The 72,089-nt window shown below is 36.5% G+C and overlaps 2 pseudogenes across 2 annotated transcripts; one reads left to right on the top strand and one right to left on the bottom strand.

Moving 5' to 3' along the window:
• The first annotated feature begins 1,083 nt into the window (after window positions 1-1,083).
• Window positions 1,084-1,438, top strand: LOC306652456 (renal cancer differentiation gene 1 protein-like; annotated as a pseudogene). The gene has a single exon. The product of its transcript is annotated as a renal cancer differentiation gene 1 protein-like (transcript).
• A 16,622-nt stretch (window positions 1,439-18,060) lies between these two features.
• LOC306652459 (flavin-containing monooxygenase 5-like) lies at window positions 18,061-47,877 on the bottom strand (annotated as a pseudogene). The gene is made up of 6 exons: window positions 47,744-47,877; window positions 36,705-36,892; window positions 34,639-34,805; window positions 31,205-31,553; window positions 23,200-23,272; window positions 18,061-18,214 (listed from the first exon to the last, which is right to left on the bottom strand). The product of its transcript is annotated as a flavin-containing monooxygenase 5-like (transcript).
• Window positions 47,878-72,089: the final 24,212 nt, after the last annotated feature.

Below are 72,089 nucleotides of genomic sequence, written 5' to 3'. Positions count from 1 at the left end.
CCCAAGGAATGGAGATGGCCTTCTAAGGAATAAGACCTTTGAAACTGTGAGTACTCAAATAAACTTTTCCTCCTCTATAATTGTTCTGGTCAGATTTTATTTACAGCAGCAAAAACAGCTGACTAAAACACCTAGGATTTTCTCTGCTGGTAGGAAAGAGAGAAGCCTAACAACCATTTGATGTTCATTAGAATGTACCCAATTTTTTTTCTATGAATGCTATAGTCATAGTTGACACCCTCACCTGAGATACTTCAGCTCTGGCTTGATGAGCTTTCTTTTGGTCACCCCAGTTTCCAGCAGCTAAAGACTATTTTAAGCCAAGAGATATTATTCTTGTTTTAATTGCCAACTCCAAGTTAAAGTCCTTTCCTCGATCAATAAACTTCTGTGCATAGATTTCCACTTCCTTCAGCAAATTCTTAAACATACTGACAAAATGGTATTGCTTTAAATGTGTTAGTATCTACAAAACTCATTCTTAAGAAGGACAATATTGCCCACAAGGGGTTGAAAATTGTTGTGGCAGGGCACAAAACCAAACCAAAACAAAACAAAAACACGCACATACATATATATAGTATATACACCTATGTGGCGATTAAGAAAATGTGTCAAAAGAATCTCAGTAGGACAATAACAAAAAAATCTGAAAAATACTAATTTATAACAAACTGACAAAACCTGTTCAAAATACTAATGTTAATCATTTTTTTATAATGCCTATGTGTTTTGCTGTTAAAAATAATTTTTCTGAAAGTTCTCTATAGAAAATATGGAAAATATAGAAACATAAAGAATAAAATTTAAGGCCAAATTACACTGTTATATTGTGTTCATAAAGGAATATGTAACAACAAATATCATTAGGTACAACTATAATGCACCAACAAAAAATATAGGGAGGGCTGGTGTTGTGGCTCAGTGGCGGAGTGCTTGCCTAGTCCATGTGAGGCATTGGGTTGTATGCTCAGCATCACATAAGAAAATACATAAGTTATTGTGTTCATCCACCACTAAATATATTTTTTTAAACATGGGGGAAAGGGTGTCAGTTCTGCTTTTTTAGGTCCAGCTCTGTGGTACAAGCCCTTCCCCATGGCTGACCATGAGGAGTTTTATGTTTCTTCGCCTCCCCCACTGCCTCTCTCCTCTCCTTCTTCAGATGTTTCATCAGCATCCTCCCCCAGTGTCCCAGTGAGTTTGGGCTGGCCAATTTCAAGCAGAAGCAGCTACCGAACTGTGGACCCACTGGGGGAAGTGGAGCTGTAGATCAGAGATGCAGCATTTTCTCTAACCAAACTTCTTAAAGCCACATCTGCAGGACCAGCTCAAGTGGAAGAGCTTGCCCTCAAATGTACAGAAAATGCACGTTTCCTTAAAAACTTGGCAGGACCTCTTGAAAGAAGGCTATGATTCTTTAAAACCTAACAACTGATTTGGCCTTACTTGGACAGTGTAACATCCTTCTTAACATACATTTTTTGCACATGTATTGCAAAATAGGATGATTACTTCAGCAGTTTGGTATACTCAGAATGAATATTTTCTGGATTTTATGAAAGAAGAATACTGATATTTTTGATGCAGACCAGTATTCATTTATTCTTAAATACTTTCTGTCCTCTAAACTTCTGTAGAATCCTTTATGGAAGCTAATTCCATCAGTAGATAATTAATGTTAATAGTGCTACCAGTAGCATACTACACAGATCAAGATGCAAGAATGGTAGAATTTGAAGTTGAGCTTCATTTTATGGTCCAAAGTAGTTAACTAAGGTTGCCTATGCTGGATCCAACTCCATTAGGGTAAATTCTCCAAAACCTATAATTGAGTCTTGTTTTTATATCCTTAGCACCTGAAACAGTGTCGCACAACACTTGCTAAATCCTTGTTTAAGAAAAGATTTGACAAACATAATTAAAAGCTTTTTTCCTTCATATTTTTAGCATGAAGACTGTAATTGTTTCTCTAAAAATGTATAAATCTGAACTTCATTGACTTGAAGGTAAACATTCTCTCTTTTAATGGGGATTTGAACTTTGTTAGAAGTTTCTAAAAATACAATTGTTTTTAACCTATGAAGATGCTTTTTAAAAAAGCATGTAAGAAAATGAAAGCATGTCAAGAGAGAATGCATGTTTTTGCCCTATTTATTTCTATGGTTAATTGCTCTAATTTTTAATATTTCTTGTACTTTACATTTTTGTATGTTTGATTGCTTGCTATAAAATACCTTATCAGGGGCTGGGGAGATAGCTCAGTTGGTAGAGTGCTTGCCTTGTATGCAGAGGCCATGGGTTTGATCCCCAGCATCACAAAAAAAAAAAAAAAAAAAAAAAAACCTTATCAAATTTGTGACTCAGTACTAAGTAGCAAGTTATTTGCATAATAATTCTAAAGATATTGCTTTGTTTCCATTTTATCAAATTTAAATGATGTATTGTTGATGTCAGTGGCAGTGTTCTATTGTATGTGTCCTGTATCTTATATTGCTTTTTGGTGGTTTGTGTCATATGTCAACTATTAAGCCAACTTTAATGCTATGACGCTCTACTATATTGTAATTTTTTACACATATTTGATGTGGCATCTTAATTCTTTGTAGATATGGAGTTGTGTCCAGAAGTATACTTCTAAGCTCCAGAGGGCGGGCAATGCAAGGGGACATATGAATAGGCAAAGAACAGTCTTTTTCAGCATATTAGGGCATAGATCTTCATTAATTTTTTTAGTTCAAGGTCACACATATTGTGTGATTTTTATACCAAAGGGATGCTCATTTCTGTATCATAAAATTATTTTTCTTTTAAATTTCTGAAAGTTGCAGTTTTAAAATATATAAAAATAAAATTTATTAAAAGCAAATAATAATAATAATAATAATAATGAACAAATAAATAAATGTAGGGGAAAAATGAAAAGCCAGATGTTGTTTTGCATGCCTATAATCCCAACATCTTTGGAGGCTAAGACAGGAGGATCAGAAGTTTGAGGCCAGCCTTAGCCAATTTAGCAAGGCTATGGGCAACTTAGTGAGACTCTGTCTCAAAGAATTAAAAGGGTTGAGGATATAGCTCAGTGGCAAAAGTCCCCTGTCTAAAATTCCCAGTAACAAAAGAAAAAAGAAAAAATGTAAAATCCCAATGCTCAAAGAAATGATCACTGCTAACATTTTCATACATTTTCCTCTAGTTCATGTTTGTATACTTTTAAGAGAAGATACAAAACAAGACTAATTAAATTTTCAGTATCAGCACTTAGAAAATCAATGCATGGCTGGGAATATAACTCAGTGCTACGGTGCATGTCTTGCATGCACAAGGCCCAGGTTCAATCCTCAGCACTGCAAAGAAAAAAAAAGAAGAAAGAAAATCAAGGAAATGTATTATTTTCTCAAACATTCCTCAAGGTTACTAGAGGAATAAAGAAAATATGCACTGCTGGGCACAGTGTCACATACCTATAATCCCTGCTCCTTGGAGGCTGAAGGAACAGGATCACAAGTTCAAGGCCAACCTCAGCAGCTAGCAAGGTAAACATAAAAAGAACTGGGAATGCAGTTCAGTGGTAAAGTGCTCCGGGGTCCAATACTAGCATTAAAAAATATAAACAACATAAACAAGAGATATGCTGTGCTTACAAACATCATTCCCAGATATGAACACAAACTAAATCTGAGCAAGTAGCAAAGAGAACATAGCAAGTTTCAGAGGTACATCATATGGTACCAAGATGGTTTAGCAACTCCAAGTGTAATGAAACAATCTATAATCAGTCCCCTTATTTCAACAATTTTCTTCTGTAACATCTTACCCTCTAAAAAAGAAATCAAGTAGTGGCCCAGCAAGATCCAATCTTTTGTTTCCATAGTGATCTCTATCATCGAGTTCTCTTGTACCCAAAGTGGCTAGAAGTAATCTATAAACCATATATCTTAAAAAAAAAGAAAAAAGAAGTGAAAAAAAGGGCTGAGGATATAGCTCAGTTGGTAGAATGCTTGCCTTGCAAGCCTAAGGCCCTGGGTTCAATCCCCAGCACCGCCCAAAAAAAAAAAAAAAAAAAGTGAAAAAAAATTTGTTTTTGTTTTCTGCCACAATAATATTTATCAGAAAACATCATTCTTTACATTTAGCTTTAAGAAAAACTCTCTATCTCAACTACATCTTAGTAGAGAACTTAAAACAATAAAATTTAAAATATCCCAAGAAATATACTTTTTTGGTATCAAAAAATCACTAACACCATCATGAAGCATTTTTTTTTGTAAGACTTCTTTTGCATATTTAATTCTTTTCTCTTTAGTAATGCCAGGCTTTGCCCCTCTCAAACCAATGAAATTTAATGCAACATTCTGTTCTTGAATGAGAAAATCTTCATCAAGAGAAGGTTTAACCTGTCAAATAATTTATATAGGAATTTTCAAATTCATATTTTCACCTCAAAATGCGTCAGCTCTCATTTAACTTAATAACATGCCAGATATTCCTATAAACCTAATCAAATATGTAAGTGTTTTTAGGAAATCAAGAATTATAAAAATCTTAGAACTAGAAGAACCACCTCAAAGGGCTGGGGATGTAGATTAGTGGTAAAACACTCCCAGGTTAAATCCCTGGTACCAAAACAAATAAACAAACAAACAAAAATGCAATGAATGATTCTGAATTGGATTCTGAACTAAGAAAAAAATAGTATTAAAGATATTTTTAGAGCTGGGTGTGGTGGGGCACTCAGGAGGCTGATGCAGGAAGATTCCAAGTTCCAGGTCAGCCTAGACAACTTTGCAAGCCTGTCTAAAAATATACAAAAAGATATGGGAGTTGGGGGTGTGGCTTAGTGGTAGAACAGTAGCCAACCATGCTCAAGGCCCTGAGCTTGATCCTGAGCACTGGGCACACTCACTCATTCACTCACACGCACACACAAATGAGGCTGTGGCTCAATAGTATAATGCCCCTGAATTCAATCCCCTACACAAGGGAAAGGAAAAACTAGCAAATACAACTAGCAAATACATGAGAAAGATCTGCATATTCATAGTATTACATCTACATTGAATTTCTTGATTTTAGTAATTATACTCTGATTATGTAAGTGAATATATTGGATCTTAGGAAACACACTAAAGTATTAGGAGTAAAGAGGCATAATACCTGTTAACTTACTCTCAAATGGTACAGAAAAAAAATCACATGTATGAATAGATAGAATAATAAAGCAAATGTAGGCAAGTTAACAACTAAATCTGAGTGAAGAATACACAGTCCTCGGCACTACTCTAGCAACTGTTCTCTAAGTTTGAAATTCCTACAAAACAAAAGTTTTTTCTTTTCCTTAAAATAGAAAGAAATAAAGGTATCAACTACTCATTTTTCCTTTTTACTAAATTACACTAGACTAGTGTACTTTTATAATTTTTCTTACTGCTTTCTTCATGAGGCTGCCATTGAACTTTTGGCTGTCTCTACTTTTCATGTCTATGTTGTATGGAACTGTCAGCAGAGAGGCCTAGACAGGGAAGACTTTCACTACACATCAAATTTGTGACAGTCAAATTGCTCTTCACAGATTTCTGCTATTTTAGGGTTTGTTTGTTTTGGGACCAGGGATTGAACCCAGAAGCATTTAACCACTGAGCCACACCCCCAGTCATTTTTTTTTACTTTATTTAAAGACAGGATCTTGCTGAGTTGCTTAAGGTCTCACTGAGTTGCCAAGGCTGGCTTTGAACTTTCCATCCTCTTGCCACACTCTCTGGAGCTGCTGGGATTAGAGGCACATGCCACCATGCCCAGCTCTTCTATGTTTTGAGTTAGCAACAATTAGTACCTCTAAATTTCTTATCAGACACTATGAATATATTGTTTTCATATTACAATTTCCATCATCTCTGGATCTCCACAATTATAAGTAATAAGTTCTAGGATATCTCTATCAGCCACAAAACCTAATTCTCTGAACACAATAATGATGGGAACTTCTTGCTTGATATATGTGCTGAACAATAGCACTTTTTTTTGCACCCTAGAAAAATAAAATACCATTAGAACACAAATATACAAGAGCTCAGAGAAATATAAAAGGACCAAGAAAACCATTTAAATTCCAGCTACTCAGATGGCTGAGGTAGGATGTTTATAAGTTTGAGGTCAGCCTTGGCAAAGTCCAAACTGATCTCCACAACTTAGCAAAATCCTGTCTCAAAATAGAAAATAAAAAGGGAGAGGGGTATAGTTCAGTGATACAGTACCTCTAAGTTCAATCCCTAATACTACCAAACAAAAAGAAAATTTTTAATTCCCCAAAAAATGGGAGACAGCAAGCAAACCATTTAAGTTCATATATTTCATAAAATCATGTCTCCCCATACTCTGAGGAACCTCCTACAACTGCTTTACAAAACTGCTTAAGTAAGTTAACTAATTTTACAGACAACCTGATCATTTAAACCATATAGAACTTCCATTCTCATCCATCTGCCTGTCAAGATCCTCTAAAAATTAAACAAATACCACACCTGGAAATGACTTTTGGCTGGCAAAGAATACAAATACAGTTGATACATTTCTATCCCCTCCCCCCTGGGGATTGGGGTGTCTTGGGAAGAAAAAAATAGATGAGCAGTAAAAAAGCAAGAACACGAATAGACAAATATATAAAAAGCAAAGTACATGATAAAAACTAAATATTAAATCAGAGCCAATCTGTGAGTACTATGGTTTAGATGTGATGTCCCCCAAAAGTTGACGTGTGAGACAATGTAAGGTTTGGGGAAAAAATGATTGGGTTATATCCTTAACCTAATCAGTGAATTAATCCAGATAGGGATTAACTGAATGGTAACTGAAATGGCAGGATATGGCTGGAGGAGGCAGAAATTGGGGGCGTGGCTTTGGGTATCCGGTGAGTGGAGTCCCTCTCTCTGCTCACTGATAAACATGTAGGCTGTTTCCCTGGGCCCCACTCTTCTGCCATAAAAGTTCTTCCTCAAATCAAGCCCCAAGGAATGGAGTCAGAATTCTACAGACTAAGATATCTGAATTTGTAATCCCCCAACCTTTCCCTCCCCTCCAATTGTGCTGGTCAGTACTTTAGTCACAGCAACATAAAAGCTGACTAAAATAGTGAAGTACCTTTTTGTTTGAATACCACTTCAAAACTAACAAACAGCCTCTTATATACAAGCTTCTCTTTTCCAATTTCTTCCAAAGGACTGGGGATGTAGTTAGTAGTAGAGCACTCCTGGGTCCTTTCCCAAGTACCACAAAGAAAAATAAAAGCTTATGATAGAATCCCTAAGTAAGCTATAAAAGAGTGGTTCTATCTTGCTTATACTCTTTTGCTTTTCTGCCAGCCCCTACTCCCCATACCAGGGATTATGTGGACCTTTGTGGACATTCAACAACATCCTTAGCACCAACCACTCCCCTTTATTATTTTTGAGACAAGGTCTTGCTAAGTTTCTCAGGCTGACCTCACACTTATGATCATCCTGCCTCAGCCTCCCAGGTTGCTGGAATTATACATATATGTCACTGTGCCTGGCTCTATGGCTCTTTGTGCTTGCTCTCTGTGTCAGCTGAGTGGAGAGGACCACATGGCAAGAAACAGAGAGGCTTCCAACCAACAGCCAGTAAAGACCTGAAAATGTCCAATGACCAGTAAGGAACTGAATCCTGTCAACAAACATGTGAATATGCTTGAGATGACTGCAGCCTAGGCAAACACCTTGACTATCACCTTATGAGAGACACTCAGTCAGAGAACCCAGTTAAGCTGCACCCAGATTCCTGATCCACAGAAACTACAAGATGATAAATGTTTCTGTTGGAGTAATCTGTTACATGGTAATAATAATAATAATACCTAACACATAATACCAATTACATGCTCCAGAGAACCTTTTTTTGACTAAGAATGCAAAACAAGACACAAAGGAATGAAAAAAAAATCAACATATCATATCCCAGACCATACCTGCCCTCCTCTTGCCAGCATGCTAACCCATATAGTACTGGTATTTGGGAAGAATTCTCCAGACATGACCTACACTCTCTTGTGGAGGCATATTTAGAATCCTTTTTGGCAAACACATAGACTGTATTTGTTGTCATTTTCTCTTGGGCAATAAGAACCTATATGTGCAATAAGAAAGTTATAGCCATGAAATCAAAAGGTCATTTAAGTACAAAGAGTCAAATGTGCACCTTAATTTAACTTGATCATAAAGGTTTACAGAGAAACAGCAATTCTTGAAATTTGCAAACTCCATTTTGCATTAAATGCTTTGTAAAAATATATAACTCTAATAAATGATGAAATGCTAGTTTATATTATATTCATTTAAATAAGCTTAAGTTTAGCTGTCACACCATAAATATTTTAAATCCACTTTCTGGCTACCCTTATGAAAGTCTACTTTTTCATTCAAATTTAATAATTTAAATTTTAACTATCATTTTGTAATGTTTTAAAAAAATGTTACTGTACATTTTCAGATCCATTACATACATACAAAGGCATTGGTTTGTGTTGAAAGCAGTGGAGAAGTACAAGAATGTAGTGCACTTATCTTTCTCACGTTCTCTGAAACAAGTCTGAAATAGAAAATTGTCTTTGCAAGGATGTATTCAGAGAAAGACATAAAGGGAGGGGATGGGAATAAAAAATTAGGAGTTATTTCAAATGTGGGGATAGTTGGAGAAACACAGAAACAATATTAGAAAGACATTTAGTAAATACCACTTGGACTTATATTTGTCTGATACAAATATTGAAATAAAACATTATATAAGTCATAAACACAAAAATGAGTGATTGACTCATACTTGCTATGCTTTTTTCTTAAATAACATACATAGCCAGTTTTTATGGAATCTAACCATCGAGTGAAGTCAGTATTTCACATTATTAAATACTATGAAAAACAAAATAAAACAAAACAGTAATGAACTAGAAAACATTAAAAATATCTACGTGGCTTATCAATTTAAGAAGAATACCAAAATTATATGCAGGGAATGTTACTATTTAGTTTTGATAATATGAAACATCAGTTTATGAATAAGAACCTTTTATATGATCTGATACTTTTCTACCAGGTAAGTACTTGCTTACTTGTTAAACTGCATGGTTTTTCTTTCATAAAGAGAATATTGCAGTTGAACATTGAACTTTCAAAGTAGAAATTTTTAGGGTGTCAACTTTGTTCTGGTTTCTAATCACCTCAGAATATTATTTCAAATATTTTCCTCAATAAAGTAATAAATTTGAAGTTATTAAAAATTTTGGTAGCATTTACTGTTGTGTCTGGAAACATTATACTAATACATAAAATGCCTGCTGTATGAGAACATAATCATAGTGGTTGAGTGGTAATTTAGTAGGAAATAGAAAAGTATTCTCTTAGAGCTGCTTTAAAGGATGCTAGCTATATATATCATGGAACAGGCTTTCATAGCATGTGTAACAAAGATGTGATAAAAATATCATTGTTAGTCTCCCTGTCATGAATTAATCTATTGAATTTATTTATATATAATACTAAAATATTTGTTTAGGTATTTATAGCACATTTACCCTCTTGAAGAGAAAACATATCAAAGGAGAAGTTCAGCTAAAATATTTCCCTTCTATTTTCCTCTCTCTCCTCTATAGGATAATAGAGTTGCAATATGCTAGAATTATTTTAACATTATTAGAACATCTGAGTCTGCTTCTTTAATCTATTGCCCTGTTAATGGAGTATCTCATAGTATCTTTCCTTTAGTTCTTATTGTATTATTTCTCATTCAAATCATTTTTACCAAATGACACATGTTGTGATTTGAGAAAAGGAAATTAGATGAGCACTAAACAGCAAAATATACAACATTTATTGATGCATCAAAGGAAACATTATATTTGTGGAGCAAGAACATAAAGGAGCACTCATTTGATAATGGTCAAAGGGAAATGGTCATCAAATATACATGTGAGGATTAGAGAAATACTTTCATGAGAAATAACATGAATAGCATTTTTCTTTCCCAAACATGTTAATAATTGTTAAACTGTGATGATAGGCTTTGGAATTATTTTCAAATAATCCAACACCCCTGATAATTAGGATTTAGTATGATTTGTTAATCAGGATAGAACACTTCACAGTTCAGCAGAAATAATAATTGCAGCATAATGTGTGCTTTTGAACACTGGTTTCATGTTCAATGACTGAAGAAAATGCAGAGACGTAATGCAGAAAAAATTCATCCTTCAAAGAAAATCCAAGCTTTCTCTCCCATTGCTACTGTACATACCCATGTCACCACCACCTCGCATCTGAACCCCTGCCCTGGCAGTTGTCTTCCCTGTTTCCATTACTGCCTCTGCCAACCCTGTTCTATTCACTATGCAGCAATCAGTGCTCTCTTTAATATTAAATTGAATTATGCCAAGCACCTCATCCCTGAATCTCTCTATTGCTTTCTGTCACATTTTAATATATACTTCAAAATCCTAATGAAGACGTAAAGGCAAGACATAGACATACTCTGACTGCTGTTACCGCTCTTTGCTTCTAGTTACTTTGAGATTACTCCCTGACCCACACTAAGGAGTGTCTGTGATTTTGATTTATATATTTATTTTTCTGGTAACAGGTATTAAATCCAAGGAAGCATATCCATAAGCACTTAGACACTTTTCAGCCATCCCACCTTTTTAAAATTTTTAAGACAAGGTGTCTCTAATTAGCTTATTGTCTTAAATCTATAATCATCCTGATTCAGACTCCAAAACTGCTGGTATTGCATTCATGTGCCTCCACATGCAGCTAAGGAATGTTTTCTTATCAGCACATTTGTACTATTCCATCCATATGGAATGCTCTCAAAGCTTTGACAATATTGTTATTGGTATTGATAGTACCCCCTGCCTTCATGCAGGTCTCCATCCAAGACATTTTTTCAGATTATTCAGCCTGGCCTAATACACCTTTCTAAGACATTTCTATCTCATTATCTAATTTATTTTTAGTGCACCTTTTACTGTAAAACATTTTGTGTGTGTTTACTAATTTCTTTCTTATCCAGTAAACATAAGCTGCATGAGGGAAGGGACTTGTTTCTTAATTCCAGGTTCAAGCAAGTTTTAGGACCTTAAGCGTCATTTTTGTTTTGGAATGAATGAAAACAATGGATGATAATTTGAAATAATGCTACTTGCATTATTTGAAGCACAAATAAGTGAACAAGAACCCTCCATTATATGTCTATTGATGGAAAAAACATTCTATGTATGTGTGAATACAGTGTTCACTGACCAAATTGATCAACTCAGCACTGAAATTATGGGAAAGTGCAACTGATGAATTGCATTTTTTATTTCCATTTGAATTAAATTTAAATAGCTACATTTCTACAATTTTAGAAAATACAGAATAGAAAAATCATAGGTGAAGGGGTATAACTAGATCCATTAGCCTATTATATGACACAATTATTTCATGTGGTTAAAATTAAAGAAACTGGAATAGGAAAGACAGTAGAATAAATTGCATAGAACTTCATTATGTTTATACATGAATGCAACACCAATGAAAATCCACATCATGTGAAACCATGTGTCGTTAAGGTACTTTCCATATTTTGGTGAGCCATTACTGGAAAATGACCTATCTGGTTATCAGGGCCATTCTAATAATCAGTTAATTCATCATTGCTCTGCAAGTACCACATAACACTACCACCTCAAATTTTATGGTGAATTTTGCTTTAGTGCAGAAGTCACAACAACAGATTCTGTCAGTTATAGATAGGCTTTCTCCAAGCATAGAAAAGAACTGTGTAACACTATCCTAAAGAATACACCTGCAAAGCTATTATAAATTCTCTTGAGGTAATGATATTCTAAGTGGTAATGCATCTGACTCACAATGAAGTTAAAAATTAAAGGTTGAATACTTTAAGTAAAACAGCATAACCACTGACAAAAGAGGCAAAACAACAATTAACATTATAGTTTGAAGAGATTTCAGTAAAATACGGAGGGAAGAAAAAGGTCAGTCAAAACCCCTTAGATTTGCGTGGGACCATAAGAATTATATGAACCATTTTTTTTTTTCCAAATGGCAAGATTGGAGTGAGGGAAAGAATGATTCAGAATAGGCCCCAAATCACACAGAACAATTTGCCTTTAATTCAGGACACCAATGACTTCAGTCATGATTTGACAAATACAATGTACATAAATCCTGAGTCATTTATGTAGAAAAAGGGGTAAAAATACAATGAGGTTGATCACCTCATTATCTGAAGTAAATACAGATAGCTGGGTAGACAGACCACATGATGAGGAGGAAGTTCTGAAGTGGGAGAGGAAAGAAAGGAATGGAGAAAAAACCCCATGAAATGCACCTTTCAACCACTCTTATTTCTCCCTCTATGATGATGTTCTCCATTGGGATCCAAAAAAATAAACCATGGCATCCAAATTCCATGTACTACTGCTGCGGCAAATAAAAATAATTTCTCTATAAAGCTTCAAACATATCCCCCAATTGCCTCAATCCCTCCATTTTTCTATTTCACCCCTGAACAGCCTACCAAAAGAATTAAATGTATTTATGCTGACATTTCTAAGTTATTAGAAACATTAGGATAGTAATCACATTGCTGTCAGTTTCATCTGCCTTTTCTGTTAGGTGGGGAACACAATTGACCTCTTCCTGTAAATCCTTCAATTGAAAGCAAGGTTTTTAGGGAAGCAATAAATTGTTGCTTTTAGGCTAAGAAAAAAATTTGAAGGACAACTTTGGAGTGGAGCTATCTGAGAATCACTGGCTCTCTCACATGAGAAGTTGGCCTGAAAGCAGTGTCGCCACAACTACAAAATATAGGATGAAAACTTAAGAGTCAACTAAATGATGCCCTTTATTGATCTCCAAGTCTACGCACAAGTATTCTGGTTAACAAGTGGTGGGTGCTCACAGCCATGCCATAGGGGAAAAAAACCTAAAGTGCAGAGTTCCTAAAAGAGCAAAAAGGATCCAAACAGAAAATTTTAGGGAAAAAAAAAACACTTAGCCATTTCAAGGAAAATGTAAGCAATTGAGCTAGGGCCAGTGGCTCAAACAATCTACCCCCTCAAGTTTTTCACCAAAGCTTGCAACCTATAAATTGTTAGAAGAACCAAGGATGGTGCAGGCAGGGGAGATGTCCATGGTTTCTGCCCTAAATATGTGGCTCAAGGCTTGGTCAAACCACCAAGAAAACAAGAATTTTACGTGTGCCTTATATTGAGGCAGCACCACAAGAAGAATTTATGATCCAAAGCCTCTCTCCCCGGTATATCCCTTTAATTAAGAAAAAAAAAATTCTCCTAACCCAGTTTAGTGTCATGAAAAGGAGCCAAGGAAAGGAGGGAGAGTCCGGAAGTCAAGCAGCAGCTGCACCACCATGGTAGGGGGCGCGGAGATGAGTACCTTGGAGTCTGGCAGGCTGAAGATGCCTGGGTCGCTGACGTTCCCCACAATGATCTTATGCTCTTTCCTGGGGCATGACCGCATCGCCCTCCATGCGTGCAGCCTGGTGCCATGACGCTCCCCAGACACCCGTTCACTGGTGGTGTTTTCCATAGCTGCAGCTTGATTCGGGGGCTACTTGGTGTAGAGAGCTACACCAGTGGGAAACAACACCCCAGCCCCGCCTCTGTGCCTGAGGACCCTGGAAGGGAATCCCCGCCGCAGGAAACTATGACCGGTGGTCCCCAACCTCCCGGCCTACAGGGACTCCCACAAGACCCCCGTCTCCTGCCGCCCCCACTCTGGAAACCCGCCCTCGGGACTCCCCCGCAGTACCGTGCCCACTCCAGCACCCTGATCATCTCCAGCGATGAGCTCCCTCTTCCCGGGACCAGGGGCGCATTGGCCCTTGGACAGGCAAGTCCACCAATAAAGTTATTAAAATTGAAGCTGCACCCTGGCCAGGGATCTGGGTTTCCTCCTAAAATAACTACAAGGTCCATGGTGGGAGGCCTCTCCTGTGTGCTCCTGCTGCCTGCTACCATGTCTCACCAGCCCGCCAGACTCTCTAGCTGCTGCCACTTTGATGGGGGGTGCACACAGTATCCAGCACCTCGTGGGAGCACTGGACAGGGACTGCCCCATGGGGACGCCATGGCAGAAGTACCAGAACTGTGGGCCTGGTGCTGTTTGGTGAGTGGAGAGCTTGGAGGACTCCAAGGGCTCGGTGCCACAGGACCAGTGCAGCTTTCTCTATGGTCGCCTCATGCAGCCTCAGGTGTGCTGAAACATTTTGTGAACCACGTCTCTTTGAGCGGTGACCAGGAGAGGAATAATACTATGGACTTCATCTCCAGGCAGAGGGAATTAGAGGTCAAGTTTCGAGGCTGATACAGTGAAGAGCCACAGGAAGGACTAGTCAGTTCAAATTGGGATCCTGGGGAATAATTCAAGATGGAGTGTCTAATAGAAGATAGACCCTGAGAAATTAGTGAATTGTTAGAAGAAGTAGAATGCTCTTATAAGCTAAGAAATAGCATTTTCACAATGATTAACTCCAGAAAAAATAAACTCCAAGAGAAGGAGCAATTAAAAAAAAATAACATTAGAAGGCACACAAAATGTATAAAAATGTCACAGACAATTCTAGGGTTGGGAGGAGTCCAAGATTTTATGATAATGGGACTTATCATTCCCTATGAGCAACCTTTATTACTCAATATGTGTTATATATACTGACCAGCAGCATTCATGTGTCACCTGGGAGCTTGTTACAATCTAAGCAGGATCCGAGGTCCCATCCTATGTACAGAACCAGAATCTGCTTTTTTTTTAATTGTAAACAAATGGGTTACATCTTGCTTTTCCGTACATGAAGTAGAGGCATACCATTTGTGTAATCATTCAGTTACATAGGGTAATAGTTTTTGACTCATTCTGTTTTTTCCCTCCACCACCCCTCCCACCCCTCTTTTCCCTCTTTACAGTCCCTCCTTCCTCCATTCTTGCCCCCATCCTACCCCCCATTATGTATCATCATCCGCTTATTAGCGAGATCATTCATCCTTTGGTTTTTTGAGATTGGCTCATCTCATGTAGCATGATATTCTCCAACTTCATCTGTTTGCCTACTAATGCCATAATTTTATTATACTTTATGGCTGAGAAATATTCCATTGTGAAAATATATATATATTTTTAATATATATCTGATATATATATATATAAATATATATATATCACAGTTTCTTTATTCATTCAACAATTGAGGGGCATCTAGGTTGTTTCCACAATCTGGCCCTTGTGAATTGAACAGGTATGAACATTGATGTGGTTGTGTCTCTGTAGTATGCTGATTTTAAATCCTTTGGGTATAGGCCAAGAAGTGGGATAGCTGGATAAAATGGTGGTTCCATTCCACGTTTCTAAGGAATCTCCACACTGTTTTCCAGAGTGGCTGCACTAATTTGCAACCCCACTAGCAATGCATAAGTGTACCTTATTCCCCACACTCTCGCCAACAACTATTGTTTGTGTTCTTGATAATCACCATTCTGATTGAGGTGAGATGGAATCTTAGTGTAGTTTTGATTTGCATTTTTCCTATTACTAGAGATGTTGAACATTTTTTCATATATCTGTTGAATGCTTGCAGATCTTCTTCTGTGAAGTGTCTGTTCATTTCCTTTGCCCATTTGTTGGTTGGATTATTTGTATTCTTGGTGTAGAGTTGTTTGTAAATTCTGCATTTTAACAAGTGTATTTTAAAGTGTGAGAATCACTGCTTTGACAGCTGATAATAGAATAGATCCAGATTTGATCCCTTTTCATATTCTACACACACTGTGTAGAGAGCAAGATATGAGTAAACATTTGCTGAGTGAAGAGTACAGGAATACTGCTCACTACATTTCTTACAAGATATGCCACTTAGGGCCAGTGATGGGAAAGGCAGCCAAATCTGTGGAACTCCAAGTCACACAGGCCATTGTTTCTGGGTGAGTGGCATTGTTTTTTGTAAAGTTCGTTCTTATATTATGAAGTTGAAAAATCTACTTAATATACACTGCAACCCCTATTCTTTGCTCTCTTTCTTTATGAACTCATCTTCTTGCTGTTGATCAAAATAAGTTTAAGGGAAGCGGTGCAATATTACCACAACTGTTTGCTCACCCTTCCAAATTCTTGACTGCCTGAGTACCTTCTTTTTGTTATCCTTACTTTTTACCCTCTCACCTCCAATTCCTTTGTCTTTCCCCGGGGACTGACTGGGGATTGAACCCAGGGCTTATGTGCATGGGAGGCAAGCACTCTACCAACAGAGCTATATCCTGAGCCTTGCTTCTGTTCTCTTAGAGGAAGAAAAGCAGCAGCAAGTGATTAGTTGACTGAGGAGAGGAGACAAGTATTTGACATTTGAACAGGTAGGAGGTGTGAAATAATCAACCAGAATAGTAGGGTGGAGAATTGACTAGAAAACCTAAGTGTTAATGGCAGATTGTACTGAAGGTCTAGGTATGTTTGGTGGTTATGAATTTAAGACAAGCCAATTCACCATAGTGGTATTTTTGTCTTACCATATTTAGTTTTCTGGATGCAGGCATATACCAAGGTAAGTGTATCCAAGCAGGTATGGAGAAGGGCAACAAAGGAGTTGAGAGTGCATAGTGGGGTGGGACTATAATGCTGAGTGGTGGATTTTAAACCTGTTGGTCTGGAAAAAGAAGAGCAGATTGATGGAGGACCCAGTGGAGTCAAAGAACTGGCTCATGGCAGTAAGTACCAGAAGGGATGAGCTTAGTATGTAAGAGATGGTTTGGAGAATAGGATTTTGACATTGAGATTTCAGTGATGTTGCATTTATTAGCACGGTCTTAGATATGATCATAGGTGTAGGTAGATGAGATGATCATAAAATCCTTGGAATAAGGTTACAGAACTGAAAAATGAGATGACAGAGAGCAGTAAAGACCCACTTTAATATTCACTCCCCGTTCCTTTCAATAACCTTGTTATGTTGTCTTTCTGTATACAGACACATTTCTCAGTTTCCCTGGTAGCTAGATATGTGATTACATTCTTCCAGTGAGATCTAAGTGGAAATTCTATATGAAACTTCAGTTAAATCTCCTTAAAGAAAGGGTATGTATGTCCTTATATTTCTCCCCCCTTCTGTGTGACTGTTCATTGAATGGCTGAAATCCAGCAGTCACCTTGGACCGTGAGGTAACTGAGAATAGTACAGCAGAAAAAAGAACTATGGAGTTATTATATATCAGGCCTGTCTACATCTGGATTTTTTTATATGAGAGGAAAATAAGCTTCATCTTTTTACATCATTTAATGGGGTTTTTCAATTATATATAGCCAAACCTAATCCTAAGTAATATGTTGGCTTGATGAAAGTTATAACCTAGATACTAAAGTGAACTGCAGGAGTAGTTACATTTACAGAGAAAGGCACAAAGCTCGATACTAAAATATTTACAGAATGAAGGGTAGTAAATGGGTCTGAAAATAACTACAATGAGGAGAGGTGGCGGCCAGTACTTCAAAGGAGCAGGATCAACATAAAAAGCAAAGTGGGGTATATGTCTTCTTCATTCCTCATGCTGCCTAGAGTTCCTCATTGCTGTTTCTATTTACTTCATCAAATCCTCCTGCTCAGTTAGATTATGTTTTATTAGATCAACTTAATTTGAGAGTAATCAGGTAAACACATAGTAATATAAATGAATGGTATAATTAATGTTCTTCCTCTAAGAAAATTTCACTAGACTGTTGCTCTAGGTCAAATCCTGAATCAAATAAATACATTTCTTTTTTTAAAGTAATTTTTAATTTTGAAATAGTTTTTGATTTAAGAAAGGTTGCTAAGATATTTCAAAGTTTTTGGATATACCACACCTAGTTTTCCTTATTGTTTACACATTATCATGGTACATTTGTCACAACTCATAAACCAACATTGACACATTATTATTAATTAAAATGCCTACTTTATTTATATTCACCTATTTTTAAAATTGATCCTCTCTTTATTCCAGAATATTCATTACATTTTTTGACAGATCTCCTTAGGCTCCACTATACTGTGACAGTTGCTAAAAAATTCCTTGTTTTTGATGACCTTGAAAGTTTTGAGGTGGTCAGGTAGTTTGTAGAATATTTCTCAACTTGATATTATTGATACTTTTATCATGGTTAAACTGGGTTATGATTAAGGGGAGGAATACTACAGAAGTAAGTGACCTTCTTATCATATCATTTCAAGGGTACATACTGTCAGTATGACTTATCACCTTGAAGTTAATCTTGATCACCTAGCTGCAGTAGTATTTTTCAAATTTTTCCACTGCATTCACTTTTTCCTCCTTTCCATACTGTAATTTTTGGAATGAAGTCAATCTATGCAGCCCACTTAAGAAGTAGAAAATTGTGTTCCATATCCTTGAGAAGAAACTATATAAATTCAGAATTCTTTTGTATGGGAGAGTTGTCTGTTTTAAATCATTAATTAATTAATTAATTAATTAATTTATTTATTTATATCACTATAGACTCATGTATTTTTATGTCTTATATTCTAATACTAGGTTATCTATTTTATTGTTCAAATTTTCCACTATATGATGGCTCTGGTGTCCCTTTGACATATGCTTATTCAGTTTCTGTTTTGAGCACTTTCTTACTCTCTGGCATTACAAGAATGCATTTTTCTTTGGTAACCAGATTTAAAACAATTGGAAAATTTTTACATAAATATATATAAATACATGTATATGATCTTAATATAAAGAGCAAAATAGATAAGTAGAATATTAGTACATATGCATCTTGAATTGTTTTGAGTGCAATATTCTGTTCATATCTTGCTTTCTGCTTCATTAAGAAAATGAGCAATGATTTCATTTTTGGTAGCCATGCATAATAGAAATCAAATCAATTTAAAAATAAACAATTTAAGGAGGATATTGGGGTGTTATTAGTAATAATTAGAAATTATTAAAGGATTATTAATTCAATACATTTACATTCTAAAGCAGAGGTAAGTTTATATTATAAGAGGAGAAAATTTAAGAAGAGAACCTCAATTTACTTTTGAACAAAAATAATCTGCAGATGAAAAAATACTAGTTCTACTTTAATAGATAACAAATCCCCTGTATCATAAATATTAGAGAAGGAAAAGGACCTAAGAAATAATATCAACTTTCAGTACTTTAGTTATTGAAAAGGTGAAATGACAGGCAGCTGTCCAAATAATTATGTGAGGACTGGGGATATAGCTCAGTTGGTACAGTGCTTGCCTTGCAAGCACAAGGCCCTGGGTTCAATCCCCAGCAATACAAAAAAAAAAAAAAAAAAACAAAAAACAAAAAACAAAAAAACAAAAAAAAAAACCAAAAATAAATTATGTGATTAAGAACTTTTAGCTCTCACATTTCTAATTCTCTTATGCACACTTGTATTTGTTGGATGTACTTTTAGTTGTTCAAATTTATCCTGTAGTTAAAAAATTGGCAGCAATACAAACATATAAACATATTGCACAACACCTACTAATGAATATACATTTAACTAGTACTTTCAGCACCTTTCCCTATGGAGTTCATTGTGCTTGACAGCTGACCATTTCTCATGAACTAGAACAAAGCAAAATTTCAGCATACGAGAAAACAATATCAGCAGCAGCACTAGATGTAAACCCAAGTTTCTGCTTTCTATTTCTTTGCTCTGTTTTTGAAAACTACACAGTATGACAGAAGAAAAGAGGTATTAGAAAAATATTCCTACGTTTTAGACATAACTTCTTTAAATTCTTATTACTTAGAATCTACTTGAAGGAATGGGAGAAAATTAGAGTAGGAGGAGACAAAACACATTTGTAGTTCACATTACAATAGTTGGCAGCTACTTACTTCCTAAAGTAAAATTCTGATTAGATTCAACCTGGGAACTAAGAGATCAAAAAATATAGGACAACTACTTTAAAAAAATCCCAATTGTCTAAACCAAGTAGGACCCATGGGTTGATATTAAATTATTAAAACAACCTATGAGTCTAGAAAGTTGAAAGTAATTTTTTTATTAAGAAAATAAAGATATGTTGCTTAGGGAGAGGAGCAAAAATGACCAGTTATCAGGTACATTAGTAAATAGTAAGTAAAACAAAATGTCTTATCATAGACAACTCTTTTAAGACCATTATTTATCTTATCTCTCAGAAAACATAGAGTTATAAGGTTAAAGACAAACAAAAATTGAGCTTTTAATAGAAAATCAAATCCTACCAGAAAAATTACATGGAGTCAGCCATTTTTTAGAGATGCTGATTCAGGGTCCCCACCACAATATTTGATAATCAACATGTCTAAGGACATAATATAGAAATGACTAAATAAGTTCCTGAGCTCACAGTCTAGAAATTATTGAAAGAAAATGTGACAGATTACAAGAGTCAAGGGGGGATGAATCAACACAAATGAAAACCCAGGATTTCATTGCAGAAGAAAGCAGAAAGAGGATCAATGCTTCTGAAAGAGAATAAAACTATTTTCTGGGAAATTTGAAATTGAGAGTTGTTCCATCTTATTAGGTTTGGAAGCCATCTCTAGATTGAGCTTCCCAATGAAAGCCAGGACATTGACAATGGGACATCTAAAAATAAACCATAATCACCTCAAGTAAAATAACAGCTAACATAAACCTGCCCATTATCTTTGTTGAAGCTCTGGAATTACTCTTTTCAATCACTCCTGTCTTCATGGGCTTCCTGATATGATGATCTGTGGTTAAGATGGTTTTTCAAACCCCATCACATTTTCCAGGGACATGTAGATGAAACTGGACAGAGTGCAGGGTCCCAAAAATAACTGTAATGCTAGCTTGGGGACAGTGAAGGAAAGAGACAGATTAGGCTTGACTCCCAGCAAAACAGTAATCCCTTCCATGCTATCAATGCAGTCTCCCTGAATGGTATGATATCGGCTCTCCATGTACCTAAAAGTAGAGAAGATAGAAGCCATGGCCTATCAAAAAGGCATTCAATTATATGATCAATCAATCAGTGATTTATGAGTGTTTTATTGATTTTATATTGAACTATTAGCTGTAGTAAATAGTGAAAAGAAGATATTTGTCACCATCCTTAACGATCTTACAAATCTAGTAAGAGATAAGATATGTATACACATAACAGAACTCAAGGGTTTTGCTAAATTTTGTGGGTTTGACTGATAATAGAAATGTAAAAAAGGGCACTTAAGAGAGAGTTATACTAGGCCTTTGAAGGATGTGAAAGATATAGATAAGATGAGAACAAAGAAAAGTAATAAAAATAAGGGAACAGCAGCAAAGTAAAAGAATAAAGCAGGAATAGGTCAAAGAACTTTTATGGTCAATGCCTAAATTAGTAGAAAACAGGAATGGACAGCATTCCAGATTCAGAGGACTAATGCAAAAGAGGGAACTCACCACAAAAATCCTCAAACATGGGATTCTTAATTATTTTGAGGGCAATGGTGGTGGGGTGGTGGGTGTCCACATATCAGGGCTTCCCAGGGAAAATGTTAACTTGGAACCCTGAAAGGATGTGGGAGGGTGACTTATCCTACAAAAGGAAGTGGCCCTCCAGATGGATCCAGATGAAATGATTACACGAAGAGCTTTTGGAGATCTAAAGAGACTTTTTAGTGGGAAAATGCAGTGAACAGTAAAATATGTGGAAGGAGTTTGACTAGGAGACTTTCACTTGCTACTTTCTGTAATAAAAAGAAGGAACAATGGAACACAAAGGAAATAAGAGGAACGTTAAATTAAGCTGATTGAGGGATCCAAAAACAAGGACAGGAAAAAAGGATTAGAAAATAAATTTTAGGTAGAATTCTTGAGATGGAATTCTGAAGGGACTGATAGATGGTCAAGTAGTACTTCATCACAATGGGGCTAGAGTTTCAAAGAGATAAATAGGAAAGAATTTGAGAGCTTTGCTCTCTGGAGATGATATTAACTCAAGTGTTTGTATGCATGCTCTTATTTATCTTATAGCATTAGATCAAGAGCTGGAGTTTTCATGAAGATTTCACAAAAGGATTCACTAGTTCCAGCCTTGCAGGATTGTTATGAGGATTAAATTAGCTCCATGTACATGAAATGTTGAATGTAACTGTCAACTCTTAATAAAGTTCAAATTATATCCTTGGGGACTACTTATAGTAAGAAGGTGGTGGGACAAAAATAAGTCAAAGGAAGGACAGCAGAAAAGTCCAAATAGTAGAGTTAAGTGCCAGAAAAGATGGGAAAGAAAGCACTCCAAGAGAAAATGTTTAAAAATGCCAAGGTTGGTAGTGAAAGATTGGAACCTGGTCATGGATGACTTTCAAGGAAGCAGTGTCAGGAGTAAGGAGGTGAGTTTAAAATTCAGGGAATCTGGAGAGCAAGGGGAGAGGCCTAAGAGCATAGGATGTAGAAACTTTAGATGTTTTGGCAATGAAAGAGGGGAAGAAAATAGGAGAGCATCTGGTAAGGATAATAAGATTAAATAAAAAATTACTCTCTCTTCCTCCAAGATAGGGGAGATATGCTAGTATAGTAAGTTGCAGCAAACCACCAACAATCAATTTCCACTTTTTCTGAGTAAAAACAACCTTAGGATTGAGCTCAATTTCAGACTTCTGAATCACTGTGTTCACCAAAGCACAAATCAGCCAACTGATGTTATTATCTTACCACATCACGTTGACTTTTCATGCTCCAAGCCAGTCTAACCTGCATGTGCTATTCACCTGATGATAGCCAGGAAAGCAGTCAGTTCAGATTTGTAAATCTACTTAACAGATTTGAAATTGTCATTGATTCAACATACTCTTCCTTCCTTTGGCAGCTCTACTACTGCTTCAAGTAATTCCTCCCAAAATAACATACCTAACTTTTTTCCATGAGTTTTTTTTTATCTAACTTTTCTTTTAAGTCCTAAACATTGTCTTTATACACTTTTCTTGAATTTTCTCTCCTTTCTCATTCACATTGAAACTGTTAGTGATATATCCCCATTCACTTGTCACCAATATTGTTCCCTTTTTCATCATAATTCTCAAATTAACAAGAGGAAACTGAAATGTAGTAAAATATTGTTTTTATTAAGAAATATGTAGAAAAATTTACCATACATCATCCTGGGAGAATTTCTTATCTTTTTGCCATTTCCTCTTGAATTTTAGTTATACCTGCCATCATTTCACTTTGTGAAAAAAATTTCTTTAGCCCTAAAGAAAAAAATTTAAAATTTGAATGTAAATTACCTCAATAAAAACAATGATCCCGTTAACAATTACTGTGTTATGAGAAATTCAAAGAAATACAGAATAGTTTTCTATACTCAAAGAGATTATAGTTTACTTGATTACCCAATCTGGCCACCTTCAAAATATAATAAGTAGAGCATATCTAATTGGAAAAATGGAAATCTGAAGTGTTCCAAACTCCAATACTCTTTGAACACTGACAAGATGCCACAAGTAGAAAATTCAGCACTTGACTTCATGTGATAGCTCACAGTCAAAAAACAGGCACATTAAAACTATTGTATAAAATTACCTTATGGCTATGTTTATAAGGTACATATAAAAAATAAGTGAATCTCATTTTTAGATTTGGTCTCCATCTTGAAAATAGGCCATTATATATATGCAAATATTTCAAACTCTGAAAATGCATGAATTTCAAAACACCTGTAGTCCTAAGCATTTCGGATAAAGAATATTCACCTGTATCAATATGTGTAGCTCACTTTATTCTGCTTTGTCTTAACATGTTTACTCTACTCTGCTTTCCAACAAATACCTGCCTCCTCCCTAACATAGTCTTTGAATTGGTAAATAAAATATGGACACATGGAAATGACAAATGGTCTTAAGAGCACATGGAAAATGAGATACAAGGTCAAAGGAAAGTTGGATATGGTGACACAACCTGCAATCCCAGCACTTGGTAGGATGAAGTAGGAGGATAATTTGAGTCCAGGTGTTCAATCAGTCTGAGCAATGTAATAAAACACGATCTCAAAAAAAAGAGGGGTCTGGAGAAATGCACCTACACAGGTATCTTAATAACAAATGTATTTTTATACAATGGAGAGTAAAGGAAATAAACATAAATTCTCAATCATATTTTATGCTAAAGTCCTATGGAAGATAAGCCTCACCTTCTATCCTCTTTTATTAGATAGGAGTTTGTGAAGGGGGTAAGACCAAGGGTAATTCATAATGTCCAATCTAGACAAATAAATTTAAGCATTAATGTACAGTTCCTGTACTAGGATCTAACACCAAGGACATGGCTAGACAAAGGCAGATTCACATCTAAGTTCATATAAACAACTATATCTCAAACAATTAGACTTTTGCCCAGATATATAGCCTTATGACCAGAAATGTACACCCTATGCCTGTAGAAAATTTAAGCCACAATCCTAAAGTGTTACTCTATAAATTTATTGAATGTAGAATTTTAGTACAGGAATGTCTCTTACACAGTTCAATCCTTCTTTCTACAATACAATATCAAGTGATCATCTCATTCCTCCTTAAAAGTCTCTGGTCTTAGAGATTTAACTGCCATCTAAGGAGATGATATAATTGATTGCTGTAGTTGCTGGAACATTATTTTTTGTACTGATCCCCAAATCTATTTCTATTCTACTTGCAGCAGTTGAACTAGCTCTTCCTTTTGGAGCCACAGAATTGAATTGACAGGTCTTAAAATATGTAGAAAGCACCTGTCATAACTACTTTAATCTTTTCATTACCCAGCTAACCACCACAGGTTCCTTATATAACAGGTTTAATGTTCTCTGCCATTCTAGTTGCCCTTTTCTGGGCACACTGCATTAACTATCCTGATATGCTCATCCTGAAACACAGAAGTCAAAAATTCAATACTCAGAGCTTACTGTGTTTTTTTGATGTCTTTCTCATTTTAGCTACAGAAATTATTACTTATAAATCAATAGGGAAGAATGGGAATGGTTCCTTTGAAATAAATCACAGGTCTTTTAGGATGTTCAAGAACTACATTTTGAGAGTGTATTTCCAATTACTTTTTACAGGATATTCATAGAGGTGATATCAAGGAAGTTCTTGGCTGCCATGCAAGAAATTTGACTTTAATGTAGGCTATAGAGAACCACTGAAGGATTTTGACTGGGAGAGAACTCAAATCAGATTTGCAATTTAGAATACATGTCAGAAGGAGTAAATAAGTGCAAGTAAATCTTGCATTTATTGGCTTGAAACTTTATGGAGGAGGAGGGGGTGGATATCTATTTCTTGGTGGTGAAAGGCAGTCAGTTCATAAACAATAACAAAAATCAGTTAAGATTTGATGGACAAAGATATTTACAACATTCTGTGAAGCAGTTCTCATTGAATTCATTAACTTTCAGTATTATCTTGTTTAGACAAATATTGTATCATATTTCTTATCTCCCTCCAAATCTTGCTCCCCTTTTTATATTACTAGTTTACAATAATGGCCATGGCTCCTGAGCAGATTCTTTTCTCTCTTATCCCCAACACTTATTCTGCCACCAAATCCTTTTAAAAGTTCCTATGAAGTTTCATTCAAGTTTGTCGCCTCCTATTCATTCACATTGTTATTACTTTGGTTTAAAGGCTTCATGAGGTCTTACTTGGACTGACATTCACATTTTACTCCCTCTAACATGTATTCTAAATTGCAAAACTGATTTGAGTTCTCCTCTCCCAGTTAAAAATCTTTCAGTGGTTCTCTACAGTGTAAATTAAGAAAAAATCCTTGCATGGCAGCCAAGAACTTTCTTGATATCACCTCTATGAGTACCCTGACTTCATTTCCCTTACTTTCTATAAGATTATTTCCCAACATTCTCAATTACTTGTAATACCCAGAAATCAATTTACTGTCATTTTCCCCTAACTTTGTATAAATATTGGTGATTTTCCCATTCATATATCAAAATTTTCTTTTTTCTTTTAGTATAAAGCCATGGAAGAATGGGTACTTGTTGCCCACTGTTCCCATAGTAGCTACTCTACATTGTTACTAGACCACCTGCATAGGATGCAGTAAATATGTGTGAAGTGAATGAACACATTAAATATTTGTTTCTTGTCTATCTCCCTTCTATGACTCTGAGTTCCATGAAAATAGGAATTTTTTTGTTTTTCTGTTTTTTCAGAACCTAGGAGATCATATATACTGAGAGATGAGTAAATGTTTGCTGAACAATGATGTTCAAGAACAGTGAGGAATTGAAGTTTATTTTCCCAGGGTCCCCAAGACAATGTGGGAATGAAGAGAGCCTAAATTAAACTCTATGGTAAGGGGTCTTTCAAGGTCTACTCTCAGTTGTAAGGCATGTTGTATTTGTATAATCCTGACTTTCTGAAATCCTCACTTGCCCTGTACATTTTGGTATAATGTTACAAGAGAAAAGACCAGAACTGCTCTGGTCTTCCAGAGCAGTTCAGCCTTTTAACCTGAAGAGAAATTGGCCAAGGCACTTGATAAGCTGAGATCATATGAAGTTTCTATTACAGAATTCAAAACTTCATTTGCTTGAAGGACATACTGTATTCATTAGAAGTGACATTTATTAGATATTTCTGTGTGCTAGGCATTGGTCTAGCCTTGGAATACAAAGGTAAATAAACATGATTATTTAAAGAGTTTTCAATAATAAAGGAGGGAGGAAATATGGATAGGTTTGTCCTGTATAAACAGAAAGTAAAGGGAGGGCATACTAAAAAGAGAACATCAGAAACAAAATCTCTGGGTACAAGTATATCTGCTATATTGTTGATTATTAAGTCATCAGGTGCTTCTAGAAGTCTTGATGTGTGGTAAAGACTAATAAAAAATGAACCTGAAAAAGCAATTTATACCAGTCTGTGGTGGAACCTAAATGTCACCCTATGACATTATACCTTCTGATAATACAAAGGATTGGTATAACTTGATATGGTTTTCAAGGAAAGAAAGTTGCTTAATGAAAGAACCCTTTGAGACTGGCAAAACAGGCAAAGAACAAAGATTCTTGATTTCATTCGTGGCAAGAACGTGGGTTCAATGTTATAAAAAAGGGTGGAATATTTCCCTTGACAAGAGGGCAATACTTCCAGAGAATGAAGGAAAAGGGAAAATGGGATTTAGTAGAGGGAAGACAGATCAAAGAAGAGGGCAGACTGAGCTGGGCAGGCTTGAAAGACTAGGAGAAACTAGTTCAAAGATGAACTAGTGAAGATAAAATTCAGGGATGAGAAAGACAAGAATTTGGTAGGTAGACAGGTAAGTCATGGCTAGAATAAAAACTCATGGTTCCTGTTGGAAGTTTGATAAAGTCATAGGGATTCTTCCAAAGATTTCTTTTTTGCAAAAGTTGGAAGAATGTGTGCTAGGCTTCTGCCACCATAAAAAGCTGAAATTTTTGTACATTTTTCTTCGGATGACCTACTTTCATACCCATAATGCAGATTCTCCCAAATACTCACTTTTCAAATTTCTCTTTGTAAGTTACTTAGGCATGGAATAAGAGTCCCATTCGCTTCAAGCATACTAAGATGCTTTGGCCTATGTTAATGAATTTTTCTCCCCTTACTTAATTGATCTAATTAAAATATCCATTTAATATGACTAGAATTAAGCCAACCATGGGTTAATTGCATTTGGCTGTCCAGGGCTCTAAAATAGTACATGACCTACTGCACAGACTTTAAGGAATTAAGAAATGTCAGACAATTGGAAAGATGTCTTTTACCTATTAAGTATTTAGCACTATGTTTTTTCTCTCTGACATCATGAGGATCTCATTAGTAAACAGTAAGCTATAATTCCAATGAAAACACTGAATAATTTTAATTAAATACTAGTAATGATAACAAATTTTATTATAATAATTATAGGATCAAAGAATTTCTTCTTTAGAAAGAAACTTCAAAGTCATCTGGCTTCTCTCTATTCTGAGGCTTAACTCTCCTCCATTCACCTGTCTTCAAATGGCCGTCTAGCCATGTGACATTCTTTTGCTATTATGTTTGGTTTTCTCACAATCAGAGGTTTCCCAAGAAAAGGTCTTGTTGATACAGGCATTAGACTAAAAACCCTGCCCCTATTAGAAGAAAAAGTAGGCCCAAATCTCTATCATGTCAGCTCAGGAACTAACATCCTCCATAAGACTCCTAAAGCAGAAGTAAAATCAAGAATCAATAAATGGGATAGTATCAAATAAAAATCTTCTTAACAGCAAAGGAAAAAATCAAAAGAGCTCTCATAAATGTAGAAAATCTTTAACATCTACACCTCAGAGCATTAATCTCAAGGATATACAAAGAACTCAAAAAGCTTAATACCAAAAATCCCCCCAAACTCAATCGATAAATGGGCAAAGGAACCAAACAGGCACTTCACAGAAGAAATGCAAATGGTCAGAAAATATGAAAAAATGGTCAACATCCCTAGTAATGAGAGAAATGTAAATTAAAATTATACTGAGAGTTCATTTCAGTCAGAAATATGTCAAGAATATAAGTAACAGTAAATGTTGACAAGGGTATAGGGGAAAATGTTCACTCATACAATGCGGGTGGACTGCAAACTGGCACAACCACTGTAGAAAGCAGTATGGAGATTCCTCAGAAAGCTTGGAATGGAACCACCATTTGACCCAGCTATCTCACTCCTTGGCCTATGCCCAAAGGACTTAAAATCAGCATACTACAGACTTACAGCCACATCAATGCTCGTTGCTGCTCAATTTACCATAGCCAGATTGTGGAACCAACCTAGATTCCCTTCAGTTGATGTATGCATAAAGAAACTGTGACATATATATACAATGGAATATTACTCTGCCATGAAGAATGACAAAATTACGGCATTTGCAGTCAAATGGATGAAAATGGAGACTATCATGCTAAGTGAGATAAGCCAATCTCAAAAAAAAATTAAGGACGAATGATCTCGCTGATAAGCAGATGAGGACATATAATGGGGGGTGCGAGGTGTTAGCCTTAGGGTTAGGGTTAGGTTTGGGGTTAGGGATAAGGAGGGGGGTAAGAATGGAGGAAGGAAGGACTGTATAGAGGGAAAAGAGGGGTGGGAGGGGTGGGGGGAAGGAAAAACATAACAGAATGAATCAAGCAACATTGCCCTATGTAAATTTATGATTACACAAATGGTATGCCTTGACTCCATGTACAAATAGAGAAACAACATGTATCCCATTTGTTTACAATAATAAAAAAATAATGATGTTAAAAAAACTATACTGAGAGTTCATCTCAGTCAGAAATATATCAAAATACAAGTAACAGTAAATGTTGGCAAGGATGTAGGGGAAAATATTCACTCATACATTGCTGGTGGACTGCAAACTGGTGCAACCACTGTAGAAAGCAGTATGGAGATTCCTCAGAAAACTTAGAATGGAACCATTATTTGACCCAGTTATCCCACTCCTTGGTTTATCCCCAAAGGACTTAAAATCAGCAGACTACAGTGACACAGCCACATCAGTGTTTATAGCACTCAATTCATGATAGAATAGCTATGGAACCAACCTAGGTGCCCTTCAACAGATGAACAGATAAAGAAAATGTGGTGTATATACACAATGGAATATTACTCAGCCATAAAGAAGAATAAAATTATAGCTTTTGCTAGTAAATGGATGGAACTGAAGAATATCATGCTAAGTGAAATAAATCAGGACTAGGGTTGTGGCTCAATGTTTCAGTGCTTGATCAGCATGTATGAGGTCCTGGGTTTGATCCTCAATACCCCATAAAAATGAATAATATAAAGGTATTAGTCCATCTACACCAAAAAATTTTTTTTTAAAAAGAAATTAACCAGTCCCAAGAAATAAAAGCCCAAAGTACTCTCTGGTAGGTGGATGATAACTCATAATAGGGGAGGATAGGGAGGAAAAGTAAGGATGTTCACTGGATTAGACAAAGGGGAATGAAGGGAAAGGAGGAGGAATGAGAATGGGAAAGACAGTAGAATGAATTGACATAACATTCCTTTGCTTATATATGAATATAAGACCAGTGTAACTCCACATGTTGAACCACAAGAATGGGATCCAAATTGGAATGGATTGCACTCCATGTATATAATATGTCAAAATACACCTTACTGTCATGTATATCTAAAAACAACAAATTAAGAAAAAAAAAAACCTTTATATGGACAAAAAAGGAAAAGGTCTTGTATTTTTTTTAATTTTTTAATGTTAAGCAGATATTATGCAACCCTCAAGATTTCCCTCCTTGGTTCTAGTTTGACTCTCTGCCCTACTTAGTAGGTTATTCCTTCAAATATTTGAAGGGAACTCTCAGATCTCCCCCAGATCTTAACTGATTTTGCCTAAACTTCTCCAGAAAATTCATCTGCATTTCAAATGATATATTTTCTCATTCCTTAAATCATTCTTATCTCTCTCCTTATTCACTGAATTTCAGTTTCAATTTTATAATATTTTCAGGTGGTAGTCTGATAAGTTTAGAGAACAATTATGTGTTCTGGGACATAATGAGTTTTTGATGATGCTAGATTAAATCATGCCTTTTAGAAGCCTTATCCTTTGTTGACTCATATTGAGCCTACTATCCCAAACTTCAAAGTTTCTTTCCAGTAATCCTAGCCTAAACTGAAAGAAGGTATGTAAAGAGGGTGTGAGGATTTGAAAGTTGAATATTCTACATTCTGGACTAGTCTCCTACCAGGTGTTAACTTGCTGTCTGAAATTAAGTTACACCATTTCTATATTTGACATTCTCTATAATGAAAGGTGGCATTCTTTTACTTCACAAATATATGCCAGTTGTCCAAAATTTAGATGAGTGTAATCATTTGGGAAAAATTTCGTCAAAAAATCTTATGCCTGTCCCAAACAGATGTACTGAATAAGCATCACCAGAGATGAGATCAAAGCATCACTGAGTTTGGAAAATATCCCAAGTGATTCTAATATATGTTTATGGTTATAAATTACTACTTTAGAGTCACTTAAAAATAAATGTTCTAGTAATAACTTTATGCCAAATATTATGCAACCCTCAACATTTCAGTCATACATACTGCTATTTAAAAGCAAGTACATACACACAATTAAACATAATCAAGTAATTAAGTAGTCAATTTGTACAGTCACTTACCTTTAAATACTTGAGTGGCCCAGCATCCTTGGAGCTCTGCAATGGACATAATGGCTCCTAAGGATTGAATCAGGCCTATGATAGCAAGAATTGACTTTTCTAGGTTGGGGGAAGACCTTTTGATATAGGGATATCTTGTTTTGACCACTTTGATGGAAACTTCACGAAAAGCAAAGGCAAACCTACAACCTGTGGCAAAGATAACAGCATCTATGTTGTCCTCTCTGGAGCCATCCTCAAATATGGCAGCTGCCTCTGTGAATTACTTCACATATCATTTCACTTTTACCAAGCCAGAAATTATATATTTGACAGATCATCATTTATTGTTGGATGCTGGTTCAGAGCTCTATGAGTGCCAATAAAGATGAAGAGGAGAAATGAGAGTGACCAAGAGAGAGGGAAAGAAGGGAAAAGAGAGAAATAAATCATGTAAGTAATTTTTTGCTTTGGTGGAGGTGGTTAAACAATGTCAATGGTTTTCACTCAGTCTCCCAATGAAATTTGGAAAAGTTCTACTTTACATAAGTTCTACTTTACCTCAGCTTTTCAGAGCAAAAGCTGAACCCTAGGAGTCACTGAGATGGGAAAGCACTGGAGAAGTGAAAGAAGAAGAGTCTTATTTGAGGAATGCATATGTGGTTTCATAAGTAATATTAACACTCTGTGGTATCATAAGGCCATAGGCCAATAGTTTCTGTCCACATATTATTAAGTCTGGCAGAACTTGTCTGTTAATATTCTGTTCAGTCCATTTCTAATTCCAAAGGCACCAGAAGTAGATTTAGAACTTCATTTCCCAAACTGTGTAATAAATTACATCCCTATAGCAATTTAGAGTTTAAATTATATTTCCATTCATTAACTTGACAGTCACACAAACTCTATGAAGGAGATAGAATAGGTGTCATTATCTAGGTTGTATAGATGTGGAAACTGAAGTCAAGAGAAGTGAAGTGACTTGACCAATGTTATACAGCCTAGTATTTTAGAATTTCTATTAAAATAGCTTTCTATAAACTCTTTTGGGATACTTTGGACATATTAAGTAGTGTTTTCTAGAGAGAGCATGGAATAAGGGTTTCAAAATAAGAAAGCCAAGTTTCCAGTATCTTGGGTCTTTAAAATATAAAAAGTCTTAATTCAGTTTTAAAACAGTCTTAATTTCTGAGCTTTAAGTCAGTAGGCTCTGACAGTCCTCATTCCATTATCTTCCTGGCCTAGCCTCAGAAATATTTTATGGTTTACAACTATCCTTGATTTTTTGAATTTAATTTGCTTTGATTCTAACTTTTAGGAAGATTCTTTTCTGCATCCCAAACTCATGATTTTATTTTTCTCTCTAAACCTATTCTCTTTCACTAGCAGTACCACCATTTACATAGATGGCCAAGTCACAAAACTATCTCATATCTGCTTACCAAGACTATGCTCTTTATCCCTTAAAAAGGAAGATTACCTAGAATAGTTTTGTTTCCTCCCTATCTCCCCTGAACTATTACAGTTGACTTTAGGGCTCCCTTCCTATCTGCCTTCTATACAATTTGCCTTAGAATAGAAAGCCAAATAGACATGATTTTAGGATCCTCGATTTAGAAAAGAAAATAAAAAGCTAGAAAGAATATTATTGGGTCAGGTGCTGTGGTAATTCTACAATACTTTTATTACAGATTTATTTTTATGTCACTCAGTTGCTTAAATTCTAGGCAAGTGCTCTGCCACTGAGCTAAATCCCAAACCCCCAAAATTTTTATTTAGCAGAGCATAGAAACAGTTTCTTACCTAATAGACCTAGAGATATATTTAACTACTCATCTACCTTTGCCATATAGTCTAGGTATATCAGATTATGTGCAGGTCTCAGGCTATAATTTGCCTTTTGCTATTCTAAGATATTATAATTAGAATGCTACATGCTGACACTATTTATGTACCTCTTATTATTCCATAACACCTCAATTTGTTTTGCAACTACAAAAGATATTCATGCTTAAATAACTAAGTGAAAAATTGTTGGAAAACACAACATCCAAGTATCATCTCACTAATTAACTTCAAATTGCTGAGACAATTTAGCAAGGCCCTAAGCAACTTAGTGAGACCCTATCTAAAACAATACAAGGGACTGGGAATGTAATTCAGTGGTAAAGTGACTCTGGGTCCAATCCCTAGTACCCAAAAGAAAAAAGAAAAGAATATTATTGAGACATCTGTGGAAATTTGAATATGCCAACATTTTAGATAATGTATTTTTTCAATGTTAAATTTCACAAATGTGATAATTGTATTATGGTATATAACAGAGTGCCCTTTTGCTTAGGTATATATTAATGATTTTTGACTTACATTAAAAAAGTTCTTAAGTATATATGTATACTACATATTGTTTGGATCTTCCTATCTTTTAAAAGGGAAAACAGAAAAAGCAAATATGGCCATATTTGATAGGTGAATCTAGGTAAAAGATATATGAATGTTCAATGTATTTATTATTGAACTGCTTTTCTGTAGATCTGAACATTTTCAAAAATGAGAGATTAGACAGAAAAAAAATCATTTAAAGTCAGTATATAAAAATGATTTCACAATGGTCCTCCTGGCTGTATGAGAATCTCATTCTTTATACTCTGCATCCTAATCATTTCTTTGTCATATCCTATTGTCTTTCTTCTCATTTATGTTTTTAAGGTAAGATCCATTCTGAAGTCTTCCATTTGTTACTCATGTTTTCCTCAGGAAAAGTACTTAGTTTCACTTAGTTTCAATTTTTTTTAATCTGTAAAATTGTCATAAAAAATGTACAGACCCCCAGGGCCATTTTTGAGGGTTAAATGAGATAATACATATAACTCATCACTGTGCTTGCCTTTAAAAACTCTTCAAAAATGTTGAGGTATTATTTGTATAATGGTGTAACATGACAGTCTGCTTTACACTAAATGTTTCTATAAATAGAAGCAGTATACTCTAAGCTAAATGTAGTAAATACATAAACCCATAACATGGTTGTTTATTATTATTATGTACCACATACAAAATTGTGTGAGCTAAATTTTATACAACTGTCAGCGCAGATGGGTTTGTAAATCAACATCACCATGATATTATAATGGCTATGATACTACTTAGCCAATAGGAATTTTTCAGTCCACATTAAAATCTTATGGGATCACCATTCTGTATGTACTCCAGCATTGACTGAAATGGCATTATGTGGTGGCATGATTGTTCACAGACCTCTAAACTCTAAAATTATCATTGCCCAAATGACAATAATACAAATTATTCCATTTTCAAGGGAACATGCACAATTAGGGTAGGCCTTATTTCAACCCAAGGTAAAAATCACTCAGACCACAACCTTCTATTCCTCAGTGTCAAAGGCATCGCTTGAGGGTCAACCTCCATTCTTAGTTAAGTTTCTGGTAGGTCACCCACCTGGAAAGCTTTCCAGGGGTAAGTGAGCATTAGTGTGATGGCCAGTGCAAACCATGTCTCCATCAAAGACATTAACCTCCTTTTTCCCATCACACTCAGTGACCACCTCCCATTGACCTGAAGTAGAGAAATCAGGCCTCTTCTTCACACTGTACACAGTGGTCTGAAAGAAAAGTAACATACACAGGGGACTGTAACCATAACCAGTACAATGTATATCTTCCCAGACACAACTTATCCTGCAAAATGTTACACAAAATGTTGATACCACAGGTACCATCACATCAGTAGGGTCCTTGCAAGAATATTTGATTTTCATACTCCATAAAGAACAGTTTTGTTTGAGGTTGTGGTCCAAATGAGAAGACTTCTATAAGGCACATAAAGTAAAATGGAGTTGACAGAATAATGTACTCTCCTGTACCTCCAGAAAAGTAGGATTTTTGAGGACTTTTAGTCTCTGCATTAAGGCATTGTAGCATTTGAATAAATTCTGAATTTATCCTGTACTTCTGTGAAACTCTGCGCACTAAACACCTATTCCTTCACTAACCCCAGACATCCCAAAACTCTCTGATATCTTCTGACACCCAAATTCTGTTCTCTTTGACTTACCTCAAACATGTGACTATGAGGTACCCTTTCATGTTGGAGTAGGAAAATATTTCAGTGGCTCTTATTTTTTAAAGGAATCTCTCTTTGCCTTTTACATATGCCCACTTTACAGATAATTATAAAGAGGCTGTGCGATAGGGAAATACTGGTATAATTTTTAGTTTTTTTAAAAAAAACAACAAATATGGGCTACTCTGCCAGTCTAAGGAAACATCAAGAATGCATTCCAATGAGGTTCTAGGGCCTTGGCTATAATGCCTTGGTTGAATAGTAGAGACACTAAGCCTAAACCATCCTGTACTACTTATAGTTCCTGTCATGTGTTTTTACACAAGCTGGTGCTTCTACTTGGATCATCCTTTTATTCCTTCTTCATTTGGTAGACTCCTTTCTATTCAAGACTCAGCTTAGACATTATCTTCTCTAAAAGTCTTTCCTGGAACTTGATTCCTCTTCCCTGATGGGTTAAACTTCCCTCTTCTGAGCTGTAATGCACAGATCTCTATAGCACTTATCACTTGGTTTATTACTTATATGTATAATAATAATTTTCTTCATTTTTCTGTGTCTTTAAACACAGTTACTTAGTTAAGTTACTTATTATTTTGTCTTTGCATCATCACTGCCTAGTACATTAACAAACTTGTTCAAGAACTGTCACTTAAACAGGTCAGAGATGCACCACTGGGCTGTACATGACTGGCTTGGAAATTGTCACCAGATATTTCCATTTTATTATTATTGCTAAACAGAAAAAGGTGGAAATTTTGGATTTTAAGCCAGGTGATTTATCTGTTTATGGTCATGATTATAAATTATAGGAAAATCACAGCAGACTTTAGAGAAGAAAGGAACCAGAAGTCATACAGTACAATCATCTTCTTTTACATAAAAAGAAAATTATGATAATTTAAATTTGAGAAATTAACTCATCTCAAGTCACAAGTTAATTAATGGTAACAACAAGGGCCGGAATTCAGGGTTTTGTTTCCTTATTCAGTGTTCTTCTCTCTCCACCAGATTTAATTTCTTTGCTTTCTCAATAACTTCTGAGTCACTACGTATTTCACCAGATTTTTTTGGTGATCACATAAAATAATATATTGAAAATTACCTCAGAAAGTATAAAGAATAAAGCAATAGTGGAAAAGTGGAACCAGAAAGATTTAATGTTCCCATACCTATTTATTCCCCTCATCTCCTTTATTATAAGCAGAGTATGAAATGAAGACAATGAAAACACTGGGGGCAGGTATCTTTCTGTATCTGGAGCAAAAATATATGAGAGACTTTCCCACGGGTATTTTAGAGATAGAACAAAGAGTGGAGTCTTTGTACTTGAGCATATCAACCTAATATTTACACATAAGCACTGGTAAATGAAGCCACATTATTCATTTAATTGATGAAGAACTTCAAACACAAAGACACCCACAAAACTGCCTACCTTGAACTGGATATACTTTAAAAGGTTGAAGTCTTTGGCATACATCCTGAAATACTCAAGGACCTGGGAATTGTGCATGAAGTTAAGATAATGATCTGGGATGGTGTAGTCACTGAAGTACATCATCTCCTTAGAAGTATTATGATCACCAATTTGTAAATACTGACTCTCCCTTCTTGAGGAATTTCCTGCAGTAAATTAGAAGTATTCATGTCAACTTGAGAACTAATTTCATGATTTACAAAAATAGCCAGTGAATAGTTGAAAAATTTCCTGAAATAAATGCCCATTTAAACAAATGCACACATACACCACCTCCATATATCTCCCAGTTCTTGGGCCTCTGTTTAGTTCCTTCCCCTTGAATCTCAGTATCTTTATGACTTGCTTTTGACCAACAGTATACAGTTGAAATGGCACTGAATGTCTTTCAATACTAAGTAATAAATAGCCTTGCATCTACCACCTGGGTGCCTTAGAAGGCTTACTTTGGTGTAACCCAGCAGCCATGTAAGAATTTAGCTTTGGTAGCTGTGACCCAAATACCTGACAATGAGAAATAATTCTTTTGGCTCATGGATTCAGAGGTTTCATCTCCACTGCTTTTGGCTTCAGGCAAGGCAGAAAATCATGGTGGAAGGGTATGGCAGAGGAAAAGCTTCTCAGCTCATGGTAGCCAGGAAGCAGGGGTTGGGGGAAGAGGCCCAGAACAAGATAGAGTCCCCAAGGGTAACCCCCCTGAACCTGTGATCTGTTTTTCAACAATGTCCCATCTGCCTACAGTTTCTACCACTGCCTAGTAATCCATTCAGCTGTCAATGAATTAATTCAATGATGATGTCAGAGCCCTAATGAATGAATCACTTTCCAAAAGACCCACTTCTGGACTATGCTGCATTGGATACCAAGACTTGAACACCTGGGCTTTTTGAGGATATTCTAAATCTTTACTATAAAAACTCCAACTACATTGAGACCACAATACTGTTAGGAAGCCCAACCTAGGCACATGGAAGAAAATATCCAGGATAGAGAAATATTCAAATAGCCCCCAGAAATTCTAGCTATCCCACCTAAAGTTCTAAACATGTGAACAAAGTAGTTCACATTAAATTCAGTCTTAGCACTGATCAGATGGCAATCACAAGAAATTCTAAGTGAGAACTTCCCAGCTGAATGAACAAGTCTCAAAAATTTTTGTATATATTGAGACATTGCTCTCAAGAAAACATACTAAGTTTCTTTTCAGTATAAGTTGTTATTTACTCCATTGTTACTATTGCTGGGTAACAGTCATTTAATTGAGTAAAAATGGGTTAGATCAAAACATACTAGGGAGAGTATAAGTTAGTGTAATATTTTCTGAGTAATTCTGCAATGTATATAAAAATCCTTGAAATTTACAGAGCCTTATAAAGAAATATTCAGACTTGCAAATGAAGATTATTGTTAAAGGTGTTACTGTCAGCATTATTCATAAAATAAAAAGAAATCAAGTTACTTGCTTAAGAAAAAATAACTGAAATTTGAGAACCACTGTTCTAGATCCTTGCTTCCCAAAGTATGGTCTGTGGACCAGCACAAAGGGGATCACTAGGGATATTGTTAGAAATGCAGAATTTTAGGCCCCTCTCTAGACTTAATGAATCAGAACTAATGTAACAAAATTCTCAACTGTTTCAGATGCACATGAAAACTGAGAAGAACTGGCTCAGATGACATTAATCCCTAATTCAGTGTCTTCCCTCCTACAACAAACTTTTTGCTTCCTCAAAAATGTCCAATTAATTACTTCATGGTGTTAAGGTGGTAATCAAATAAAATAATGCAATATGAATCCAGCCTATTACACTGTCACTGAAGTGTCACAAACCACAGGTTTTCAAATCTATTACATTTATATTCTTTTTGATTATAGAAAATCACCTTAACCAATTTGGACCCTCTCCTTCCTTTGTATTACATAAGCGAATAAATATTAGGAGAGTGGGTATTATAAAACATTAAATATCTACAAAACAGAGTGTTGGATTTGTCCACATTCAGGTTTATTTTCCTCCCAATTCTTATTAAAGAATTATTTAGTCTAGGAATCCAAAATTTACTCATACTCATTTGTCTGCCTAATAATTATTTCTTCTTGACTGCTAATAAGGTTTTCAGTAGTCTTCTTTCAAGTATTTTCTTATTTATTTTACCTATTTCAACCAAAGTATTCATTTATGTTGTGTTTATGTCTATATCTCTGCCATAATTAACATTTTAGCTGTTAATGGTTCCTGTATTACCTAGTAAAGTGCTTTATTGGGACTCCAGATCAACACAACCAGAATCTCATGAATGGGCTGACATCATTTTTTGTTAAAGTTCTCCCAGTGATTAATTCTTAAATATGTAGAAAAGTGGACAAATATATCCTTTTAATTGTTTTTCAATCCATTTGTTGTCTTATTACCTTTTTTGCCATTTTTTTGAGGAAGAAGGAGTTATGAAATTTATGATTTTTTAAAAACATATTTCATTAAAGGGTGTATATTGTTTAATTTTCTGATGAAATAGTAACAGTAACATTTTATATTATATTGTGCCCACATGACAATAATTTGTCTATCTGCTACACTTTAAAACTTTACTATGTAAAATAGTTATCTGATCATCAGCATAAATATCACCTAGGGCTTATCAGAAATGGACAATTTTGGTATACTCCATAGTATACCATGGAGTTCATGAGAATCTCCAGTAATTCATATGTACATTAAAGTTTGAAAAGCACAGTTTAGCATGCTTTAATGATTTTTAGATCTGCAGTTTGACTAAAAAATACCAAGATTATTTTATAAAATTGAGTACTTATTAAATCCTTAGCATTTTGAAAGAAATTTATTAACTTTTCAAGTAATTTCATTCATAAGATAACATCAGAGTAAACTGATATATATATATATATATCATACCACAACCTACTTTGTAGCATCGGTCTCACTTAATGTTAATGAAGAGATCAAGAATTGATTGAAATTAATGTCTTAAGAGCTCATATAATTATTATTAGAAAATTTCAGCTCTACAAGGAGGAGACAATACCAGTTTGGTAGGTGGAACATGATCAGAAAATAGAAGTGGTGGTGTCTGAGAAAACACTTGTTTGGCAGATAGAAAAATGAAAGAGAAATCACAATAGGAGAGTAAGTGGTACTACCAGAGAAGAAAATAAAAATACACTGAATCCCAGGAAACTGTCACAAAAAATGAGAAAATAGAATCCGTGAATTCCCAGGATTCTTATTGGACACCCACCAGTGGAGGCGGAATTTCAAAGTGCTTAGATCAATCCTACATATGAAACCTCTAACAAATTATAAACAAGTTTTGGGGAATGGAAGGACAACTAGACTCCAAATAATGATCATGGGATGGATAGAGAAGTACATATCAGGAAAACGTTCTCAAGGTAACCAACAGCAACATGCAAAATATATTCAGTCCATTAAAGAATGTTTATAATACCTTAGTCTCCACAGCTATGTAACTGAAAAATGTGAAAAGGAGGATCTATAGCTCAATAAACATTCTTAGCAGCTACTCAGGACAGCTTTCTTTTCAAAAATCCACTTATTAAACATAAATATATTGGATCGGAAATATATGCCAGGCATCATTCTTGGTTTTAGAATATAATAGTGAGCCATATAGGTATATTTGTGTTAAGAAAAGTCAGAGAAGTCAGAGCATTATAATGAAAGTATATTTTTTTATAGAAGCAGTTTATAAAGTGTTGAAATTTTTCCCAGAGGATAATAAAAATGAAATCCTCAGGCTGTATATTCAGCAGATTTTAACTTCAAATCCCTTTAGAGTTTAAAAACCACAAAACTGATAATCAGGCAGAATAAAGGCTACACTCCCAACATCATCCCTGCCTCAACTGATTTCACTGCCATTCAGTAATTGCCAAACCTGGCTAGGATGCTTAAGAAGACTCAAAATGTGGGGGTCTCACTCAAGGCATGAATAATAACTGACATGTAACCATATGCAGAGCTCTCACTTTTATAAGTGATTAATGTAATTATTCATTCACTTACTCGCTATGATCACTGTACAAAGGAGGTATTACTATTATCCCTTCCTAAAGATTAAAAAAAAAAACAAAACAAAATAGGGGTCAGAGAGGGGTTTAATGATTTGCCCACGCCCATACTTCTTGTGAATGACTGTCTTTGAATCTAAAACAGTGCTCTTAACTTCTACACTAAGGTGTGACTGGATTTCAAGAGTAGAATTTTCTGTTAATAAAAATAAATTAACAGGGTTTTCAGTCTACATATTATTATGATAAAGGTATAGGGATTTGCTAAGGGGATTCATTTTAGATCTGAATAAGACTATAGTAAGAATTAGTTCCCAAAATGGAGTCAAGATAGAACACATTTGTTCAACTAAGAAATGTCATAAGGCCACTTTTAAGTAGCTGGCCAACACTGTGTTAGTTTTTATGATGTGAAATATACCTGTGACACCTCAATTCCATTCACTTGTCCAGAAAATGAGCTTAAAAGTAAACCAAGTTAGAGGTCAATGAAGGTGATTGATACTTTTTGGCACTTAATAAGCATACCATTTAAATAGATGATATTTTCAATGGTTACTAACAAGTTGTAGGGTTGGATGTGCATATTAAAACAATTTAAGACAATTTAACTTTAAAACTGAGTATGTGTCAGAACAAGAAAACCCATTTGCTGGTGCGCTCTACCCTCTTCTGGAAGACAAAGAACTTTGAACTTTTCAAAGCAAGAAGTTTACAGCAAACAATACTATCAAATTTTATACGTTATTCAAGGACAAGAAATGTCAGAAAAATGCCTGAATATTTTTTAATAGAAAAAGTGATGTTGAAGATTGGAGGGAGGTATTCCTGAAAGGAGTTGTTAGCAGGTAATTCTAGCTCGTTTGCCTTTTAGACATATCAGAAACAACCACTCTACATTTTCTAATCCCTTTGTGCTTTCTAATATAGGTTGTTCTGTTACTCATCCTCCCTGCTTCACCAGATTGTTTCCCTCTCCTGAAAAACAGAAAAACTAATGAAATGAAAATATTGTCTGTGGTTTTCATAGACAATAGAAAAGGAAAAAAAGGGACATGTGCAATGCATTTTGTAGCCAACAGAGGGAAAGAGAAACCCTCATAAATGTGAGGTGGGGAGATGTTAAGTCAACAGGCAGAATTTTATCAGGTTTAGTCACTAACAAGCTCTCATATTACCTAACATGAGATAAAAAGTTGTGAAAGAATGGACTTTTTTTTAAGCTGTCTGAGGTCACCCTCCCAGTTATCTTAACTCCCTAAGGTCACCCTCCCAGTCATCTCAACTCCCTAAGGTCACCCTCCCAGGAATGGGAACAAAGCCCTTAAAGCTGTTCTCTGTTCCCAAACAGAGAGTAAAAGAGTAAATTGAGCCTGATAGCCAGATAATGCTCAAACAGTAGGATTACCAGAAACTATTGACCAGAATCTACAGCCTGTTGTAAAACATTGTGAAACATGTTGTCAGCAAACCCAGACCCCCTTTGAAATTTCCTGGCAGCTTTGTTCCCCCTTTTCCCCCTTTCATGTGTGACCCCTCCCGATGTGTGGTTTCTGCCTTTATAAACCTACAAGATTTTCTGCTAGGGACTCGACTCCTGGAGTTGGGTCCCAGCGCGCTGGAATAAACACCTCTTGCAGTTTGCATCAAGTGACGCCTCCTGCGGTTGATTGGGGTTGCCGTCCATCCATGGGACAGAGTTGGGGTTTCCTTTTGGGGGCCTTACATTTGGGGGCTCGTCCAGGATAAGATGGCCCCCTCATCCGCGGAGTCGACATTGGAGGTAAGAAGGGGTACCCCGAAGTTGTCTGTCTTTGTCTTGTGTTTTGCTAGTTGGTCTGGTTCTGTGAGCGCGCTTTCGGTTTTCGGTGGCAGCCGTTCGGTGACTCATGAGAGTGGCCGAACAGTGGCCGGCAGATGTGCCTGGGGGGCCACAGGTTGCAGCCCTGGGGGATGCCCTAAGGGTGGAAGGAGAGCCAGGGACGCCTGGTAGTCTTCGTCGGTAAGGGCGCTGATGGGGTTCAATTGGTGGATCAGAGATTGGCGCCCGTCTGTATCTGGTTCTGTTGTGTGTTTGTGGCGGACAAGGTGGAGGAAGGGTTGGAACAACTGGGGGGTTCTCGGACCGGGCTACTCTCAGGTGGACCCCAAAGGTTCCTTCTCTGGACTCCCCCTCCCGACAGCCCTGAAGGGTAACTTAGCAAAGTAGCTTCAGTCTCAAAAGTAATGAAAAATAAGGTCTCATAATTTTAACATCCAACCTGTCCTGATGAGGTGGCTAAAATGCCTTAGACACAGAGTTTCTGTTAAAACCTGTTAGATCCTTCCAGATCTCAGTCAAGGTTTACATTGAAATATAAATAAAAGAAGCCTAAAGGCTCAGTAGAAGACCGGTCTCAAACCCAGGGAAAGAAAAGGTAAAAAGAGTCTTTAAAACTCCAGCAAAGTAAATGCTATATTTTTAATTATATGTTTTTTTTTGAGCTCATGATTTTTTGATCAGTTCTATTTTTTATTCAACTAGAGTTTTTGAATATCTATTACACTGCAATGGAGATTCACCTATAAAGTTACAAGGGCTTGATTTTGTGTTATTTGTATGTTGTGCTGTCTGATGTCATGTTTTGTCTGTATCAAAACTGAGCGCTCCTAAAATTAAGATTTAAAAATGGATCCAGATACTTTTAATTCACGTGATTTAAAAAAGGTTCAAATTGGGTAAACTAATAAGAGTAAAATGTCTTTGAAAATAACTTGCAAGTCTCTAGGTGGTCAAGCTAATAAAATATTGATGTTAATAAAGTGTCTAATATCAATTGTTTCTAGGACTTTTCTTCAACAGGATAGAGACAGCAAATACTGTACAGAACACTTGTCTGATATCTTGGTTTTTACAGAATAAGTGAATTAGAGTTAACATGTATGATATTACTCTAATGTGTTTGTAGAGATATCTGATTAATTTACAAAGTTAAAATGCTAATTGTTAAATAACATCGAGTACTTTTAACTCCTTAAATTCCATGGGGTATCATACTTAAACATTATTGGTGTTTTCATAGGTTGGTAAATAAAAGGGTTTAAACTTGCTTTGTGTCATCACTAAACTAAAAACAAGGTTACTAAGAGTTATGTCCTAACAAGTGCAATTCTATATACAAAGGGTCCCAAAAGTTTCAACTGTGTTTCAATTAGAGTACTATGAACAACAGAATATTTAATCTTATTAAAATAGAGTAATTTATCTAAATTCAGAAATTTCATAAGAGTTGTTTCAGAATGTGAACAAAAAGGGGTCAACAAATAGGAAAGAGAAAATAAAAGGTTCTGGGTATGGAAATGTATTTAGTAAAAGGAAAAAGGAAATGTTTCTGGGTAAGAAAGTGCTTGTGTGATGAAATACATGAGGGTCTAAGTAAGTGCTAAGAAAGTCTATGTAAGTAAAGGGCAAGTTTCAACAAGTTTGTGTGTAACTAAGTTGGTTATATGTATGTGAGACAGCTAAAACTATTGAAGGTTTTTCCTAAGGTGAAATACTAATGTTCTGATATAAACCAAAGTTTAATCTATATGGTAAAATGACATGGTAAAATGACATGGATTTGAAACACTAATTTACTCTTTGTGTCTATTAAGTTTTATTCTTTAGAACAATTAGTCTTAAAAATTGGGGTGTATACAATTATGGTTAAACAACTATTACAGAGTATTGTACTTTGCTACAGAGCCTATATTTCTCTTTAAAAACTCAATTTGGTAAGATAAAAGTGTCAAGGTATTTGTGAAATGGTCACTAGTTGTATATTAAATGTGTTCATATTTTTCAGGACCACAAGTTTTTAAAGCAAGGAATTTATTAAGCTCTGCTATCCTCCAGATTAAACTTGTCTGTAATGGTAATCTTAAACTTATAAAGAGTAAATTTTATTGGGGATTTATTTCTATCATTTAATGTTCTATTATAGGACCTGCTATCAATAGGGTATGTGTAAAATTTGTTACTTTTTACACTGGGATAAAGAATTTCAAATGTAAATGTATTTCTAAACATTAGAGTCTGATTTGTTTAAAGGTTAATATTGTGAAACATGAAAGAAACATGAAAACATTTTGCCACTTAATCACACAAAAGGAAAGTTAAAAGCTCTCTCAGCCTTTCTTTGATTCATGTTTTAGATACTATGTTAAATTGTGTTAATTATAAAGTTTACATAGACTCAGGAAACAGTATATGTAAACTACTTAATGGTATTTAAGGAAAAGAAGCAAAGATCAACATCAGAATTAGAACACTTAAGATCTGTAAAGAGCCACGCCTTACCTGAGATAAGGCTCTGCCTCCCACCTCACTGTGTGTAGAATAGCTCCAAAATAAGCCAGACTTCAGCTTATTTAAAGTTATAGTCAAAGATTGGTATAGTCAAAGATTGGTTCTTGTTGTAAAAGTACTGTGATCTCAAATAGGGGATAGAATGTAGTTCTCAATCAAAATTCAAGATAGCTATTATACAAGCTGAATATATTTTTACTCTTGCTAATTTCATTTTGTAAAACTGTTACCTGTTAATGTTTTGCAGAAGTAGCTGCTCCAAGAACAAACAACCTAGGTAACTTGTGATAATAAGCCATCACCTATAGAATAGATAGTGGTAACTTCCAGTACTAATGCAGACTGCAGTTAGATAAAAGGGTAAATAACTGTAAAGTTATGGACATTAAAGTTAAAGCCCATTACCCTTAATTTATGACGGGTGAGACTGGCTTGATGGATAATTAAGATCAAACTTAGAAATTGGAGTTAAATACAGAGGTCAAGAAAAGTCCATATTTGGGTCTTGCCCTCAACGTTAGCCTGAACCCAGGGAGTAAGAGAACTTCTCTAAGGAGCGTTGCAACTCTGGGTCACACAACCTCCTGATCAAGGAGATTGTTGAGACTAGAGGATGAAAAATTATCCAGTGCATCTGCTGCAGAGGAGGGTCATGGAAAAGGGGAAACATCCCTTGATGTTTCTAAAGGAAGTCACCTCATCAAGAGACCCTGCCTAATCAAAGTCACTGGTGGAGCTAAGGAGCCGCTCTTAAGTTCTGTACAAGTGACCCCTGTGGGAACTCAGCTGACTCTTTAACAAGACAGGAACCAGGTCAATTTGACCAACTTGATCATAGATACCCAGCAAAACAGTTAAAACCAAAATATAGCCATTCTTGGGCATTTAAAGGAAATAATAATTAAATGTAACTTAAGATGTACACTTGTATTAGCCCACTAGAATAAAGGCTGGAAGCTACAAATGAAAGAAAGATTCTTCAGCAAATGTGCCTGATAACTATCAAGAGAAACTGCCAGAGTCAGAAGTTTTTAGTCAGTTTAAGACCTTCCTAAGCTACACAGGTAGACTTAATCTATGTTTGTTAGTATGATTATCTATTCCTAAGTAACAGAAGTATAGAGATCTCTAGTAAACACAGGTTATACCAATAAAGGGATATTCTACAAAATCAGATGACATTAAGTAGCTTAACTATATTTTCTGGGGACATCTATGACAATGTTAAAGTCCCCAAATAAAGGCCTTGTTCTCTCCAGCCTTTGCTAGGCCTAGTTATGGGAACAATTTCTCAGTTCTTTCACTTCCTGATGAGAGATTAACTTCTGTCATTTTCATGATACTCAGTGGCATATTTCAGATGCTGCAACATTTACTTTGTGCTAATCTCATTTCAGTACTCATGTCTTTTTGTTCTTCTATCATAGAAGCAGCCGCCCCCAGATGACTTTACAACCTGCTCTTCCCCAACCAGGCTTCTTCCTGGGACCCCTTGACTGACCCGATTTTTAGAAAAGGAACTCCAAGCTGCTTGCCCCACGCCACCCACTTCCAGCTCGAAGAAGCTAGAGCGGTCATCGACCTCCTTCCCCAGCAGCATGGAGTTCCTGAGATTAGAGGGGGGAATGAAGCCAGAATTGGGAACAGGTAGTTAGTGTAGAAATAGGGGATCGGGTCAAATCGAGGAAATGGCCATAAAATCATCTGCCTCTGGAAGTTGGAGACTGCCCCTGGAAGAATGGAATGTCAAGGATCTCCAGAGCCCATTGATTACCAAATTTACCTGCCTTTATCAAGGACTGTTTACCAAGGACTGCAAACAAGGGGCTGCTAATTGGTGGCCCGCCCCCTGGGCTCTTGCCTGCCTGAAATCACCTAGTCACCTTCATCAGGGAAAGAGTAAGTGCTGTATAGGTACTAATGCTTAGGCAACAATACCAGTCCCTCCGCCAAGGAAATAGCTTTGGAGAAGAGTATATAGAGACAGAAGTTCCATGATTAGAACTTACCAGAAAAGAAAATGGGGAAATGAAAGAATGGACATTTTTTTTAAGCTGTCTGAGGTCACCCTCCCAGTTATCTTAACTCCCTAAGGTCACCCTCCCAATCATCTCAACTCCCTAAGGTCACCCTCCCAGGAATGGGAACAAAGCCCTTAAAGCTGTTCTCTGTTCCCAAACAGAGAGTAAAAGAGTAAATTGAGCCTAATAGCCAGATAGTGCTCAAACAGTAGGATTACCAGAAACTATTGACCAGAATCTACAGCCTGTTGTAAAACATTGTGAAACATGTTGTCAGCAAATCCAGACCCCCTTTGAAATTTCCTGGCAGCTTTGTTCCCCCTTTTCCCCCTTTCATGTGTGACCCCTCCCGATGTGTGGTTTCTGCCTTTATAAACCTACAAGATTTTCTGCTAGGGACTCGACTCCTGGAGTTGGGTCCCAGCACGCTGGAATAAACACCTCTTGCGGTTTGCATCAAGTGACGCCTCCTGCGGTTGATTGGGGTTGCCATCCATCCATGGGACAGAGTTGGGGTTTCCTTTTTGGGGGCCTTACAGTTGCATGCCCCCATCTACAGGGAGAGTTTCAAGTATTAAGGGACAAGGAGATTTATCTGATACCTACACAGCCCTCCAAAGTCATCAGTCCTTTTAAAGCAAACAATTCCAAGTCTTCATACAGGCAAAACTTGACAGAAGAGAGTTCACAGGATTCACTCCCAATAATAGCAATTCTTTTCTTGGTCATGGCCTCCACAGGTCTTCACCTGGCTGTGGCAATGCCACTTGTCCTAAAGAGAGAATGACAAGAGACAGAAAGCACAAATCTGTCAACAGTTTTTAATAAAGACAGTTGTCATGACACTCAAATAATTGCTGTAACAAAAGGTAACTTTCAGAAAGGCAGATTTGATTGCCTCTTCAGAAGGAATCTCCTGCACAGGGTAGGGCAGCCCTGTTGCCTGTAGGACCCAGAGCTGAGTAGGCCCATAGTGCTGTATTACTGTTTGCAGAAGCATCTGGGGGATTCTTCAGCTACAATCTGGAAGTTAATCTGATTTTATACTGCAATAAAAGAAATATAAACTGCAGAAGTAAAAACAGCAGCAACAATCAATGGGGAGGAGCTGTTCTGTCCCACCTCCTTTCAGCCAACACCCCACTCACTCATTGGTAGCAATTCTCCCTCTCTTAATGGAAAGAAAACGTGGAGTGAAACTGCTTTGAGCAGAAAACAAAAACAAAAAAATCATCTACAACTTCTGGAGTTTTCAGCTGCTGTTATAGGCAGTGCCTTTTTACTCCCTCTGGAGACAGAATGGTAGTCTAATCTCTTTTGCTCCCCTCCTCTCCGCATTCACTTTTAACTTCCTGCTTTTCCCTTAAAGTGACAAACTCCTACTAAAACAAAACTTTCAACAACTCCCAAGAAAGCTTGATAGAAATGCCAAAATACAGAACACCCGCCTTGCAGGAAGTCTGTTCAAACAGGTGTTCCTGAAGCCAGAATTGGGGACAGGCAGTTAGTGTAGAAATAGGGATCAAGGAAATGGAGGCCATAAAACCATCTGCCTCTGGAAGTTGGAGACTGCTGTGGGAGAATGGAATGTCAAGGACCTGCAGAACCCATTGATAACCAAATTTACCTGCCCTTGTCAGAGACTGCAGGCAGGAAGATGCTGATTAATGCCCCCTGGGCCCTTACCTGCCTGAATCACTTTGGCCCTCCCCTGCCCCATCCGCTTCTCACCTGCAAAACCAGGCCTAATCCTGTAGGCAGGAAGGAAAGAGATAAGGGGAGAGAATGGGAGAATAAAACCCATAAAAAGGACAGGCAGGATTTGCTCATCCCACGGATTCTGCCTTTGGGTCCCCTTCTTCCACCCGGAAGAAGTCTGCTTTTACTTTTCTTTAATAAAGCTGCATTTTCCACTCTACATTTGCCTCAGTGTGCTTCTCTGGCGTTATACTTCAACACCTGAGGAAGCAGGACTCATCACTGGTAAAGAGCGGTATCAATCCTACCCCTTTTTCTCCCTCCTCTTCACCTCATGGACTGAATCTTCAGATCTACACTACTGGTAGAATTTACTGTAAAATCCCCATGCTTGTTTTAAACTACTTTTAGATGAACTATAGCTGTTTTCATTTCAACAACTTTTAAATATGGTTACAAATAGATCTTTGGCTTGTAGAATTATTTTATTCCATCAGGAAGATGCTTGTCTTAGACTGATATATGGTCTGAATTATGTAAAAATAAAGGAAGCACACAATGGGAAACACATAATGTCCACATCACCTAATGGGAGAATGAAAGAAAAGAGGATCAAAGGTGGAGTTGTGTGTTTGTGCATAAATATATATATATATATATATGTAATAAAAAGGAATATTTTCACTTTGGTTGGGGTATGAGAGATTGAAGCTGGAACACTTACCTACTGAGCCACAATCCTTTATTTTTCATTTTGAGACAGGATCTCACTAAGTTTCTTAGGGTCTCAGTAATTTTATGAAGCTGACTTTGAACTTGTAATCCTCCTGCTTCAACACCCTGAGCCACTGAGATTACAAGTGAGTGCCACAGCACTGGGCATAAAGTTTTAACTTTTTGATGTGGTTTTGTCAAAAGTTATTCATCAATATTTACTAATCTTTCAATGGACACATCAAGATGACCTAGTCAAATAGTTCTTATTTTAAAAGAGCTGCTATTTAATTTTGCTCTGAATCCTTGTCTCACTTTGCTCCTGCAACACTTCCACTAAAACTTTTTTTAACTAGTGTCTGTCCTCACAGATTACCACCAAAAACAGTGCCTTTTGTCACCAAGGACTTTTCCTTCTGTCTAATGCTGCTTTCTCCTAGGAAGGTAAAGCAATGTTCTTTTTTTTTTTTTTTTTCAGTTACCTAAATATCCTTTGAGACTTCAGAATAATTAGTTTTTCAATCCATCCCTCCCAAGTCCTATGGTAGTGGAAGGGCCAAGAAATACTTAAGAACAGGACATTTCATCTACAACCACCCAGTTTGTATTAAACCATGGATTGTTAGGTGTTGGAGAACACAGATGGTATTCTTCTGTTAATAAATCACTGGACCACATGGAGCTACATCTGAATGAGAGAGACAACTGCATGTCACCCAGATATACAATTCAAGTTGGGTGCAGTAGCCAGATGGGTTTGGGGTTGTCATCTTTGGGGTAGGAATGAGCATATCAAGAGTAGAATTAACATTGAATTTTAGTGGCTAGACAAGAAGCAAACACTGCTAGATACTCAGTAAAATGTTTTCTCCTCCTCTTATAATATAATATATCTCTTTGGAATGGGGCTGCCCAAAGAAGAACTGTATTTTCCTGGTTCTCCTTTAAGCTATGTGTAAATTTATGATCAAGTTATCACCAAGAAACATAATAAGAGCAAATGTGAGCAACTTCTGCCTAACCTGTGAGGATTGTACTATTTTGAAAATATTAATAGAACACAACAAACATAAAAAATGTTCAACATCTCTAGTGATTAGAGAAATACAAATTGAAATGGCATTGAGAGTTCATCTTACTCCTGCCAGAATAATAATTATCAAGAATACAAGTAAGAATAAATGTTGGCAAGGATATTGTGAAAAATGTTCACTCATACATTGCTGGGGTGACTGCAAAGTGGTGCAACCACTCTGGAAAGCAATATGGAGATTCCTCAGAAAATTTGGAATAGAACCACCATTTGACCTAGTTATCCTACTCCTAGGTTTATACCCAAAGGACTTAAAATCAACATACTATGATGACATAGCCACATCAATGTTTATAGCAGCTCAATTTACAATAGCTAAACTATGGAACCAATGTAGATGTCCTTCAACAGATGAATGGATAAAGAAATGTGGTATATATGTACAATGGAATATTACTGAGCCATAAAGAAAAATGAAATTATGGCATTTGCAAATAAATGGACAGAAATGGAGACTATCATACTAAGTGAAATAAGCCAATCCCAAAAAACCAAAGGCTGAATATCCTCTTTGATATGCAGATGCTAATGCACAATAAGGTGGGGTAATAGAAGTACATTAGATAAAGGAGAATGAAGGAAAGGGGGGGAATGAAAATAGGAAAGACAGTAAAATGAATTGAACATAACTTTCCTATGTTCACATATGAATTCACGACTAGTGTAACTCCATATCATTCACAAGCACAAGGATGGAAAGTTATGCTCCATGTATGTATAATATGCCAAAATACATTCTAGTGTCATGTAAAACTAAACAGGACAAATAAAATATTAAATTAAAAGAATGAAGAAAATATTAATAGCAGATAATTTCCCAGATGATAAGTGCAACTCTAGGTGGTGAGGGCCAAACACATGCACAGGATAGCCATTGAATTAAAAAACAGTTACCTTTACCTTATTAGCAGAAGACCTAAGGTGGAGAATTAACATGTAAAGGAGATATGGGACTCATAGGGAGGCATGATGAAGGAGAACATAGGCACAACTCTAGTTCCACCTCTACAGGTGATGATATGAAGACATACACATAATGTATACACATGCACTTTTTGAAATGATATGAATGAATGTTTACATGGAAGTTTAGGAAAAATTTTAATCACCATGGAACTTATTGGATTTGTATAGCTTTCATAGCAGGCAGTAGGAACAATCTAAGCAGGCACATTTAAAACTTCAACTCATATATCATGTTCATAAACATTCCAAAAGAAAGCACATGGGTTTTGTCCTTGAGAGACACAGAAAGTCACATGACTAAGGGTTTGGATGTACAATATTCCTGTAGTGGAGAATATGGAGAGTTGGGAGTAGGAATATAATCTAACAAAGTTGGCTATCCATGAACTATAATTGAGTAGATAAAGCACACTCTGTGATTCTTTTTGCTTTCAGAGACCACATCTATGGGTCATGAAAATGAGGAAAACACTATGCCTGTGGACTTCACAAGCTAATGATATTACCATGGAACCTCAACCCTGAAGGATAACTCCTGATTACTTGAGCCTTTACTGGTGAGATGCAGACAGTTGGGTGCTCTCCAGATTTATTTCCAGCTACAGTATTTTGGTCTTTTACAATATCCTGGAAATTCAAATTTGTGCTTTGTTTCTTATTTAAAAAACAAGGTGGGACTGGGGTTATGGCTCCCAGGTAGAGCACTTGCCTAGCATGTGTGAGGCACTGTGTTCATTTCTCAGTACTGCATATAAATAAATGAATAAAATAAATGTCTATCAATATCTAAAAATATTTTTTTAAATGTGGTCTATTTACTGTTGTCAACAGTGATATAGGAAAACTACTATTGTCCTCACTATGAATTACTATGCATCATGGGCCTTTTGGAAGCACTATCAGATTATTTAAGTCTTCTGAGGTTGAAGATTATTTTACATACCATTTTTGAGCATTTTTGGGTATCAAAATGGGAAACTTCCTTGGCTAAATGTTACAACTGTACCTCAGGAATACAGATATATGTGCAACAGGTATGTTCATTTTTCAAACCTAAGACCAAGGCTTTGTGAAGTTAGGGTATAAGATGGCTTTGGGTTCTTATCAACCCAGAGGAAGAGGAAGGTCACAGAGTGTTCTTAGGATTTCAGTGTAGGCTGAATCAGGAGGAACATTTGTCTTTATGCAATTTTACTGCTGAGATAATCTGCTTGTTACATCAAATCTGTCAGAAAAGTTAAACTGCAGCAGTAGTACACTCAATGTCTTCAGGGACTAGCTAGGTAGATTGCATAAATGTTTTTCTGCTGGACCAAAAAGAGTGAAATTGCTTGTAACCAATTTGAAAAAAGTATTAAATTAGAACAAAAACAACAAAATAAAGCTGGGCACAATGGCACAAGCTTGTCATCATAAGTACTCAGGAGGCTAATGCAGGAAGATCACAGTTTGAGGCCAGCCTTGGCAACTTAGCCAGAATACCCATGCCCCCAATAAAATAAAATAAAAAGGAATGGGGATGTGGCTCAGTAGGATAGTGCTTGCCTAACATACATAAAACCTTGGGTTCAATTCCAGTAGTTTAAACAAATGAAATAGGACAACAAGAACTGCTCTGTCAAACAAAAGACACACAGACAAGTTTCAGTGCAAAGCTATCTACAATCTCTGACCTGTGTTCTCAATAAATTTTTGATAATATTTTAGTGTGTGCCCTACCTTTGGTATTGAAAGGGAGTGACAATTCTCAGAGGTGACTGGGCAAGAGTTCTGTAAAGCACTTCCTGCTATACTTAAAAGCATAGTATTGTTGGTATATCTTCTCAGGCTCTTGGGCTCTCCAGGTATTACATTTATTATATAAATCTGAGGCCTAAGATATATAGTTACATCAAAGTCAAGTGTAGTTTTTCCTTGCTTGGGAGAAAGAAAACCCAAATTGCTTTCAACTCAGTGTAGGGCACTGATCTAATCCTAAACTTAGCCCAAAAGTCCAAGTTCATAAATGCAGAAGAGGTCTGAAACATTTTCCCCTGTGGTCACATCTTTTACTGAAGTTCCATATCTGACTCACTAGATGCTGCCAACTACTGTCCTATTTTAACCCAGTAGACCAAGGACATAGGACAGCAAATATATAACCTGTTCACTAACGTGTGCTTTAATCATTCTTGTTTTGGTTGGGGTTGATGTTAAGATCTACCAAAGGCATGATTTGGTTACTATTAATGTTACTGGGTTGTTGTTGTCAGAGGACATTCCCTTCTGTGGAGGAATAAAACAGAATTAATACAAGCATTATTACTATATAACCTGAGCAATGAATGAAAAAGGAATTGAGCTAGACTTCATTCTGGCAGTTAATACTGACTCACTAGAAAATAATGAACAGGTTTCCTAAACTTTCTGTGCCTTAGCTTGCCCATTTGTTAAATATTCTCCTTTCCTCAAGATTATAAAAATTATAGGTCCTATATTTTTGAGCAGCTCCAAAGGCCCCTCACTCAAGCATCTAACAATATTTCTCAGTATTACCTATGGGCCAGACACTGTTCTAGGTACAAATCCAATACATCCTAAAGGTGAATTTATTATCTTCCCTCACTCAAACCAGCTTTTATGTCTTATAATCCCTCAGTGGTGGGACAAACATCCATATCCCAGGGTAGACACCTGTGGGAGTCTCCCTGGAATCTGTTTCTGTCACCTTTAACCTTGTGTTTATTAATGACCAAATTCTCTCAAGTGCATCTTCACTAATTATTTTTTCTTTCAGTAGAGATTGAACACAGGGCGCCACATATGCTATGTAATTGTTCTACCATTGAACTACATAGCTTTTTAATTTACATATCTTTTATTTCATTTTACAGTCATTTTTATTTTGAGACAGTGTCACTAAATTGCCCAGGGTTACCCTGAACTTGCCGTCCTCCTATCTCAGCCTCTGAAGTGTCTGAGATTACAGGTGTGCTCCATTGCACACTGCTCTGTCACCAATTTTTGAATATATTTATTATCCCTTACAGATCTTGTCTCAATGACTTTGTCTTTGTGATCTCTTTGACCTATACTTGCTTCCTCTTTTTTTGCAATGCTGGCTTCCCATCATGCAGACCTTAATTTGAATGTCATCTTTCTAGTGCTATCGTCTTCAACCCACTCTACTCAGATGCGACCAAGCCCTATTCTCAATATCATTACCTTCTTAGCACTATTCTACCTGATAATTTATTTGCACTTTCTTTTCTTTTTATATTTATTCATCACTACAACCTGAACTTCACAAGTACAGGGATCTTATCTATTGTGTTCACCTGTGTTCTAGACACTGGGGATATGACCAACTTTATTATCACTCTATTGTATTTATCTGGCAAATATCCAATCCTGGTAAGTCTCAATTCTCTAACTCTTCCCCACCTGCAGCCAACACACACCATGCTGCCTGGTCTCCTGACCATCAACTTCAAGTGGCCCTCATTTCTGCTTGGTAATAGTACCATATTCCTCCTGTCCATTCACTCTCCACTTCCTTAGACAACTATTTCACAACTTTCTGTCCACAAACCTCCAACATCCCTCCCACACAACCTCACCAGATGACATTCTTATTTCATTTAGACAGTAGAGTCAGGAGAGATCAGGTGCTGTCATCACCAAATTTGTTTTCATACTGTGCCTTCTATTGTCTAGGTCAACTTCTCTACTTGTGCATTAGATCCCACCTCCTCTTACTCAAGAACATTACTCTGCTATTATTAGATTTTATCTCCACTGGATCATTCCCATCAACATTCAATATGTTCTAACATCACCATCTTAAAATCAAATAAACTGCCCTTGACCTGGTAGTTACTGCTGCCAATTTTCTGCTCCTTTTACACCAAAACTCTTCAAAAGGGGTGAGATGTCTGTCTCCACCTTCTTTCCTCTCATTCTCTTTATTTAATCACTCCAGTAAGGCACTGGACTTCTTGCCAAGACCACTGAAAACAATAATGTTGTTCAATTTAGGGTTTATTTACTATCCTACATTTACTCCACATCTTAACTGTATTGAATACAGACCATCACTCTTGAAAACCTTATTCATTTGGTCTTAGGGATACTATATTCTTAGTTCTCATACTATTTCATTGGCTGTTCCTAGTCTCTTCTGCTGCCTCCTCTTCTCAATTTCTAAATATTAGTTAACCAAGGATTAGTCATTTTTTATAGTTCCAGTCATTGTCTTGGGGATATTAAAACTTAAGCTCCATCCTAAAATTATGATTTCCTTATTTGTGCTCAGTTCTAACTCTTTCCCTTGAACTCTAAAATAGTCTATCCAGTTAACTATTCAAAACCTGTCCTTGGATCTGTATTACTGTCTCATTATACTCCGTCCAAAATTGAATTTTTTTTCTCAACATGAATTCCTTTTGAAGAAAGCTTTTGATACACATAGTTTACAAATTTTAATGGACATAATAATTCTACATATTTATGGAATACAGTGACATTTTGCTATGTGCATACAAGGTGAAATAATCAGATCAGGGTAATTGATTCATTGATCACCTCAAAAACTTATCATTACATTGGTTAGAAACATTCACTATCCTCTACACTATTTTAAAATATTCAATTAATTATCATCAACCATAAGAACCCCATTGTGCTAGGGAGAATTAGAAGTTATTTCTCCTATCCAGCTGTACCTCTGTGCCCATTAACCATTCTTTCTCCATTTCCTTCTTCTCACTCTTCCTAGACTCTGGTAATCATTATTCTACTCTCCACTTCTATGACATCAACTTTTTCAGTTTCCACATTAAGTAGAAATATGCAGTGTTTTTTTTTTTTTTGTGTGTGTGTGTATAACTTATTTTACTTAATGTCACACAGGCTCATCCATGTTGCTCTAAATAATAGAATTTCATCCCTTTTTTGGCTGAAAAATATTCCACTGTATATATATGCCACATTTTCTTTATTCACTTATCCACAAAGGGGCACCTAGGTTGATTCCACATCTTGGCTATTATGAATAGTGCTGCAATAAACATGGAAGTGATACGTCTTCGACATAGTGATTTCATTTCCTTTGGATATACACTCAGTAATGTAGTTTGTGGATCATATGGTATCTCTACTTTTAGTTTAGTTTTTTTTTTTTTTTTTTGAGGAGCCCCATAGTGTTTTTCATAATGGCTGTACTAATTTACAGTCCCAACAGGAATGTATGAGAGTTCGCCTATGTATGCATACCTGCCCAGCAGAAAAATGAACTCATGGACCTCGCCAAACTCTTTATTCTGTCTTTCTACTTCCATATTGCAACTCCATTCTACCACATGCTAATGCCAAATCCTTGAAATCATCTTTTATAATCCTATTTCTCCACAATTCTCAATTTGTGAATCTTCTAGGCATGATTGACTCAATATGTCTACTCACCACACCCCTATTACCATGATGGCCCCCAAATTATCATCTTTTGCCTAGACTATTGCAATAGTCCCTGACCTGAAGTCTCTGCTTCTCCCCTATAGGATCATTTCATACAGTATTCAGAGTAAAACTTCTAAATGTTTTACATAACTTGCACACCTGGAGTCTCTCAGCTAGCCTTTGTCAACTATATTTTAAATGCCAGGTTCATTATATCAATGGTCTACTTAATTTATAGCTAGGACACCATCTCTGAAATGTTAAAGTTAAAAATAATCAGCATCCTTTTGTTTAAGTGGCAGGTGGTTGATATCATTACTTTAGCAGATAAATTTAGTGCATGAGAATCTGGATGGGAGGAAATAAGTCAGAGAAAAGGAAGCAAAAACACTCAATAGCAGTATCATAGAACAGGATCTTCCACAGAAGACACCAAAGGATATAAATCATAAGGTTTTCAGAAAACACCCAAATAGGGGAGTAAAACAGGGACTTAGGATGCCTTTGCTAAAAAGCCCTGTCTCTACACTTTGACTTGCTGATGCCCAATGGGTAACTAAAAGCAGGATAAAGTTTGGCATCTCTGATTCATTTAGTATTTCTCTCTTTTTTTACCTTATTAAACTTTGGGTTGGATTCCTGCTCAACTCTGCATCATATGATAGTTCTACTTCTAGTTGATGTTTTGTGGAGTCCCATAGCATTTTCATAATGGCTATACTAGATTATATAAGCATAAGCATATTAATTATTTAAGGAGTGTTCATCTAAAGTTGATAATGTGCTTCATTGAAAGCTGAAGACATAAAGGTCAGAACGACTGAGGCATTTTCCACAAACTGCCTGCTTTTACTGTGTCCTGTTCCAGAGCCCTGTAGTAGTGCCTAGAAGTCTTCAGTCATTATCCTGCATTTTCCACAGAGTCTTGCAGGCAGATCAACCATGAAGAGATTGCCCTTCCTCAGCAGGAGCAGTATAGTGCCATGGGAACTATATTCTTCCCCATTCCAGGATCATAGATCTAATAGATAAATAATCCATGAATCAAGAGATACTTACCCCTGCAGTTGCTGCAATTTCCTCAATACCAGTAGGACTTGGTGTGATCATAACTATAGAAAATGATAAACCACAACACAGTTTGACCACGCCTGTTTATTACACATACCTCTTGTCTCTGGCCCCAGTTCTTTCTCTATTTAAGCCAAAGCTCACATCAAACCTGAAAGACAGGACTGAGACATTTGACATCACTTGTCTTTCCAATACAGCTACACTGATTAAAGTTTATTTATTTCTTTTCCCCATTATTTTTTCCATTTGTTTTTTGGTGCATTTCAGATTCATTAGGATGCCCAGAGTTAGGCCTCTGGTGTAGAACTTGGGTAACAGAAAAGGTGCTGCACAAAATCAATGTGACCCTATGCTGTGACACAATTTTTCTGTCTCAGCACTGATCTTAGCATTGATTACTACCAGATTTTTATTTATTGTCTGTTTTTTTTTTTCCTTTTCAAATATATGCTCCATGAGATTAGTAGCCTCTATCTCTAGTATCATAAGGAGTGCTTGGCACATAAACAAGGTGGTTTGATTAGTATTCATGAAGACTCAAGACACAAAATTAGCTTCATAAAACTGTACTTGTTGGAGTTTTTATGACAAAACAACCTAAATTGAACTCCTTCGTATTTAACAATAAATTTATTGAAGGGGGTGCACTTCTAAAATGGAAGCACCAAGATTAATTTACATGGAAATAATATTCTTATCATGATAGTTAGAAAATAATACAGTTTCTGAAAGTAGGTCCAAATCTTCATCATGTGAGCTTGGGACCAGACTTTCTTAACAATACTACCAAAGTACAAGAAATAAAAACAAAAATCAGTAAACGGGATGAATTCAAACTAAAAAGCTTTTTCTCAGCAAAGTAAACAATCAATAATGTGAAGAGTCTACAGAGTGACAGAAAATCTTTACCATACACACTTAAGATAGATCTCTAATCTCCAGAATTTATAAGAAACTCAAAAAACTTAACACCAAAAAAAAAAAAAATCAATCAATAAATGGGCTAAGGAACTGAGCAGACACTTTACAGAAGAAGATAAACAATCAGCAAATACATGAAAGAATGTTCAAAATTTCTAGCAATTAGAGAAATGCAAATCAAAACTACTTAAAGATTCATCTCACTCCAATCAGAATGACAATTATCAAGAATACATGCAAGAATATATGTTGGTGAGAATGTGAGGAAAAAGGTACATTCATACATTGCTGGTGGGTTTGAAAACTGGTGCAGCCACTCTGGAAAGCAGTATAGAGATTCCTTTGAAAATTTGGAATGGAACTACCATTTGACCCAGTTATCCCACTCCTTGTCTATACCAAAGGTCATAAAATCAGCATACTACAATGACACAGCCATGACAATGTTTATAGCTGTTCAATTCACAATAGCTAGATTGTGGAACCAACCTAGATGCCCTTCAATAGATAAATGAATAACAAAATTGTGGTATATATAAACAATGGAATATTACTCAGCTATAAAGATGAATAAAATTATGGCATTTGTAGGTAAATGGATGAAGTTGGAGAATATCATGCTAAATGAGATAAGTCAATACCAAAAAACCAAAGGCCAAATGTTTGATAAGTGGATGCTGATACGTGGGGGGTAGGAAAATGGAGGAACTTTGGATTGTGTAGAGGGGACTGGGGGTATGGAGGGTGCAGGAGGAAGGAAAGGTGATGGAATGAGACAAATCATTATCCTATGTACATGTATGATTATATGAAAGGTGTGAATCTACATGGTATAGAAACAGAGCAATGAAAAGTTGTACTCCATTCGGTACAAGGAATCAAAATGCATTCTGCTGTCATGTAAAACTAAATAGAACAAACAATAAAACAAGGAAATAATACAGTCTGTGGTCCCTGTTTTGCCAATTACCATTAAAAGTCATAATAAATAGGACCTATTTATAGGTTGTTGTATTAAATGAGAAAATATGTGAAAACTCCTTAGGGTAGCACCTAGAACTACATAAATAAATGCAGCCATTTTGTTATTATCATAATATTTGTATTAGTGGTATGCTTCATCATAAAATCACTCAAAACTGACATTGAGTCACCGTTAAATTAACACATTATTTAAGCCTGGAGAGTGCACAACGGTTTTCTTGAAATATCCTTGGTGGCATAACATCTTTGGTGATTTCAATTCATTACATTCATAGGCTTTCACCAGGCCTACAGCTAACACGGAACAGGTCAGGAGATTTCAGAGTCTAAACTAATTTATCACTAGAGTCAACAGAATTGAGCACGCTCCTGAGACCAGAGTAGACATTCCAACACTCTGCCCAAGAAATCTCGTACTGAACTTGAGGCTGACTTGCAACTTGGGCTCAGAGGCGTCCTCAGCCTGCACCCCCTGGTGGCTGCACGGCTGGGTCCTCCCTGGCACACCGGAAAGGCCAATTTTGCAGGGCCCTTGGGCGGAGCCTCTCGCGGCCAGATGGAGGGGGACATGCCTAGCTTCCTACTAGCCCTACAGGTGAAGGGCAGACCCAAGACAGTGCAGACGTGGGTGGAGGAGCAGGATTTAAGGTGAACGACTTTTCAGACCCACCTACTCCCGGGCACTGGCCTTTTGCCGGCGGTGTCCTGAGGGCAGCTTTCCTGCGGCCCCAGGGCCAGCGGTGGATGGGTGGGAAAGGTGCCAAGCCCGAGTTGCGCACATGGGGGATGGAGCTGGGCCTAGGCCTCATTCGGGTGGCCAGGCCGGTGAAAGGGGAAACTTGCAAAGGTGCACAGGAAGCATAGGTCTCAGAAAGGAGACTGTGTCCTGGCGCCCCAGGCTATGTGATTGCCCTTCAGATTCTGGTGGTTTGGAAGCCTGGCCCGCGCAGTTGCTTAGGTAAAACTCTGAAAACACATGTCCCAATTTGATTTCTTCTCCATTGACCGTGAAGGCACAGTTGATGATTTGCCACTGGTTAATCACTGTCAAAGCTGTATTTTGACAAATGCAAACAAACAAAAATTTGTGGGCTCATTACCACACGTGTTTTCGATTTCAAGTCCACCTGCCCTCCTCTTAGTCTTCTAAGCCTGGAGAGTGCAGGGAATGACCCATAGCTCCCACACTCCATCCAGCCTCTCCCAACCTCCTTGTCCTTATTTATCAGACCCAGAATGTGGTGGTGCCTTAGCGTAGTGACAGAATTGTGCTCAAAAATAATATAGTCATTTGCTCATCATTTTATTGAAATGCTAGTGGGAGCATGCTTGTTGGGTGTTGGGTACAGGAGACAACAAGGCTAAGATGGGTCCTGTCCACCGAATTTCTAGATTAGTGAACGATGCTTTTCAAAGTATGAAAGCAAGCGTTCATTCAGCTCATACTTATGCATTAAATACCACAGGAGTGTGAGGTTTTATGGTTCTCCAAAGGAAACCAAAGGGGCAGTTATGAGTTTTGCTTAGAAGAGTGATGGTTGTAGATGTATGGAGAAGATGCATGTCTGAGGAGTAGGAGTCTGGCAGAGTGTTTATCCAATCTAATTACGAATTTTTGGACTGGCCTTTGTATGTTCAGCATACCTTGACTAAAGTGTAAATGGCTAAGTGCTTGCCTTTCAACAGTGTGTGCTTGCCTATCAACCTAGATGTGGATATGAGTTAGTGAAAATGAGTAGACAAGAGGTTTGAAGATGGAGAGGATGAGATAGAATGAGTAAAAGCAGAAGTATATAGGAAAATTAGTCGGGTATTTATTGATGGGTGTTTATAAACTGATAGTGTAGGAAAGAAACACAAAGTAAAAGTAGCTCAAGGCATAATTATTGAATATTGTAACTTGTAATTTCTTTTTGTGAAAATAAATTAATATTTTTGGAAATTATTCTTTCTTTATTAAAAATCTTAAATTTACATAGGTCAATGATGTTTGATCCATTCTGTTATTTTTCCCTTCGCCCCCACCAATCCCACCCCACTTTTCCCTCTATACAGTCCTTCTTTCTGCCCATTCTTACCACCCTCATTATACCTAACCCTAACCCTAACCCTAACTCCTCCTACTCCTCATTATATGTCCTCACCCGCTTATCAGTGAGATCATTCGTCCTTTAGTTTTTTGAGATTGTCTTATCTCACTTAGCATGATATTCTCCAATTTCATCCATTTGCCTACTTATGCCATAATTTTATCATTCTTCATGGCAGAGTAATATTCCATTCTATATATATATGCTAGTTTCTTTATCCATTCATCAACTGAAGGGCATATAGGTTGGTTTCACAACCTGTCTATGGTAATTGAGCAGCTATGAACATTGATGTGGCTATATCTCTATAGGATGCTGATTTTAAGTCCTTTGGGTATAGGCCAAGGAGTGGGATAGCTGGGTCAAATGGTGGTTCCATTCCAAGCATTCTTAGGAATCTCCATACTGCTTTCAAGAGTAGTTGCACTAATTTGCAACCCCACTAGCAATTTATGAATGTACATTTTTCCACACATCCTCGCCAACACCTATTGTTGCTTGTGTTCTTGATAATTGCCATTGTAATTGGGGTTGATGAAATTTTAGGGTAGTTTTGATTTGCATTTCTCTTATTACTAGAGATGTGTACATTTTTCATGTATCTGTTGATTGCTTGTACATCTTCTTCTGTGAAGTGTCTGTTCATTTCCTTAGCCCATTTGTTGATTGGATTATTTGTATTCCTGGTGTAGAGTTTTTTGAGTTCTTTATAATTTCTGGAAATTATCGCTCTATCGAAGTACGAGTGGCAAAGATATTCTCCCACTCTGTAGGCTCCCTCTTCGCATTGCTGATAGTTTCCTTTGCTGAGAAAAAGCTTTTTAGTTTGAATCTATCCCAGTTGTTGATTTTTGCTTTTATTTCTTGTGCCATGGGAGTCATGTTAAGGAAGTCTGATCCTAAGCCAAAAAGTTGAAGGTTTGGACCTACTTTTTCTTCTATACGTTGCAGGGTTTCTGGTCTGATTCCAAGGCCCTTGATCCATATTATTTGAGCTTTATGCAGGGTGAGAGATTGGGGTTTAATTTCATTCTGTTGCATATGGTTTTCCAGTTTTCCCAGCACCATTTGTTGAAGAGGCTATCTTTACTCCATTGCATATTTTTGGCATCTTTTTCTAGTATGAGGCAATTGTACTTACTTGGGTTTGTGTCCATGTCTTCTATTCTGTACCATTGATCTACCTGACTATTTTGGTGCCAATACCATGCTGTTTTTGTTACTATTGCTTTGTAATAGAGTTGAAGATCTGGTATTGCAGTACACCCTGCTTCATTCTTTCTACTGAGGATTGCTTTAGCTACTCTGGATTTCTTATTCTTCTAGATGAATTTCCTAATTTCTTGCTCTATTTCTATAAGGTACATCATTGGGATTTTAATTGGAATTGCATTGAATCTGTATAGCACTTTTGGTAATATGGCCATTTTGACAATATTAATTCTACCTCTCTAAGAATATGGGAGATTTTCCATCTTCTAAGTTTTTCTTTAATTTCTTTCTTTAGTGTTCCATAGTTTTCATTGTAGAGGTCTTTCACCACTTTTGTGAGATTGATTCCCAAGGTTTTTTTTTTTTTTTTTTTTTTTTTTTTTTATGCTACTGTGAATGGGGTAGTTTTCCTAATTTCTCTTTCTGAAGATTGATCACTTATGTATAAAAATGCAATGGCTTTATGAGCATTGATCTTGTAACCTGCTAGTTTACTGAGTTCACTTATGAGTTCTAAGTGTTTTCTGGTGGAATTTCCAAGTTCCTCTAAATATATAATCATGTCATCGGTGAACAGGGATAGTTTGAGTTCTTCTTTTCCAATTTGTATCCCTTTAATTTCTTTGGTTTGTCTAATTGCTCTGGCCAGAGTCTCAAGAATGATGTTGAATAGAAGTGGTGAAAGAGGGCATCCCTGCCCTGTTCCAGGTTTTAGGGGGAATGCTTTCAGTTTTTCACCATTTAGAGTGATATTGGCCATGGGCTTAGTGTAGATGGCCTTTACAATGTTAAGGAATGTTCCCACTACCTCGATTTTTTCTAGTATTTTAAGCATGAAGGGATGCTGTATTTTATTGAATACTTTTTCTGCATCTATTGAAATAATCATGTGATTTTTAACTTTTAGTCTGTTGATATGGTGAATGACATTTATTTATTTCTGGATGTTGAACCAACCTTACATCCCTGGGATAAAACCCACTTGATTGTGGTGCACTATCTTTTTAATATATTTTTGTATGCGATTTGCTAAAATTTTGTTGAGAATTTTTGCGTCGATCTTCATTAAGGATATTGGTCTGAAATTTTCTTTCCTTTATGTGTCTCTGTCTGCTTTAGGTATCAGTGCGATATTGGCTTCATAGAATGAGTTTAGGAGGGTTCCCTCCTCTTCTATTTTATGGAATACTTTGAGAAGTATTGGAATGAGCTCTTCTTTAAAGGTTTTGTAGAACTCGGCTGAGAACCCATCTGGTCCCGGACTTTTCTTTGTTTGTATGCTTTTGATGACCTCTTCTATTTCATTCCTTGAAATTGATTTATTTAAGTTGTGTATGTCCTCCTCGTTCAGTTTAGGTAATTCATATATCTCTAGAAACTTGTTGATGTCTTCGAGGTTTTCTGTTTTCTTGGAGTATAGATTTTTAATATAGCTTCTAACTATGTTTTGTATTTCACTCGTGTCTGTTGTGATATTTCTTTGTTCATTCTGAATTTTAGTAATTTGAGTTTTCTCTCTCTTCTCTTTGTTAGTGTGGCTAAGGGTTTATCAATTTTTTTTTATTTTTTCAATAACCAAATATTTATTTTGTTCATTTTTTCAATTGTTTCTTTTGTTTCAATTTCATTGATTTTGGCTCTGATTTTAACTATTTCCTGTCTTCTACTTCTTTTGGTGTTGGTCTGCTTTTCTTTTTCTAGGGCTTTGAGTTGTAGTGTTAAGTCATTTATTTGTTGATTTCTACTTCTTTTGTTGAATGCACCCCATGAAATAAATCTTCCTCTAAGTACTGCTTTCATAGTGTCCCAGAGGTTTTGATATGATGTGTCTTTGTTCTCATTTACTTCTAAGAATTTTTTTATTTCCCTCCTGATGTCTTCTGTTATCCATTCATCATATAATCTTGTATTATTTAATCTCCAAGTATTGGAGAAGTTTCTGTTTTTTATTCTCTCATTTATTTCTAATTTCAGTCCATTATGATCTGATAGAGTACAAAGTAGTATCTCTATCTTCTTGTATTTCCTAACAGAAGCTTTGTGGCATGGTCTATTTTAGAGAAGGATCCATGTGCTGCTGAGAAGAAAGTGTATTCGTTCTTTGTTGGAAGGTATATTCTATATAAGTTGGTTAAGTCTAAATTGTTGATTGTATTATTAAGATCTATGGATTCTTTATTCAATTTTGTTTGGACGATCTATCCAGCGGTAAGAGAGGTGTGTTAAAATTGCCTAGTATTATTGTGCTGTGGTCTATTTGATTTCTGGAACTGAGAATGATTTTTTTGATGTACATGGATGAGTCAATATTCGGGGCACAGATATTTATGATTGTTATGTCTTGATGATTTATGCTTCCCTTAAGCAGAATGTAATGTCCTTCTTTATCCCTTCTGAGTAGTTTTGGCTTGAAGTCCACATTATCTCCAGCTTTTTTGCTGTGTCCATGTGCATGGTATGTTTTTTCCCATTCTCTCACTTTTAGTCTATGGGTATCTCTTTCTATGAGATGAGTCTCTTGCAGGCAGCATATTGTTGTATTTTTCTTTTTAATCCAATCTGCCAGTTTATGTCTTTTGATTGATGAGTTCAGGCCATTAATATTCAGGGTTATTATTGTGATATGATTTGTATTCCCAGTCATTTGACTCTTTTTTTTTTTTTTGACATGATTTGGCTTCTCCTTTATTTGGCTATTCCTTTAGGCTTGTTCCTCCCATTGCTGATTTGCATCGTTGTTTTTCATCTCTTCCTCAGGAATATTTTGCTGAGAATATTCTCTAATGCCGGCTTTCTTTTTGTAAATTCCTTTAGCTTTTGTTTATCATGGAAGGATCTTTTTTCATCATCAAATCTGAAAGTAAGTTTTGCTGGGTATAAGATTCTTGGTTGGCATCCATTTACTTTCAGGGCTTGGTAAATGTTGTTCCAGGCCCTTCTAGCTTTTAGTGTCTGGATTGAAAAATTTGCTGATATTCTTATTGGTTTCCTCCTGAATGTAATTTGATTGTTTTCTCTCCTGGCCCTTAAAATTCTGTCTTTATTTTGTATGTTAGTTATTTTCATAATAATGTGCCTTGGTGTGGGTCTATTGTAATTTTGTATATTTGGAGTCCTATAAGCCTCTTGTACTTCGTTTTCCATTTCATTCTTCAGATTTGGAAAATTTTCTGATATTATTTCATTGAATAGATTGTTCATTCCTTTGGTTTGTTTCTCTAAGTCTTCCTCAATCCCAATAATTCTTAAATTTAGCCTTTTCATGATATGCCATAATTCTTGTAGATTCTGTTCATTATCTCTTACCATCTTTTCTGTTTGGTCAACTTTGTTTTCAAGATTAAGTATTTTTTCTTCAATATCCTAGGTTCTGTCTTCCAGGTGTTCTATTCTACTGGTTATGCTTTCTATGGAGTTTTTAACTTGGTTTATTGTTTCCTTCATTTCAAGGATTTCTGTTTGGTTCTTTTTCAGTATCTCTAACTCTTTATTGAAATGATCTCTTGCTTCCCATATTTGCTCTTTTAACTCTTGATTGGTGTGTTCATTTAATGCCTGCATTTGCTATTTCATCTCCTCCTTCAATGCCTGCATTTGCTCTTTCATCTCCTCATTTTTTCCCTGATTGTTTTAATTATGTACATTCTGAACTCAATTTCTGACATTTCTTCTGCTGTGCTCTCATTGAGTCTTATTGATATAGTGTCTAGGTTTTTTTGGGACATTTTATTCCCTTGTTTTCTCATATTTGTGGGACTCTGTGATATTGCAGATTTCCTCTATTTGCTTATAGTGTCCCTGTAGATTTCCAGTGTATCACCTCCCAGCCTTCAGTAGCCTGAAGACTTGGAGTAACTTGATAATGCAGTGCTTCTGAAGAAAGCTGTCCCTAGCCTGCTGCTGGATCCAGTGCTTGGAGCTGGCTTTGTGTGGAAAGGCTCTCACTGGGGGGCCTGCTCTGAGAAGCTGGCCATGTGGGAGGAGCCTACTCCTGGAGTGCCCAGGGCTGCCTGGAGAAGACTCTAGCTGCTCTGCCCTACTCTAATAAGTTGCCTGAATCCTGGCCTGCTGCCCGGGCCAAGCTTCACTGGGTACGGGAGACTCACCCCGTGGTTCTGTTTTAGTCCAAGTCTCTCAATGCCTCCCCTTCTTGAATCCTGGGTTCTGGAGCGACTGGAGATGCAGTCATCCTCTAGTCCACCATTTTGGATCCCCCCATGGAAAAAGCCTGTGCCAGGAGGGGGTCAGGGCCTCCTGGAGAGGTTTCTGGATGCCCTGCCCTGGTCCCAGAGGCTGTTTGCTGGTCGGAGTTCTCTGCTGGCTTGCTGACTTGTGGCTGGCTCTGTGTAGAAAGGCTCTCACTGGGCGGTGTGCTCCGAGAAGCTAGCCTAGAAAGGCACTTCCGGCCAGAGGGAGCCGGGCTGTTTGGGAAAGTCCCTGGCAGCCCTGTCCTGGTCTCTGAAGCAACCTGAAAATTAGTCTTTTTGAGTTAATTTTTTTTTTTTATTTCCTCATTCCAGAAGTAGTTCCTGTTCTTTGTAAAACATTTGGGGAAATAGCCTAGGCTTTTGGTTGTGCCAGTGCTTTCACACTGGTTCCTGGATTTCTGGTCATGGAGGTTTATGCTACCTTAATGAGCCAGTTCTATGGTAGTTATTCAGGAGTTGTACCAGGAAGCTAAACCTGGATGCTATTTTTCTTCTAACACTTCCAAGAATTTTAATGTGACCTAATTCCCTACATTAAATTCTTTTCTGCCTAAATTTCTTCGATTTTTTTCTTAATTTTGCAGTTGTCTGAAGTATTAAATACTGTTATCTTTGTGGATATATTTTCATATTTTAATTAAATGTCTTGTATGGTGATTACAGATTCACATTCTTTTTTAAAAAACATAAGAGAGATCCCATGTAATCTTAATCAGTTTCTCCAGTGGTAATATCTTGCACAACTACCTAGAATACTATGGTCCAGAACTTTACTTGATATCTTCAAGAGTCTGAACATTTTTGTTACTGGAGTTCTAGGAAAGAGGCCTAACTCTGGAGATCCAACAGATCATGTGTGGCCACTCTTCCAAAAATCTAAACAAAAAAGTTAATTTTAAAAACATGCCCGGGCCTCTCTTCTCCTGTTTTAGATCCTGCAACATGCATATATCGGATCCTTTTGTTGATGTAGGACAGAAGAGGCTGGACACCTGAGGAATTTTCAGGAAGTAGATTCATTGACTGCAGGATCCAGGGTGGATCTTTCCTAAGAATTCTTCCTCTGAACAAAGATTTTGGAAATTTTTTGAACTTTATATCCAGTGGGAGGAAGGACTTGGAGGTTTTTCATGAGTACTGCTTTCTGATCCATCCCCTAGACCAGATTTCATAAGTTTTTATCAAGAAAACAGAGATAATATCTTTTTGTACAATAAGCATGAAGACTAACACTGTCACACCTTTTGTGTGCAAACCTGGCATTTACAAGAAAGAGGAAGCTTCAAATCCCAAGACATCCTGCTGATCTAACAAGAGGAGAAGCTTGATTATGGCAAGGGTCTTTTGGGTGGGGGTATCAAGTCTGCTTCACTATAGTCACTTCCTAATCACAACCAGTAAAGGTTCCCCTTTCCTAAAGGTGTATGTGATTAGATTGGGTAGTCCAGAATAATTCAGTACAAACTTCCCATCTCAAGACCCTGGAACTTAATTGTGTCTGTGGAGTCTTTTTTGCCAAAAAAAGTAACATATTCACTGATTTTAGGGTCTACACATGAACTCTTTGAAGGACATGCTTTATCTACCACTCCAAAATTTTACTTTTGAAATATATGTAGATAGATGCTCATACATTTCCATTCTTATCTCTGCTTTTCTGTTGAAGCATACAGTCCTGTTTTTATTTTATCCTTTAGCATGTACCACTCCACAGTCCAGTAGTACTAGGTTGTGGGAAGGCCAGAGAATGTGCTTGAAGACAGCTTGGGAGACATGATTCATTGGGGAAAGCTTATAGAAGATCAGTGGCAGCTGCAGGAAGAGTTCCATGGCAACAGACTGACTGAGAGCAACTGACTGAGTACTTCTTAAGGTGCTTCTCCAAGCAGTACCTCACATTATGTGGTGTTTTACCTAGTGGCACTGGCCAAATGAGTGACATGTGTCCTTTCCCCAGTGTTCTCAGTTCTTTGCTTACCTTCATTCAGGGGGCCTTATATGTTAGACTGAAGAAGCAGTGACATCAGCATTAGTTTGCTTATATTACCAGTATTTGAAGGCGCAACTGTCCCAGTGTACATGCAAGAAAGTATATTTTTACACATAACACTAACTTACCCTATTCCCAGTGTGCATGAGAGAAGTCCAGTGTCCTTTAAGATAATATGTGCCTGAACTTCCCAGATCTGCCTTGCTCTCATTGTTTTCTTAATTTTGGTAGGTTTTTGGGAACAGAAAGGGAGCATTCAGGGTTATGGTGTTTTACTGTTCCTCTTTTCTTTAGTAACATCATAGCACAAATGTCAAATTCAGATGGGTGCCATTAATCAAGCATGTGAACTATCCATATATTATTTGTTAAGTTGTATCATTACCAGGGGCACTTCATTTCCAGGAAAGGACAATGGCATGAGTTGGGTATTAGAGAATAAATCCCAAGCTGAGTTTCTCATCTATCAAGTGGATTATATAACAGCAACAGGCTATTTTAGGGCTTTGATTGGTGACCCAAGTATGCACATAAAATAATTTGGAAATCAGCTTATGTTTTTATATATAGAACTTCTCAGTGAAAGATATGGGTAGTAAAGTTTGACATTAAGGGAATGTAAGCGATGTTCTTCATTCAGAGCCTTAGAGCTTAGCCTACATATATGTCTACTCTCTGGTTTTGCTGTATTTTTTTATTTCTAGGAATTCATCTACAATCTTATCAACTGGAGGGAGTCAACTGACTGATTCAACATTTCCACTGTCAGAATGGCTGCATCCTGGAAAATGAGATGGGTCTCGGTAATACCTGCCAGGTTTGTTAGTGTGGAACAAGAACTGTTCACCTCCACCTAAATACCTCCTCATATTTCATTACAATCTTAGCTGTTAGCTACAAGATTTATTTTTATATTAGGATGTGAAATGCCTCACTTTTATTAAGAGATCACAAACTTGGAGTTGATTTTTCCAGTTGTGGGGGTGGTTAAGAATCATGTCATTACCCTTATTTTATCTGAGCTTTGTCATGTATCTATGAGAAGAGTTAATTACTTGAGTTGGAAGTGCAGTTAATGGTCCCAGGCTTAGGAATTTTCTCTGTGTTAAGTATGTATACTTGACCAAGGATCAAATTAACTTGGACCTCCTTAATAACACTTAATGAAGTTAACTGTATTGCTTGTAGTTTTAATCTCCCTTCCTCAGTGGGGGTAGTTTGAAGTGGGACTGCTTCCCATTTTTATACTGTGACAAAGAAATGAAGAGGAAGTACACTATTTTCCAAAATACAACTTATCCATATAATGGCCTTAAAATGGGTTGAGGTATGGGGCTAGGGTTTTAACTCAGTGTTAGAGAACTTGCCTAGAATGTGTGAGGCACCTTGTTCAGTTCTCAGCACCACATATAAATAAATAAAATAAGGATCCATTGACAACTAAATTTTTTTTAAGTGTTGCAGGTGAGGTAGAGCCTAGAAACCTGGAGAATCAGATGTGGCCCCCCCTTGGGCATTTATCAGTAGGTGGTGTGTTGAAATGGATGCCTCTGTCAAGATAATCAGCAATACTGCCCTGGGTTAACATATGTGGGCTTGGATTAAAGGAAAACTTTAACACAACACAACACCCCTTGGGTTAATCACACAAGGATTACTTATGTGAAGGATATCAAAGATATCCTGGTATAAATATGATATATGTCACAGGCAGCTTGATCAAAAATTAGGAGGATAAAATCTTCCTAATCCCAATAAATTTTCACCAGTGGTCACTGGTGAGAATGAGCAAGGGTCTCATTATCATTTTAGAAGTTCACCATCTTCTCCAATGCTCACCTTACATATATAAAATTTGATTTGGAGCAGTGCTGTATGTGTCCTTCCTATAATCTCTTTTGTCTCAGTCATTGAAATTGTCTTACTAATTTCATTGTGAGCCAGAAAATTCCACTTGTCCTTTGCATTTCCAGCTCTAGTTTAAATTCTTTAAATATAAACCAACTCCCATTCTGTTTTGGTAGAAGTGTGTTTAGAATTTTTACATCTATATTATAAAGAATATTGGTTTGCAGTTTTCCTTTCTTATAATAATTTTGTCTGGTTTTAGTATTTTGGTAAATCTGGCCTTATTGAATAAGTTGAAAAATGTTCCTCTTAAATTTTCAGGAAGAGTTTATGTAGAATTGTTATCATTTATTTTTTAGAAGTTTGATATAACTCACTAATGACTCCACATTAATTTTACAGACACATCTGATTTTTGGTAGTAAAAGATAAACATTTTTCTAAATTGTACCTCAGGGAATGCTAAAAAAAATGATTTTAATCCAGTTAACTAACTTATTAGAGGGTTCCTCTGGGCACAGTTTGGGTTGGGATAGTTAAAAAAGAAAATTATTTCCTTTATTACCGAAGACTGCTGCTGTTTGCTGACAGGCTGCTTCAAGCAGCTCCAGTTATGAAGGAAAGCCACAGCCCAAGGGCTGCTTCAAGCAGCTCCAGTTATGGAGGAAAATTGTGGCATTTTTCTATTTTCGCTTACCTAAAACCAC

This window comes from Sciurus vulgaris (genome assembly GCF_902686455.1).
Source record: "Sciurus vulgaris genome assembly, contig: HiC_scaffold_237_arrow_ctg1, whole genome shotgun sequence".
NCBI lineage: Eukaryota > Metazoa > Chordata > Mammalia > Rodentia > Sciuridae > Sciurus > Sciurus vulgaris.
This window is presented reverse-complemented; position numbering and strand designations above follow the sequence as displayed.